The sequence below is a fragment of the Medicago truncatula genome, chromosome 2 (genome assembly GCF_003473485.1).
Source record: "Medicago truncatula cultivar Jemalong A17 chromosome 2, MtrunA17r5.0-ANR, whole genome shotgun sequence".
Taxonomy (NCBI): domain Eukaryota; kingdom Viridiplantae; phylum Streptophyta; class Magnoliopsida; order Fabales; family Fabaceae; genus Medicago; species Medicago truncatula.
In genome coordinates, this window is record NC_053043.1 from 35,119,191 (window position 1) to 35,179,281 (window position 60,091).

At 33.2% G+C, this 60,091-nt stretch overlaps 2 protein-coding genes, 1 long non-coding RNA gene and 1 other non-coding gene across 4 annotated transcripts; 1 reads left to right on the top strand and 3 right to left on the bottom strand.

Moving 5' to 3' along the window:
- Nucleotides 1-12,119: 12,119 nt before the first annotated feature.
- LOC112419161 (uncharacterized) lies at nt 12,120-13,129 on the bottom strand. The gene is made up of 2 exons (XR_003009272.2): nt 12,760-13,129; nt 12,120-12,657 (listed from the first exon to the last, which is right to left on the bottom strand). It is a non-coding gene; the product is annotated as an uncharacterized lncRNA (long non-coding RNA).
- A 2,207-nt stretch (nt 13,130-15,336) lies between these two features.
- On the top strand, nt 15,337-21,280 carry LOC25487026 (uncharacterized). Its single transcript, XM_013608872.3, has 3 exons — nt 15,337-15,738; nt 19,133-19,297; nt 21,034-21,280. The coding sequence occupies exons 1-3, from the start codon at nt 15,471-15,473 to the stop codon at nt 21,060-21,062; spliced, it is 462 nt and encodes a 153-aa protein (XP_013464326.2). The 5' UTR covers nt 15,337-15,470; the 3' UTR covers nt 21,063-21,280.
- An 18,174-nt stretch (nt 21,281-39,454) lies between these two features.
- On the bottom strand, nt 39,455-39,540 carry LOC112419624 (small nucleolar RNA Z122). The gene has a single exon (XR_003009749.1). It is a non-coding gene; the product is annotated as a small nucleolar RNA Z122 (small nucleolar RNA).
- A 160-nt stretch (nt 39,541-39,700) lies between these two features.
- On the bottom strand, nt 39,701-41,476 carry LOC25487028 (uncharacterized). Its single transcript, XM_013608874.3, has one exon. The coding sequence runs from the start codon at nt 41,167-41,169 to the stop codon at nt 40,084-40,086; it is 1,086 nt and encodes a 361-aa protein (XP_013464328.1). The 5' UTR covers nt 41,170-41,476; the 3' UTR covers nt 39,701-40,083.
- Nucleotides 41,477-60,091: the final 18,615 nt, after the last annotated feature.

Consider the following 60,091-nt stretch of genomic DNA (forward strand, 5'->3'; position numbering starts at 1 on the left):
GCCGTGAGTTAACTTATTTTTTCATATTATTTGTGTATTCTGCTGTTGCTATGCGTGAATAAGTTTAGTGTGATAGGTATGATTTTTTTTTCTTCAAGATTTTTAGTATTTTGATGAAGTGAAACGTATAATGAAAAAAACAAATAAACTTTTAAGTAGATTTTTAGTTTTTGAGTACATTTAATATTTTTTAGTTTTTGAGTAGATTTACATGTTATAATTAATTTTTAGGATAGAAGTTAGTTGATTAATGTTGTTAAAATATTTGCCTGATGTTTATGTTATATGATTAATTTTTTTATTTTAGTAAGAGTATATGATTTATAATTTTAGGGTTATTTTTATGAATTTTAGAGTCTATGTATAACGTGCACATCAAGTGTTTGATGAAATGTTTAAATGAGTTTTTCATTGATTGTTTTTAGTTTCTTATTGTGTAGATTTAAAACAATGGTCGGGTGGATCGATGTTCATGCGCAATTCAACGGCGGAGAACCTCAGAGGTTGAAGGTTCGGTGCCTTGGTGTAACGTTAAGAGGTCTCAAGGATGAACTGACTGAATTCAACCAAGAGTCAACCCCAAAGACACAAGGATGGTGGAACACGTTTGGTATAAACGTCCAACGCTCGACGAGGGGAGAATATCATTCACTTGGGTGCAATTAACGAATGACGAAAATGTGACGACCATGTTTTGGGAGCACAGCATGTTCCAGTGGATCGATATGCGGGTGAAGTTGCTTAGATCAACTGAAGATATCATCAAAAGTTTGATTCCGCCAGAAGATCGTCATTAGTTAGGGTAAGGTGCATTCCAGCTACAACAATTGTCTTCCTTTGAATGGGGTAATTCAAACTTGTCAAACAACAGGACTCGAGCATTTCGCAAGAACCTCATGTTTCTCCTTTGAAAATATTAAATTCTTGTTATGCTGGTTTAGATGAAGGTATTAAGTGTCAAGGATTGAACCTCAATTCAGTGGCACTTGAATACCATCATCTAAAGCAAGCCTAACAAAAATTTATTCTTTTCAAAGGGAAAACATGATGTGCTTGGCGAAATGCTTGAGTCTTGTTGTTTTGCAGGTTTGAATTTATCCCATTCAAAGGTAACACAATTGTTGGAGTTGGAATGCACATTCCAACTGCAACAATTGTCTTACTCTGGATGGGGCAATTCAAACTTGTTAATCGGCAAGACTCCAGCATTTGATAAGCCTCTTGAACACTGGTATTCAAGTGTCAAGGAATGCACCTCATTCTTTTGACACTTGAATACCAGCATTCAAGATGCTGATCGAATACTAGGGTCCTGCTGCTTAGCAAGTTTGAATTTGCCCCATTCAGTGGTAAGATGATTGTTGCAGTTGGAATGTAAATTTCGGAATGTAATGTAATGTCTAATGCAATGTAATGTGATAACATATATTTTGTTTTGAATGGAACAATAATTATCTTATTTATTCACTTTTCAAATTTATTTATTCCAAATGCAATTTTGTTCTAAGTACCATAATGTCAAACAAAATGTGCGCGACACAAAAATAAAACATAAAAAAATCCAAAACAATTAGGCAGTTAACTGCCGCCGGATTTCTAAAACTTCGGCAGTTAACTGCCGAGGGGCATTTGAGTAATTTACTCGTGTGGCACAACCAAACCAAATGTGGGAACAACAATTCTCTAACTTTAATATCAATTGAAGGACAATGCCTGATTAAAGGTGTTGTTGGGAGTGTTAACATGGATATTTATGTTGAAACCTTGCACGACCGTGTTAGTATGCAACACGATTGTGCACTTCTTATTTTTTCGAAACATTATATTATATGTTAATGTCAATTCGTTTTTGCGACGAAAAACAGCTTATTTACTATTAGACTAAAAGAAGAAGAAAAAATTATTATATGCAGCCTAATAAGTTATATATACATGTGAAGTTGATTACTTATTGAATGCGCCCCATGTGGCTTATTGGTTAAGAATGTGTGCTTGTGAGGTGGAGGGTTTGGGTTCGATTCCTAGATCCAATTTTTTTTTTTAAATAGCATTAAATATTGACACGACCGTGTCATTAATTAATACGGTTGTGCTCGAAATTGTTTTAGATATTCTTAACCGCTCTTCATTCTAACAAACACTCTTTCAGATTCTCTCAAAACCTAAACCTCCATTAACCTATCAATCAACTTATTTCCCAACCCAATATCAGTTTTTACTTCTCAAAACTTCACTAAATCTTAACAAAAACAACACCAACCAACAAGTTTACCACATTCTTTTCCAAACCTCCATCAAAACTCATCCAATCATCATATAAATTCCCAAATTCGTGTGGTCAAAAAACCTAACTTAAAACCAACAAAATTGAAGATTAAACAAGACTCCAACACAAATCCTCATCCCCAAACACTAAACCCAACATAAATTCATCTTTCCACAACCAAAATTTAAGGTAAAAACCAAACAATCTTCAAAACCCATATTTTGTACCCTTTTGAGAATTTAAAAAATGGCGAGCAAGAGAAAAGAAGGTGTTGATGACGCTTCATCTAATTCAAAGAGGAAAAAAGTTGTTGATGATGATGGCTCTTCGGACGGCAGGAAGAAGAAGGGTAAGGCTAATGAGCTTGGGATTATCCTCAAGAAATCGGAGGAAAGGGAGAGGTACAACAAATTCGCTGCAAGGGGAATTGCATTGAGCAAGTATCCCGATAAAACCACATTAAATACATTAGGTATAATAGAAAATGTTAGACTTCTGGTTGATAACATAGGATTGGAGAGATTTTTAGGGCATATGTACTCCACATATATACACATTACCCTAGAATTCCTTAGTACGCCGTGTTTTACCAAAGATAAATTGAATATCGATGAACCACAACACACTGTGTCATTTAGCTTGAATAACAGAGAGTTTAGCATGTCCCTACCTGAGTTTAACAAGCGGATGGGTTTCCCTGCCACGGGATTCATCCAAGATTCTCGTAACCCAAATATTAGGCCTGATAATTATGACTCCGATGAATTTTGGCTTAAAATATCCGGGAGGACAAAATTTGTGGCTAGATCTGCTAAAGCTAGTTCAATCCACAACTCTGGTTTCCGCTACATTCATAGGGTTATGGCTTGCAGCTTATTCGGTCGGAAGGAAACGGGTACGGTTAGGACCGATGAACTTTTCATGTTATGGGCTATGGTTAACAAGTGTCAGGTAGACACGAGATACTATCTTTTAAGCCATATGGCATATGTTGCAACACAGGACGTTGGTCTTATTGTGGTCGGGGGGCCAATCGATTACATTGCAAGGAAGTTAGGAATAAAATATTATTCTGACCAACCTCCAATGAAGGATTACAAGGGAATTGAGATTGATACGCTAATTCAGATGAAAATGATTAAGGATGTAAGTGGCGGGAGGAGAGAACAATTTCGATTGAGGGTTGATAACCAAGACGCGTTTGTATTGCCAAATCCAGATATGACTGACACATCCAATCCAGCAAATTTGATTTATTCTGATTTAGATCCAGAAGTTGCAGAAGAGCAGCATCATGAAGACTACGCACCGGCTGCTGACCAAGTAGAACATCAACCACACCCGGTGGTTCAAGATGACCATGAATGGCGTACAAGGATATAGGCTGAGGTTCAAGCTACAAGGTCCGATTTTCAAGAGATGAGACTAGGGCAGCAAAGGCAGGTTCAAGATGACCAAGAGTGGCGTGCAAGGATGATGACTGAGGTTGAAGGTACAAGGTCTGATGTTCAACTGATCAGGCAGGAGCAACAAAAGCAAGGACGTATTCTTGACCTAATGATGCAGCGCCTGAACATTGATAACCAACCTCCCGGTGGGTTGTAATGATGGGAGATATATGTATTGCCGGCTATTGCTTCTTGGATCTATTTGCTTTGGCAACAATCGTGTCTTTCTTTTATTTAATTTAACGTCTACTCTAAAACTGTTTTGTTGGTTTCAATTTGAAAATGCTCTTGCGAGAGTTGTAATAGTAATGCACTTTTAACAAAGTACTCTTTTATTTCTGTATAAGTTTGATTCAAGTTTCACTGTGAACAATGCTTTTGTAATATTAATTACAATGTTACCTATCTATCTATGTGTGTAGGTTCGTAATTTAATTGGTAATGTATGAGATTACATATAAAGGTTTACCGTTGTCGTAATCTCTGATTGTGTTGGTTTAGTATTCTAAACAATTCATACTTGTTTGTGATATATAATGGAAGTAAAAATGAATCATTTAATTTTGTGTTACAACTAGATCATGTTGAAGCTTCAAATGTGTGTAATGCATATAGCACGACCGTGCCAATGTTACACACGGTCGTGCAACATCCATTTCAATTGAAAATATGTGCCAGTGCATAGTGACACGACCGTGTTAAAAAAAGCATGATCGTGCTTGCCTATCGGCAACAATTTTTTTTAAATAAGTATTCTGAGCACGACCGTGCTACAATCACACACGATCGTGCGTTCTATTCTCTTTAAATATCAATGGTTTACTACATCTATCAAGCACGATTGTGTGATTAATAAGCATGAACGTGTCGTTTGTGTACCAACAAGATAATTAATTAACTAAGAAATTTTTTTAAAGTACATTTAACCACCCACTTCTTAACATAACATTTGGGACCGTCAATTAAACAGATTGCAACCAACAAAATGTTACAAAAATATTCAAATATTCATGAATTACTTTGATTTTGTGATCAAATAAAACAATCCACAGCGAGTAAAACACGTTCCAACAACATAATAATGTCAAATTGAATATAAACTTTTAACTTCACGCACAAACAAACGGTAAGCAACAAACAATTTTAACAACACGACTTTTTCTACCAGCAAATCCCCGTACACAACCGTACAAATTGTAAAACTTGTATGCAACTAAACGATCCGGAAAATGGTACCTCATGATTTCATCAGACCCTATTTCCTTATAATTAATTCTCTCAAGGTCAGCCATGCAATCAACCGCCGTTTCATCGTCAAAGTTGCACCCATACAATGAAGTGTAGATGTCTTCGACATCTTCATCCGAGGTACATACATCACTCTCGGAACAAGAGCTATTGTCCATCTCCTGCACAATAAAAAATGAAAATTAACTTGGTAATTTAAAATTCTCAGACCAAAATTACCCAACGGTTTTCGCTAACTTCAAAAATAATTTACACAATCATGTAATCACACATCAACATACCTCTACCTCTGAACCTTTCCCAGTAAGGTTGCATCCCCCTGTTATGGCGCTTACATTAGGAATTTCAAAAATTTCCAGAATTTCCTGAATATCCATCTTCCTGTTCATCAACATACATGGATTGAAATAATCACAAATTCACATAAACACACACTTCCTTTATATCAAACAAATGGCAGGAATCAAACACATACAATACTAAATGGCAAAACTAGTACAAAACAAAGACAATTACTTCCAGGATGTAAGGCACGACCGTTTCGGTGATCAGCACGATCGTGCTCTGTAACACCCCGTTACCCAAAAACAATTATATAACAAATATTCATCAGAGTAGTTCCACAACGGGCATGTTACACGTCATTTCAAAATTTCTTAAATAGAAAATAATACTATTTAATTAAAACAACTTGATAAAATATGAAAACATAGCAGCGGAATAGTTTTCAAATCAATAACATCGTGAACATCCAACAACAGTTTATGGCACTAAAGGCCTCAGCATAAGTCAACAACATTGTTCAAAAGACCATAAAAGGCTCCACATCATAATTCCAAAATTGATACATAAGGAATGAAAATAAATATAATTAAATCCCATCCCGTACGTATCAGAGCCCTAGACAGTTGAGCCACCACTCGTACTAATCTTTATTACCTGCAAGTTACCCATACGAAGGGCAACATTTTCAAGCAGAAGGGGTGAGATTCACAATCAATAATAATAATATATAATTCATCAAAATGCATCTAACAACTTAAACTTCATCAATTAGTAATAATAATTCTTTTAACGACTCCTAAACCATATCATGCACTCATCATATCAACAGTCATAACTCGATATCATAAACAACATCATAACAACATCATTTAACTTCATAATCAACATCTTAATCATAATCATATAACGTCATACTTATAATTCATATACAACATGACAACTTCATAATCAATGACATAAACAACGTAACAACATCATATTCATAGTTCATATACAACATAACAACATCATTAATTCGTATTAACATTCTCCACCAAGCACCTTATTAACAACTCATGAATAGAGGACAACTTAGCAACTATACGTAACATCATCATTCCATAATAATAATTATTCATCAAACATTCCATTAGCAATTCATGAATAAAAGACAACTTATCAACTTAACATAACCATCATCAAGTACATTTAACAACTCATAGATAACATCACATAATCATCATCACAACATTCATAATCATCATCATGTAACATCATAACAACCTCATATTCAACACCATAAACAGTCATCATAACTTCGTAATCATTATCATAAACATCTTCTCATAATAATATAAACGACACAACATAATCATCACATCATAACAATATAAACAATTACATATATTTAACAATAATGTTCTTACTTCTTTAACTTTAGTAACACTTACTAATTCAACCAACAACGACGATAACTACAATTATCCAATATATGTATATATTTCATAATCAACAATATCATCAATAATAGATATCTAACTCATCAATTAAATTTATCACCCTGTCATAAAAATAATTCATCAATATATAAGTATATCATCATTAACAACATCAACCAAATGATAATTAAAACCAACAACAACGACTCATGCAACAACTCGACACCACCACTAAGACTCATGCAAGACATGACAACACCACTAAGACTCCTCAAAATATACAATTATGCATGTGGTACCAAACAGGACCGAAGCCCTCACCGCTTTTGAATGGTTAAAGCATTCATCAGGACCGAAGCCCTCACCGCTGTGAACAACTAGTGCTCCAGGACATGAGTCATCTCCGCTGTTTATGCATATGCAATGGACCTACTTGTGTATATCTACATACAACTTGACCATGCATACATACTCCACAACTCCACTAAGACTCCTCTACAATGCATGTGGTACCAACAGGACCGAAGCCCTCACCGCTTTTGAATGGTTAAAGCATTCATCAAGACCGAAGCCCTCACCGCTGTGAACAACTAGTGCTCCAGGACATGAGTCCTCTCCGCTGTTTATGCATATGCAATGTACCCACTCGTGTATATCTACATACAACTAGACCATGCATACATTCTCCATATGACTCCAATTTATACAACATGTATGGTTCAATAAATAAATCATACATCACAGCCATCAGCAACATCAACAACCAGCAATTCAACAATCCAGAATAATGCATAATTAAATATAACTATGCTCAAGACAACAACATCAATCATCACCATTCATACAATAACAATCAGCAACGACAACAACAACTGTGCATGAATAAATATGATTTACTCCACAAATTGGTCAACTTAATGATATTAATAATCAACAACAACAGAGATAGCAACATAAACAACTTGCAACATAGCAACGTTAATAATAACAACTCGAATGATATAAACAACAATATACATTTTCCACATAATATATGTAGCTTGAATTAACCAACATTACCCAACATTAACTATCAATACCCACATCATTAACCGACACTAACCAACATAGGTTAAATACTCTTAAACACCTTAATTTAACTCATAGTACTTTTAGTTTTGAGGTTTGGAATTATTCCCTAAGATTTGGATTAACTTAGAAACGGTTTTGCTGAATTTTCATAAATTTTCACTAAGACCTCCTTGGAGTATTTTCATCGTAACTCCTAAATCAAAAATCATTTTCACGCCAAACCAGAGTCATTGGAAAGCTAACAAAATTATCTACAACTTTCATGTTTACACCAAAGGTCAATTCAAAACAGAAACGTGTGAAAAAGACGCAAGAACGCGAAATAAGGGTGCTGTCAAAGTGCAGTTCGCGAGGCGAGTACGTTTACTCGCTGTGGCGAGTTACGACGAACAACCCTACGGGAACAGACCAGTTTTCAGCCAAAAACCCAATTTTTCATCCACCCAAACCCCAAATTTGATAGGAAACTCAACCTATGTTTATTCTACAATCTGAACATCGATTCTTAACACAATTGTCATGGTTTCTACACTTTTCAATCCAAGAATCATACTCCAAAAACCTAACCCCCAATTCCCAATTTCAACTAGAACTATGCTAAACCAAAATCAGAATTATATAACCATTATCAATGAGAGATAGTCTCACCCTTACCTTAATTCAGAAGAAAAATGCACAACGATCGGATTCCCTTGGCTCTACTTGCTCTTCTCTCCCTTGTCCTTGGTTTTTCTCTCCCAAAACTTGTTTCACGTAAAACTTCTTCTAACATTTTCTTTTCCTAACTCCCAAAATATAACTCCTCCTTTATTTCATTAAACTCCCCTTAATTCTATTAATTCCTAATTAACTCCCCAACCTCAAAAATAATATTAATTCTCACATTATTCTAATTAATATTAAAATAAACTATATAATAAAACAATACACACCACATAATCAACCAATATTATTTAAAATCACATAAATTATATAAATATATCGTAACTCATTAAAAATAATCAAATAATTCAAGGAGGGCGTTACATGCTCGAACAAATCAAAAAATTCTACTTCATTCATGGAAATTTGGCACGCCCGTGTCCTTACAACGCACAATCGTGCTCGGTATGCAGTTCAAAATCTATCTAATAAATACTACCCTAAACCATCCATATTTATTTCCATTATGACAAGCACGACCGTTTCAATATTAAGCACGATCGTGTTCGTGACAAAAAACTAAAATCAACAAATCACCAGTGAGTTTAGGCACGGTCGTGCAATCAATAAGCACGATCGTGCACGATACCAGCAACAAAATATTACTTACCAACATTGTGTTGCGGCCATTGTTGGCTTCTTACTCACTTTCATTTATCAAAAACTTACTCAGAGAATAATAATTTATTCTTTCAGTTATGATATCTTACACTCTTTTATTAGTCAACAACAATATTAAACAACACCCAACCATATAGCATAATAAAACATTTAAAATGATAAACTAAATTTTATTCATACCTTTAAAATGTAAATGAATCAAGATCTATAAACCAAACTAAGCAGAAAACTCCAGATCAATAAACGAGACTGAAATAATGTTGAATAATTTTGTTAATGAAGAAGAACTTTAAGTTAAGCACAAAGGAGAAAGGATGTCTGGAAATGTCAAAAATATGGGTGGCTATGGAGATGAAGAAGAATGTTAAGCATGAAGGAGAAGGGAAACAAAGCTAAAAATGATATATTCTGGTGTGTCACTTGTGAAAAGAGTTGAATTACTACTCTCCATGTTTCAATTTTAGTAGGGGGTGTACAAGTTATTGCTGATAACTGGTTGTTTTTTAGGGGGGTGTGAGCAGCAGAAACAATAAATGGAATATTTTACAATATAATATGTTTCATTAAAATATTCCAGCAGGTAAAAAATCAATTTTTACCGCCAGCTGTCCTTCCATGCACAAGTTGGCACAAGTTGTGCATGGTGCACAAATCTTGTATTTGTGCATTCTAAATGCCACCATCGTTGATGCTTTAGTGAACAATTTTCACGTGGATTCTAGTTTTTTTTTTTGGGATGCTAGCTCATTCGTAACACACAAAAAAATGGAGGAGTTAAGTGAATTGAGATAGAATAATAAAAATAAATTAGTGGAAAAATATAATTAATGCTTTGTTTATTTTGCAAAATGACAAATAATACGACATAAACAAATATTTTAAATATGCTACTTGATATGATATTGAGCGGATATTTTTTCACATCTTATATAATTAATTTTTTTTTTTTTTTGTCAAGTAGCTAGGCTAGAGCTCACACAATTAAATTATGGATAATTAATTATTTTACTAAAAACATAAGTAGAAAAACAATTACTTTACACGATCATAATGTCTTATTTATTGAAGTAATTGATTGTAATTATATATTGACGTTCTTCCTTTCTCCATGTATTGATGTTTTTTTTTGTTATCTATTATATATTATAATGAAGACTAAATTGCTATTTTGATCTCTTAACTATTTAATTAGTATCATTTTGGTCCCATAATTTAAATTTGTTCCGTTTTGATATTTTAAGTTAATTTTCTTTACACAATTTGGTCCCTTCCATCAATTGATTAACCTCAAATGTCTTAGGTGAATCAGTATTATGAGTGGTCCACCATAAACTTCATTAACTTTAAAATCAAAACCATTTGATTTATTTTTCAAAAAATAAACCATTAGATCTCTTAGGTATATTGTTTCTAATAGTGCACTATCATTATTTAATTTTTTTTCTTCCTTTCTTCATCTTCTTCATTCACCTTCATAAACAGACAACCTAGAAAAATGAAGAAAACAAAACGCATAAAAAATTGTAAAAAGAAACATCTAATTTTTTTTTCCTCCATCTTCTTCCTTATCGTTCTTCTTCATCCCCAAATAAAACTTTCATTCATCATCTTGAAAAAAAAAATACCAGAAAATAAAAAAAATAAAACTCCCATTCATTATTTTTAATCAATTCATCTTTAAATCACTAATAAATTCCCAAATCAATCTCATTCCTGTTGATGAACACTCTTTTGGATGTTGTGTTACGATCCAAATCTTCACCAACATATGTTATCGGTTTCTTCTCTCATGCCTTTACCTCACACTACCATACACACACACATACAATTGGAATAAATTACTCCTTGCTAATTTTGATTCTCATCAGGAAACCAAAACCGTAAAAAATCAATTTTGTCCCGAATTAGTCTACCCATTAACCCGAAATTCCTGCTTCACCCTCCCTGAAATCTTTGCTCCACGAGACCCAAATTCCTCAACAACACAATCATGACCAACCTTGTTTCTAGGTTTTTATTGATGGGTTTTTCAACATTTAATTATGAGTTTCTATTTCTGAGATTGATGAAGATGGAAGTTAGAAGTATGAGATTGATGAAGATTCTAATTTTGTTGTTGTTGTTGTTGCCGTTGTGGAAAATGTTGTTGTTGTTGTTGATGGAATTGTAGCTGAAATTTAGATTGGGTGTCTGTGGTTGTTGAAAAGAGAAGAGAAGAATTTTTTTTTTTTTTTTGTTTGTTGTGAGAAGAAAACAGATTTGGAGAGAGGAAAGAAGATGAAGACTTTGGTGATTGGGTAATTCTGGATCTGTGTTGCTAGAATTTTTTGTTTGTTTTAGGTATGAAGTTAGGAGATGAAAAGGAAAGAAGATGAAGACTTTGGTGATTTTTCTGGCCAAGGTAAGAGTTGTTGGTGGTGATGGTATGAGAGGGAGGCCAAATGAAAGGAGAGATAAAGTTTTTTTTAATAGTTTTTTTCTGGTTTTTGTTTTTGGATTTAATTGATGAATATGATGAAGGTTTTAATGAAGATGAGGAAAAAATATAATAAAATTTTCCAGAGCCAATGCCGTAATGACACGTGTACAAAAACTAACATTTTTTTATTACACCCTAACATTTTTGAATTAAAACTAATGAAAATGACCAAAATGTGTAACAGAGATAAACTTAAAATACCAAAACGGAACAAATTTTAATTATTGGACCAAAACGATATTAATTAAATAGTTGAGGGACGAAAATAGCAATTAACGATAATTCACTTTTAATTACGCCAATCAATTTGAAAGGACATGAATATGTGCATCAAACTACGAGAGAAATCATATGTCTGACAATATTGTGTGCAAATAAAACCATAAGCTCGTGATACCAAAAATAATTATTAGCTTAAAAGTAACCTACAATTCTATTAAACTTAAGGCTTTGTTTGGATGATAAAAAAAGTAAAATTAAAGGAAAGAAAGAGTAAGGAAAGATTAAATGAGAAAAGAAAAGGAATAGAAAGTGAGGGGATTGTTTTGGTTGTTTGGTATAAAAGAAAGTGGAATAGAAAGTTGAAGGAAAGAAAGATCCATATTTTTTAATTGACATAAATACCTTTGAAGACAATTATATATATATAAAGCATAAACATATTGTGGCTAGGTGTGAGTAGTCCAATTGTATGCCATAGAAAAATAAAAAAGTGAGTTGAAAAAATAAGGAGGAGACAACAAACCAGTAATAAGCTATAACCTATTAAAAAAAATGAATAGTAAAAAGTAAATAAAAAAACAATATAAGTTGGGGGTGTTTTAGACTTTTCACACAAAAATGGTTGTTTCCAAATCTTTCCCTCCCCACAGAAAGGTTTCCATGGCATGGTTCCACATTACTTTCTTTCCTTTTCAGTTGTTCCCTTGAACCAAACTGTGGAACAATTTTTGGTTTCCGTACTTTCCATCCACAACCAATCTTTCCTTCCTCAATCTTGGAAACCAAACATAGCATAAATGTTATGTTATGCACAATAGCAACGGTGACAAATACACTTTGAACCTTTAGGAGAACAATCATCATAGGGACAATCATAGTTGTGATTGCAAGAAGTACCTATGATGTAAAACAAAAATTAATGAATCTTACTAAAAGGGGGTTAAAGATTGCATATAAGTTGAAGAAGAGAATTTAAAAACGGTGAGAAAAGTGTCTTACCGCCATGAGTTACAACAAGAAAATGAGAAATTAATAAGATCATAGCATAGATAAATTTGAGCATTTTCACCATATTTTTTTGTCCTTCTTATGTAATAAACAGAAGATACTGTGATTGCTTTATAATCTAAAATAAAATTAATCTCCTTTTAATTCAATTAAATAGTCCTTAAAACTTATACACAATAACAAGATGTCCTTTCTAACCCCTCAAAAAAAAAGTTGTCCTTTCTAAATTCAAAATCATTATTAAACATTGCCTCTTAAATACATCAATGGTTTTTGTTTTGACAAATCTTAAACACACCAATGGTTGTTTTATCATTTTAACTCTCTCAGTTTATCATTTCACGTTAATAACACATAAAAAATGAAATCAAATTTCTATCAACCCTTTATAATATTGTGTCATTCTATTGTAACCTTTCATAAGAGAAAGAGACAAAATCCACATGAGCAGTAATAGTGTTGAATGATAAAAATATAACTTCTAGAAATAAACAATGAATGACAAAATGATATATTTATGTATAATTTATAGTATCTTATATTCTTCACAAAAAAAAGTTCTTATATTAAAATTAATGCATATCAAATAGTCGTTCAACTTGGTTCACGAACCAAGTGAGTTGAACTTAAACTATATAATTTGACTGACTTGTTTCATGAGTTTGCTCGATTATACACGTGGATGTGCGCATCTGAAGGACTATTTTCAAAAACAAAATATTTTACAACGACCTTTTTAAAAATCAAAATATTTTACAGGGACTATTTTGCAGGAACAATCGATTAAAAAAATTGATTTTTTAACAAAACCCTAACCATAAACCAAAACCCTAAACCGGAATAGAAACAAACCCTGACTATAAAATTAAAGCAAAGCTGAACAATGAATTCGGGTTCTAATTCCTTCTTCTTCTCTTACGATTTGCTTCTTCTCCTTTTCTCAGAGTTGTTTCATATTCCCTCCCTCTCTTTTTATTTTCTAAAACTAGCCACTTCTCTCTCTAGCCAGGAAACAAGCTTTTATATGTGCCCACATGGGCAATCATTTAAGAATTTGACATAAAGGATTTTTTTGGGAAACAAAGGTGTTGAGGGACCAAAACGTGAATTTTAAGAGCTATGCAATCAAAATGAAAATAAGAAATTAATTAGGGAACCAATTGACAAATTAAGCCTAAAATCTGCCATCTTATAGTCATATATTTATCTTCTTTTTTATTTTTAAAAATAACAAAGTAGCTAGACTCACACATTATAACTTCGAAGAAATAGAGAATAAGATTTGAACCCCAACTCATACATTTCAATGTCTGCAGAGCTATTAACTCGACTACATTTACAAGATATCTTTTCAATTTATTCTTATACATAGATATATTTTGATTTAGATTAACTTATTTATTTTGACATAAGTTTTTAGAGAATATTTGTAAGAACTTACGAGTACAACTTGTGAAATTATTTTTAAGTTATCTTTGTTTTTTTTTTTTTTAAGTCCGTTAAGATCGGTTATTAAAACCGCTTATATTTTCTTAAAAAAAATGTTCATATTTTCTTTTTGGAAAACTTTCAGAAGGTCATCCATCCCAAAATTGTTTTAAGAGGAGTTTTTATGGATTCAGCTTCCAAAAAAAGATGCATCTTATAAATTAACATAAAATCTTATTTATTTTCATTAACTATTTTTCATAAGCTAAAAAAATAAATCAATCCAAACAGACCCAAGTGTTAATTGTGCTACCAGAGCCTATGAAGCTATGATACTACAAAAATAGTGAAGAATCGTGTCTGACACATATCTGATACCAATACATCCCAATATGTATATCGGAGACGTATCGGCCAATTAACATTTAATTTTTTGAAAAACAATTTCCGAGACGTGTCAGATACAACTAACTTATACTCCAATACGACTAACTTATACTCCGACACCGATACATCTTTCTTATATATTTCCTTTTTTTTAAAAAAAGAATAAAATAAAAATACATAAAGACTAGCAGCGCTATGAAAAACATATTGTCTCTTCTAATCCCAGAAAATAGGGTTCCTCGTCACCACCGAGCAATAGTTATTCCCTCTTCTAACCATTACCACCGATTGACCCAATCTCAACATCAACATCATTGATTGCCTCCATCAACACCTCTGGAGAGTTCTACCTCTGTTTCTCTTCTCTTTAATAATATGCTTCTTCTGTTCTTCTCCCTTTAATACATCATTCTCTTATCTTTTTCTTCTCTCTAATTGAGAAAAAATTGTTTGTTTTCAATTTCAATTAGTATTAAGTATCAAGTGGTCAACACTAGATGATGGTGTTTTTTTATTTTTTTTTAATTTTATAGTTATCTTTGGATTGTACTAAGGAAGTTTGACTATATTATAATTTGTGCTAAAAAAATATATGTAATTGTCACTTGTTTTACTTGCATTTTTAATTGTCACTTGATTTAATTTTTAATGAAATGATATAATTTATTTGCTCTAAAAATAAAAGATAAAAAGTTACATTTATACATTGTGTACTTATTTAAAAAAATGATTTTTTTAATAACGTATCGAGTACGTGTCGTATCGAAAATTTTAAAAAATTTCTCGTATGGCCGTATCGGTATTTTATCCGTATCAGGCTTCATAGACCAGAGCTGTTGTCACGGCATAATTTGCCACCATCACTTCCGTCGCAAACTACTCTCACAATGGAAGCCTCTAGCGACACTCACCACACTTCAACCGATGAAAACGACACCGTCGTCGTTCAAACGGAACCTTCAAGTTCTCACGCCGGCGATAACAGTTCTGAAACCGAAAACGCCGCCGGCGATTCCCTCTCGAAGAGCTCCGATGTGTTGGCGAAAGGCTTGTCCTCGATTCTCTCTTCCGTAATTACGGATTTTGATTTCAGAGCTCAACAAACTCTCATCAGCCAAAATCATCTCTCTTCCTCTATCGATCGTCTCACTGGAGGTATTTTTTTTTCTTACTCTTTTTACTTTCCTTGCGGATTTTACAACATTGTGCTCAAATTGAATGATTCATTATTGGTTTTGAGAAAATTGTAATGTTTGATTATAACATCGTGTCACTGTTATTAATGTTGGAGGAATTTGTTGTTGTACTGTGGTGACACCCTATGAAGCATCGACGCTGGACACGACACCGACAAGTCAACATATGTAGTAAAAAAAGACAAAATTGCGTCAGTATCAGGCAGTGACACACATGTTGGTGTTGGACACTAGATACACACCTTCAATTAGAAGTGTCGGTGCTACAGAGGTGATACCTCCTCAGTAGTAGGGTCGCTAGCGATGGTGTGTGGTGGTACTAGTACGTAATAAGCACACCATTGCTGAAGTTAGCAAGAGTGTGTAAGATAGTGTATGTACTTGTGATCATGGTTCTAAATTGTGGTTGCAGTTACACTTTGAACCTTGATACTTTGGAAAAAAATTAGGCTGATGCGGCCGCAGTTATAGTAGCTATACCATTGGAAGTTTGCTCTTTTGCCCCCCACAATTGCTCAGCCTTTCGGTTCATATCTCCCAAACGTTGTTTTTTGTGTTTTAAAGCGCTTCGGTGGATAACTACCAAACGTTTTTTCTTCTTCAGGATTTGTGAGCTATTATGGAGGGCCAAAAGAGCAAACTTCATACCATTTCAGAGACCTCTAAAATCTTTATTGCTTGCACAATTTTAAGTGTTGCCCACTTCTTATGGTATGCTTAGGATAAAAGTCATGTTGGCGAGTCCAGTTTGAGATCATTTTGAAGATCCAAACGTCATGATATTATGAGTTTATACAAAAAACTTCTAAGGTCGAGGTCCGCATACAAATTAAATTACTCTTGCATTTAAGTGTTGGGTTCGGGGCTACAATTGTCCATCAAGCTGAAAGGTAGGATAACCCCTAAAGTTCATGATCTCTTTCCCATGTTTGTCCTCAAATCTTACTCAAAGGAACACCTATAAGGGTTTTGAAACATCTCAAAATTTCTAAAGTGATTCTAGTCAGGCCGGTGCTACCTTACTGGGCCGAAAGGGTAATGAGCCCTCTGGCCATGTAGGAAAATTTACGGTGTTTGGTTATTAGGGTTTGCTATGTTATGGTTTCTGAAATCTGATGAAGTTTGATTCCGAGCGCAGGCTTGGCAATCGCTTGATATTATTTTATGAAGTTGCCAAAATAGTCTAATTGGCTTTTTTACCTTAAAATAATCTATGTCCAAGTTTACGAGCTTCTCAATTAAAATAATTCCATGGATTCATCACTTCCTGAAAAGTCCTCATAGTTTATAGTTTAGTTAAATGAGAGAATTTCTGGAAAATAAAACTATGTCGAAACTAATTTTAATTTACACAAGAAGTTGCCTTTTCAAAAAAAATAAATAAAAAATTTACACAAGAAGTTGTTGTTCAACTAATTTCATACAACATTCTTTTTTTATCCTTTCCACAAGTGCTTCTTTAAATGCTTATCTTTTATTCAATATTGTTAGGATATAGAATATATGATACTTAGAGTAGTTAAGAATTAGTTAATAGAAGCTAGTTAGTAAGTTGATAAGTTTGTTAGGTGGTTGTTAAGAATTGTTATTATTGTTATTCTTTAGAAGTGTTTAAATAGTCCTCAATTGGTAGAGGAAATAATAGCTTTGAATAATTAAATTTTGTGACTGGATTCTAGTGTGAAAGGAGAGTGTTCATTTCAGATAGCCTTCTGTGCAAGTTTATTATCTTTGTTGTATACCCTTTTATCTTCTCTTTCAATCTCTCTACACCAATAAGAAATCCTTCATTTGTTTTCAATCTGTATTCCTTTGAATCTATTTTTATGCCACTATTCTAGGAATTCTTTCTTACACAAAGAAACAATCCTGACAAATGTTCATTGACAGGCCATCATCTCTACAGTCTTCTAGGTTTGTTTTTTGTGTTATAGCGAGGAGTTACTTTGAGTGCTACTCTATAAACTGGTGAAGTAGGTAGTAACATTGGACGGTTCTGTTTAACCTACTACTGAGTCAAGGGAAAGCAAACTCAATGGGCCTAACACAGTATTATTGATTTCGATAGTTACACTAGTACTGCTTAAGTTTTTCTACGAGGTCAACCGAGAAACAATCAATACCACTAATTCACATGTGCTACCTAATACTTGTGTTTGTCCTACCACATGCTTTGGAAACAATTCAAGCCCAAGCTCTGTGTGAGTAAAGTAGGCACCTTTACTACTTGCTTGCAATTCACCATGTATGGTGGTTGCATTCTTTCTTAGTTTTGTATTTGAAAAACTCAGAAAAAGCTTAAAAATGTGATATAAGATGCTATTGCTTATTCTATACCGGAAAGAAGAAAAAGTGTGAAACTTTAGGCGTTCTGGCCGGATTTTAATTTTTGTGGTAAGAGGTTTTGTTCTCCTGACAAGTGACAACTATTTGAAGATGGATTTCTTAGCTGAAAAGTAAAATGGAACAGAGAATTTGGTAACCATATTATTGCTAATTTAAGGTTTATCACCATCATCATGCTTTTCCCTTTCTTTTCCCTTATAAAAATATTCAACAATAAGAAAGAAAAAGCTGGAAATAATTATATAATTCTCTCCACTTGGAAGAAGCTTTTCTTGTGGTGCTGCCAGAGTCAATTCTTGGGAGTTTTAAATTGGCGATTGCAGTTGATAATTCTGGTATTCATTTTGTATGATACCTTCGGTTTATCTCGTGGGGATAAGTTATGCTTGTAAGTTATATGGTCCGGATGGGCAAGTTCTATGATGGTCTACATCTTAGCCTCCTGGCTCGAAATTGTTTTACTTGGAGTGCGAATATTAATTTGAACAAAAAACTTGCCCTAATCATTTAAATTTAAATTAAAAACACAAGAACACATTTTGTTCCTCTCAGTTAAATAAAGAAGTTGGCAACCATATGGTCTAGTCTAGCAAATTTTATGAAAGAAAGAACCATTTCTTAGACTCCATCAAAGAGTGTTTTACCATGAGGTGAGAAGGCTGAATCCAAAAATTTAGTGCACCATAGAGCTGTGTAGATATTCCATGAGCTATACAATCCAAAAAAACATTTCACTTTTCCCAAGATGACTATAGAGTTGTCTGCATGATGACACAGACACTGTTCTATGCCGATCTACTCTCCATTGAAGTCCTAATTGCTATGTCGAACTTGCTGCTGTAGTGTGCTAATATGGGTTATCTTTTGTTAAGTTGCTATAATTTCAATTCAGTTTTGCTTAATGTAAATGCCTCTGCTAAAGCTTTTCCTATAACTCTAAGATGTCATAATTTCTAAACACTCTAGTTCTACAACTTGGTAACCTGAACTTTGTGTTTTTTGGGCAGAACTTGATCAGTTACTCGAAGATGCACCTTTGCCATTCATAATGCAACATGCTGCTAAGATATCTAGTGTTAGGAAAAGAGTTTCATCACTGAATTCACTTCTAAAATCCATACAAGGGAGGATTGATAATATAGACCGTATTATGTCTACTGGCACTACTCATGGTATATACATGTCTCCAAAGGCTTAATCCTATACTATAGTTTTATTTTTTTTAAATTCCTAGTTATTTTCTAATAGTTACTAACTGCTCGTGTTGGAATTCTACCCCCTCCCCTTCCAATGTCCTCTGTTTAGCCATTACACTGTTTTATTACTCTGCAAAGTTAAAATTGAATTTACGGCATGTTTTGTGATTGATCCATTCATGAACTGTTCTAGATTTTTTTAGGTTTTAGGTTTAAATTTGAGGAAGGGAAAAATTATTTCTAATTAAAGTGGCATTGATGACCGTTTTTCAACTGTTTCCGATGGAATTTGAACTTCGTCGCTTGAGATTATAACTTATAAGGTCAAACTCTTACTACTGAGCTTAATTTTTTTGACCAAACTCTTACTACTGAGCTGACAGCTCAAGAACTGTTAACTTAGTTGTAGATTTAATAAATAGTCACTGTTACATATTAGGAAAATGTCTACAACTATATGACACACAAGCTGATTACTTGAGCCAATCTATTATAATTTTCCCCCTTTTTTTAATTTTGGGCAATTACTCTGGTCAAATGATTTCAAATTTATTCTAATATTGTATATATTTGCTTACTTCATTTTTTTTGCATGTAACATTATTATTAATAGTTTGGGTCTGATTGCTATTTGCTTGTATCATCACAACTGGCTACCACATTAGTGCTTGTGTTGGACAACCAAGAATAAGATGTTTGGCTTTACAAGCTAGTTTGGAACTTCATACTATGAGTTTCTTTCTACCAAATTAATCATTTATACTTATTTCCATACAAATACACCTGGAAAATCGGATTGTACTATAATATTTATTATTTATGTCCTCGATCACATGCATGTTAGTTAGCTGATCTGCATAAGCGCATCATGATGTACAATTTCAGGGATTTCTCTTGGCCAACCTGTGACCTGATTGATTTCCATTTGGAGAAAGTAACTTGTCAACTTTTTTCACTACTCAGTGCTCAATAATCGTGTTTTATCCTTTAAGGACACTTTTGAACCCCACATGCACTTGCCACGAGTACAAAACACTGAGATCAATCATTCTAGCTGGCATACTACATATCAAAATAATGATCTGGCTTGATAAATTTGATTTGGCAAACTTGGTTTTTATTCAAAGTGAAATTTAGTCAATTAATTTTAGCGTGATGATAGTCCAAGGTAAACTTATTCTTCAAATTGGATTTTGGCATACCATATGCAAAACTAAACACAGCCAAATCTGCTCCTAGGGCCACAGAAGATTTTGAAAACCCTATTAGTTAAAATGTCTTAAGCTATGATTCTAATGAGAATCAAAGGACTTGAGGAATAGTCCTTGCAGTTAGGATTGACTTTTAGACAAACTGATCAGAAGTCCAAGTACAAGGCAATCTGCTTTAGAATTTCTGTAATTCGCCAAAGTGCATGATTTAAGACATATTAGATCACAATAGAATCAAGCATGCATTACATATTTTCTAACAAGCAGATGAAATAGTGGTACTATTTGCTATTACAACGGTTACTAATAGGATATATAGTGTCGTCAAAGTACTTTCAAGTTACGACACTGATTTGCAGCAATGATAAGAGGCTCATATCTCATCTAATTCTTTGAAAATATGGACTGTCATCTTAATCCTAGTTTGCATCGATTTCATTAATTATTTGCATACTTTAACCATTTTTTCTGACCAAGTTTTTTTTGTATATAATTTTGCAGAGAAAGCAACAACTGAAAGTTCTGGGTGAATTGTCATCAGCTCAATCAACTCCCATTTTTTCCTTATGTATGTATCACTGCCATGCAATGCACCCTTGAGCCCTTAAATTTAATTATTCTTGTTAGCATATACTTGCTTGGTGCCAATTCAGGGCATTCAAATTGGCAGCCAGCTAATAGTTGTAATTTAGGTTACTTTTAATCATCACTTAATTTTTGTTTAAAAAAAAAGAAACAATTTACAGAAGTCATTTTATTTTAAATTTATGCTTTTCTATACATATATCAACAAGAAGCCACACTATATTTGGAAAACGAACAGATATTAGGACACAACAAGAACCAATAGCACAGTGGGGCAACATAACACTTGCCCCATCTAAAGTAGCATTACTTGTTGGTTGGTTTGCAGCAAGTTGGCTCATTCATTTTCTGGGACTTCTGGGGAAAAAGTGTGCATTGCAGCCCAGTTCCATCAAACTCTTTGGGTCCACCTAACTCCCGGTCCTAGTTAAACAATGACTTGAGGTCTAAAAAAATTCTTAATTTTACTGATTCTTGAAAGAGATAAGAATATAAAAAGAAAATATGTCTCTCGCTAAGATCCAACCTAGAGTTCATTCACTTTAAAGTAAAAAAAGTCTCCTATTTTAACTTTAGTGTTGTGTTTGAATGCTGAGAAAGGGAGAAGAAAGACTGGAGGATGGAGGGAAAGCTGAAAAATTGAGATGCTTCCTTTACTTTAAACTGGTTGAATTGAAAAATTAGTTGTTTCTTCTGTTGGTTTGATCTCAATGTACCTTAGGCCTAATCCAATCGAAGAAAGCCACTCACCCAGTCGGATTAAACCGCATTTGAACCGTGTTCTTCTTTTTGGCATCTATTTATTTTATTTTTACTTTTAATAGTTTTATTTATTTGTCTTCCAATTCGACTATGGTTGAAGTAATTAAACAAGCACTTAAATGTTTCATCGGTTCGACCTTCAACCTAGTTTCTAAAAACATCTATTCAAACAAGAGAATATTCTACTCATATGTTTTATTTTCCATTCTTTTCAGTTTTCACTTTAACTCCTCAAACAACAAGTCACTTTTTTATTCCTTCAACACTTTCCTTTTACCTTATATCTCATTTACTTTGGCTTCATCATATGGTTGATATAAACTCATAATGATGGATGACGCCCTGTTTGGAATTATGTATACTGTAAACAATTTTTGGACGATAGTATACTATATATACACAAACGCCAAAGTTTGGAACGATTTGGTGACACAAGCAAATTTTGCCAAGCATTATTAATTACCAAATCTTAATACCCGAAGCAATTGGCCAGAATCATGCCTTGGTTTCCTGTTGTCGTTTTGTTGCACAATTAAAGAAGAGGAAAGAAAAAATGAAAAGGAAAATGCTATATTGAGCTCAAAGTTGAAAGTTCCAACCCTTCTGGTTGAGCTACAGTAAAACCGTAAAAAAGCTGTTGTCATGACAGAACTAAATTCCAAAATGAACACAAACCCATTGCAGTTGTATGAGTATGACATAGACACAGTCTAACATAACAACAACAAATTATCCTTCCCAGTCCAGCTCATATAGATACTGTGATGTGAACTTTGTAGTGTTCACATGCCCCCAAACTGTGTAGTATGTACCTCCATTATAGCATTATTCTACTCTAAAGACAAACATTCATCTATCATCTATGTACCTAGCCTTGAATCTCATACGAAGACACTATAGTATAGTGTAGATTATGATGACTACAGACATATTTAATATTTTCCCAAGTCAGCCATATCTTAGCATCAAGTTAGGTCTAAAAGTTTTTGGAAAGTATTCCGGCTATTTTTTTGATTCTTGATATTGTAGGGTTATAGTGTGGTGCTATCATGATAGTTTTTGAAATCACAAAACTGACGAAATAAAGTTTTTGAAATTAGAGAGATACAGTATAATTTGATATCAATTGGTCATTTTTTAGGACCATTTTAACTAGCACAGGATAGTATGGACCCCTTTGTAATCTTTCATAGAATGTAGATATACAGAGAGTATACTATTAATTTAGTCAGTTCATTTTGTATTTACTTTACTATGGATAAAATCTTTGTTACTTTTATCTGTCCCTCATCTCACATACCAACACTACCTTTTCTTAGTCGTTAGCATTTTGGCAAGAGCACCCTACCCTTTTTTCATCCCTTTTTGTGCACTGACCCACTAGAGAGAGAGAAGTTGAGGGTGAAGCAACATTTGCATATGATAAGATAAAAGGGATTGGATGAAGAGGAATCTATTCAGAGACCCGACTGTACATAAGCACGTTCTTACTTTGATGCCCCAAAATTTCCTTCAGTCTTTTGCAGGCTTATCTTTCATTATCCATCAACACAAACATTGTTTTCTTTTTTAAGACACATAAAATCAAATCAATAAGATCATGCTTTAAATACAACCCCAACATTGTCCCAATATTTATATGAAGGCTAGTTTTGAATGCTTTTAGCTGTGGAGTTCATTAATTAAGCTGATGCTTGCTTTTCAGCTGATTTACCTCGCAAGATAGAAATGATTGCACGTTTCCTCAAACCTATATAAAGTGAAGAGAAAGTAATGACAAAGTTGAGCTCACTAACCAAAACAAAGCAAAAACTGATTTTTAATTAATTGATTCTCACTTAAAAAAAGGAAAATGGTCATACTAACCGGTAACTCTTCGATGGTTAAAGAATTTAAAAATAGAATTTTCATCGTGAAAATATAAGTTGTTATTTTTTATTAAATCATTATTATTTCACTTTTTAATAAAAACTTTCTTTTAATTGCTTAACAAATGTTTGTGGACACTTGTTTAGTATTCTTCGAAAAAAAATCATGTTTGGTTCCATTTTGGAGAGCTAAAATTGAATCTTATGTGAGCACCATGTTTAACCAGCCGGATAATGGATATTCAAAAAAAAAAAAAAAAAAGAATTTAAAAACTATAATTGATTTTGATATATTTGATTCTACTAAAGTAAAAATGGATTTGTCCCCCTTGAGCTTAGCTCATATGATAAGGGATAATGCATTTATATACAGGGGCCGGAGTTCGAACCCCGGACACCTCACTTATTCATCTTTAAGGTGAATTTCTCCAGCCGCTAGGCTACTTGACAAAAAAAAAAGAATTGTTGTTCCTACATTTGATAAGGTTGTGCCACACTAGTAATTTACTTTTTTGCCACCTAACTGCCGAGGAATTAGAAATCCAGCTGCAGTTAACCGCAGAGGAAAATGTTATAAGAACAAAACAGACATACGAGTTTCCAAAACTCCATTGTTACGTTTTTTTGATCTCCAATGTGCGATTTTGAGCTATTTCAACCCATTCCAAGCCAATTTCAACCACAAAAACAAGTAAGTTTTTTTAATCCTATTGCATTGTTGTTTTGCGGTTGAATTGTTTGTTTGTTTTTTTTTTGTTAAATTTCGATTATATAGGTTCGATTATATAGATTTTATTTATTTTACGCTTAAATATGCAAACCGTCCCTGTAATTTGAGCGAATTTTGATTTTCGTCCCTGTAAAAAAAAAAAATTTAATTACATCCCTGTAAAATTTTTTTTGTTTTAAAAAGGTCCCTGGCCCCACTTCGCTGGTGATGTGGCAACATTTTTTGCCACGTGGCAGTTGCTGACTGTGCAACTTTTGCCACGTGGCGCTGACGTGTCATGCCACATAATTAATTTTTGTTTTTTTTTTCAAAATTCTAAAAATTTATTTTTTAAATTAAAAAATCCGAAAATAAATATAAAAATCATAAAAAAAATTAAAAAATCGGAAAAAAAAACTGAAAATTAAAAAAAAAATTCTTCAAAATTCTGAAAATTCATTTTTTTTAAATTTAAAAAATCTGAAAATAAATTTAAAAAACATAAAAAAAACTAAAAATTAAATTGACGAAAATTCATTTTTTTTTTAATTCTGAAAATTAAATTATATTTTCAAAAGTTATAAATTTTGAGATTATATAATTTTTAATTTTATTTTTCAAAAATTTATTTGTAGATTTTAAAAACACTAATTTCCAATTTTTTTTTTCACATTTCAAAAAAAAAAAATTGGAATTTTTTTTATGATTTTTTTATTTATTTTCAGTTTTTTTTTCAAATTTTTAAAAATTTGTAAAAAAAAATAAATCAATTTTTTTTAAAAAAATAAAAAATAATGACGTGGACTGCCACGTGGCAAAAGTTGCACAGTCAGCAACTGCCACGTGGCCAAAACCTTGCCAAATCACCAAGGAAGTGGGGCCAGGGACCTTTTTAAAACAAAAAAAAATTTACAGGGATGTAATTAAATTTTTTTTTTTACAGGGACGAAAATCAAAATTCGCCCAAATTACAGGGACGGTTTGCATATTTAAGCCTTTATTTTATGATTTTATGATATGTTAGGATAGTTTATGTTAGAATTGTTAGAGAACTTTTATTGAATTGTTAGGTTTAGGTTTTGATGAATCGTTGTAGAATTGTTAGAATTGTTTAGGTTTAGGTGTAGGTTTTGATGATAGTTTAAGTTTAGGTTTAGTTTTTGATTTTATGATTTTATGGCATTGTTGTTTAGTTAGGTTTTGATCGCCATTTGTTTTTAATGTAGATATGTCTCAGAATCAAAATCAGGGTAACGTTCAGGGTGATGAGAAGAACAAAGAAAAATCGCCTATGACGTGACACAAAATTGTTTGCGATGGTTCCGAAAAAAAGAAGGGTTCGAAGGTGCCGGTGTACAATCAATCGAGGTTGAGGAGGAGCGAGAGGACATGCTATTTTGGTTCTCAACCAAAACAAGGTGCCGCAGGGACAGTAGCGGGAAACCCGATTGACTTGTGTGACGAGGATGAATGAATGTAGTGGCTTTTAATGCCTAATTGTTTTCGATTATTTTATGTTTTATTTTTGTGTTTTGTACATTTTGTTTGACATTATGGTACTTAGAATAAAATCGCATTTGGAATAATTTCGATTAAAGTCGCGTTTTTAATAATTGCGTATTCGAATAAAAACTAATTAAATCTAACGTGAATCCAACTAATTAAAATTGCGTAATGAATAAATAAATTCGAAAAGTGAATAAATAAGATAATTATTGTTCCATTCAAAACAAAATATATGTTATCACATTACATTGCATTACAAAACAAATTACATTACATTCCGAAATGTACCTTCCAACTGCAACAATCATCTTACCACTGAATGGGGCAAATTCAAACTTGCTAATTAGGAGGACTCCAGTATTCGACGAGCATCTTAAACGCTAGTATTCAAGTGTCAAAAGAATGAGATGCATTCCTTGACACTTGAATACCAGCGTTCAAGACGCTTATCGAATGCTGGAGTCCTACCGATTAACAAGTTTGAATTGCCCCATCCAGAGGAAGATAATTGTTGCAGTTGGAATGTACCTTACCTTAACTAATGACGATCTTCTGGCAGAATCAAGTTGTTGATGATATCTTCAGTTGATCTCAGCAACGTCACCCGCATATCGATCCACTGGAACATGTTGTGCTCCCAAAACATGCTCGTCACGTTTTCGTCGTTTGTTAATTCCACCCAAGTGAATGAAACTCTCCCCTCGTCGAGCGTTGGACGTTTAAACCGAAGGTGTTCCACCCTCCTTGTGTCTTTGGGGTTGACTTCTTGGTTGAATTAAGTCAGTTGATCCTTGAAACCTCTTAACGTTACACCAAGGCACCGAACCTTCAACCTCTGAGGTTCTCTGCCGTTGAATTGCGCATGAACGTCGATCCACCCGGCCATTGTTTCAAATCTACACAATAAGAAATTAAAAACAATCAATGAAAAACTCATTCAAACATTTCATCAAACACTTGATGTGCACATTATACATAGACTCTAAAATTCATAAAAATAATCCTAAAATTATAAATCATATACTCTTACTAAAATAAAAAAATTAATCATATAATATAACATAAATCATTCAACTTATGTTTAATCATATAATATAACATTAATCAACTAACATCGATCTAATCTAAAAATTATTTATAACATGTAAATCTAATTAAAAACTAAACTAAAAAATAAATATAAAACAACAAAATAATAAATAACCTTAAAATTCTAAATTATAACATAAACATCATGCAAATATTTTAACAACATTAATCAACTAACATTCACCCTAAAAATTAATTATAACATGTAAATCTAGTCAAAAACTAAAAAATAATAAATGTACTCAAAAACTAAAAAATAAAAACATTTATAACAATTAAAATGTAAGTTAATAGCATTATAATTACTTACTTGTGATTTTGTTGAATAAATTTGGTTGGATTTGGTTGTGTTTTTTAGAGAGATTTGTGAGAGAAATTTGAAGAAGATGAGATGAATAATTGAGAGAGCTTCTGCCAGATTTGTAGCAGAAGATCCTCGGCAGTTAACTGCCAAGGTTTTCCTCGGCAATTAACTGCAGTCAGCCGGATTTTTAAATTTATCGGCAGTTAACTGTCGAGGGGGCAAAAGAGTAAATTACTCGTGTGCCACAGCCTTATGTAATGTGGGAACAACAATTCTAAAAAAAAAAAGTAAAATTGAATTTAACGTTTAGAATTAATTTAACTTGAAGTTGAAAATAATATATTTAAATTTAGAGTTGATTTATACACTCAATTTTTTTAAACGTACACCCAAATTTATTATTCAAATTATTTTCAAATAAACATATCAAACGCAAATCATGTTACTTTCATCATACTTTTAACATAAATCAATTCATCCAAAACCAATTTTTATCATTGTATGGTGATATATAAAAAATGTAAAAATACTTTTTATATGGTGATATAATGCGAAGTATTAAATATATTAATTATAAGATTTTTGCAAATTTTGATTCTAATAAATATTAGTTCAATCCCTAAAAAAAAAAAATTAGTTCAAATGATTTTATAAATAGAAGTGTTATTTATACAAACAATTGTGAAAATCGTATAGGAACAAAAATATATTAAATCCACAAATATGTTACTCTCCAATCCTTATGATAAAAAAATCAATTTTATATTTATTGAATAATTAATCTGTGTTATATATGACCGACCATATACAACGATTAATCAATAAACTTACTTGTGAGCTGGATTCGTTTTGTTGTTGCCAAAGTTTCAGGTTACGACCCTTCCAAAGACTCCACATGACCGTGGCCATGAGCTCATATTGATCCGAAGAAAATTGGTGCAAAATAGAGAAGATTAGTGCATATATGTTATAATTTTGGCGCATAACGCTATTTATTTTGTCCCATAAATTCACATCATGCCACGCCTGAACAACTTTAGAACATTCAATAAGAACGTGAATATTGTCTTCATAATTGCTATTACAAAGTACACAATCAAGTGGGCAAGATACATCTTTGCTACTAAGGCGAGCACACGTTTGAAAACAGCCACGGCACATGCGCCATAGAAAATTCTTCACTTTGGGAGACACTTTTAACTTTCAAATCAAATTCAATCAGCCAAGTGCATGCATATGAGAATTATCTGCAATTTCAGTCACACAAATTCTATAAGTACTATGGACATAATACTTACCACTCTTCTCCCTTTCCAAATCAATTTATCATCTGTAACCAAAGGCTGGAGCATTCAAAGTCTTTGATAATTGATCGATAAAATCACATAACTTTACCTGCATCAAAAGCGCAAATATTGGGTTATCCGTCGACAATGGCAGACCATCTTTAAGCCATGAAGCCTCCAAGAGAGTTATGTTAGCTCTTGAGCTTATACATCATCGCACGCCGTGTTTCACCATAATTTTACACTAAATATACTCTGCCAAACATAACTTTGATCGTGCTCCATAAAATCAGTGTTAAAAAAATATTATGTGTTATTTTCCAATTTTGATCAAAGAAATTCTAATAATATAAAATTCATTATGGATATAAGTAAAATCTAATGTCCAAAATTATTAGGTCGAACGTCGTGATCGGGGTTCGAACCTCGATACATTCATTTATGTGTGTAAGTTTATAATTGTTTTACCATTTCATCAATCTATAAAAAAAAATTAATAAAAGAATTATATCCCATACCTTTGAAATAGACTAGGCCACATCACTGTATCTACCAAACAACAAGGCTTCCCCATATTGCAATTAAGATTTGTAATTAATTTAGCAGCAAGAATCCGGGATTTATTTGGATTTTAGGGAATCATTTTGGGGTTCGAGAACCTACAAACAAAAGCAACTCAACGCTTTACAAAATAAAATGACAGAAATACCCCTGCTCTGCTGGCTTGGAATACATTGGACAGGTCAGCATGCATAACGAGTATGTCAAGAAAATGTTGAGATGGTAGGTAGGTGCATCCATTTCCACGTTGTCACAAAACCCAAACTCTGATGGAAAGGAACAAATGTGATGGAGAGATTACCCATTCAAGACTAGTCAAACACCTCACCCATAGTAAGACTAGATATCATATCATATCACAATGTGACAATATTATTATATGCATCAAAATCCGAACTGAAAATTCATTAAAATTTATGAGCATGGCGGGAACTGATAATAGGCCACATTGGCAAATGGATTCAAATAGGTTAGGTTTTTTACTTTTGAATAGATAAGGAAAACGACGAAGGCTTAGATGGTCACAAACACTTGGTCGCAAACATAGAGAAAACTAAATTAAAATTTATGCGGGAAAGTTGAAGTGGGCATCTCTCAAAGAGGGATTTGAAATATAAGCAAGAATTAAATTAAATTTTTTATGAAGCATTAGAGACCGTCAAACTTAATTAAACTACTTATAGCTGGATTAGTTTCTCTCAGAACATCACTAGCTTGAACACGATCAAAATTCGACATTTCTTTTATTGTCATGTTCATGAGGTTATTACAATTGCGAGCCTTTGTATAACCACTGTTGATAAAGTCTTTCTTTGAAAAGGTCAAATCAATTCACCAAAATTGACACCGAGAAAAATCGTACACAAGATTTTGAAAGAAACATAGTGCAAGGTCTCAAACCAACACCATCATATCATTATTTGTAAAGTTAATTGCTAACAATGAATTAGACTAAAACATCAATGCTCTACTCCCTTTCTCCTTTGTTATTTGTAAAATGAAAATATTTCATGAACACTCATACACCCATTTGATATCTTGAAAGAAGAATAAATAATTGTGGTATATTGATATGATAATAGAGAAATGGAAAGAAAATGAAGTTTAGATGAGTGTTGTGAAATTATGGATGTGGAAATATCATATCTGTTGTAAACTTCATGTAATAGCCCAAAGCTAGCTTCAATCACTATCACCAAAGATAGGGTTAACAGTGCTTTACGCCTCTGTAATATAGGATATTTTCGATCTTCCCTCTGTAAAATTGTCTTTTTGGACTCCGTCCTTGTAATTTGAAGTTTTTTGATTTTGGACCTTCATGAATTTTGATTGTACAAAATAGATGATATGGCAGGGGGTAAACCGAAATTTTCTGAAATTAACAAGGTGGTAAACCGAAATTTGCTCAAATTGCAGGGGGTAAATCGAAATTTCCACAAATTATAGGGGAAATTTTTTTTCATGAAGGTCTAAAACCAAAAAATCTTTAAATTACAAGGATGGAATTCAAAAAAAAAAAAAAATTTTACAGGAAGAAAACCGAAAATAACTTATATTACAAGGGGTAAAACACTATTAACCCTCAAAAATATTTGAAGAGAAATAAACCCAAAAGTTAGATAATAAATCCCACTCATCAGAGAAGTCCTTTTGTAAACTTCTTTGTTTTATCTTTCACCAAATGGAATTTATCATTTCTTTAAAGTTTGTGTAACCAATCCTAATTATTTATATAAACTACTAAAACAAAAAGAGCAAAAGACACAACTTCTTGTTACGATCTCACTATTTCGTCTTCATCACATTTTTTTTCCCTTTTCCTTCCTTTGTTCTAGAATCATGATGTTTCTAATGTACCAAACACACTTGTATTGCCGAGAGGATTCAATATTAAACCACCGTAATACACTTTAAAGTAGTACGCAAGGCATGGTAACTAATATCCAATCTACTTTGTTCTTCCCTCAAAAAAAAAAAAAAAGCGTTTACTTTGTTCAAAATCAAAGTTCGAATTTAGTCTATCATCTAAATGTAGAGTTGTTTTAAGGCTTAAGTTCTACTTAAAATTTAAATTAAATTAATGTCAAAGTTTATTTGTGAAGAAAATGAAATTCAACTCTATTTTTTTGTCAAGAAATTTAATAACATAACTAAATAGAAATTTGACGTTTTTCCTCTCTAAATTTTGTTCTTTGATAAAGTCCTATCTTTTTAAAAGTCTGATATAAATTGTTAGTTTAAAGGCATATTTCTAATATAAATGTCTTTAAATATGGATGATCACATTATAAATGTCTCACATTTACATAGTAGATATGTGTTGATAGAATTGTCAATTTATGGTTCCGTAAGTGTAGTTCAGTTGGTAACTATCAGGAATAATTTGTATTCTTATTTCTCCACATTTTTATAATGTGTGTGAATTTAGCCACCAGGCTACTTGACAAAAAAAATAATTGTCAATTTATGTCTTCATGGTTTAATAGGTCTTTACCCCTTGTAATATAAGTCATTTCTGGTTTTCCCCCTGTAAAATTTTTATTTTGATTCACCCCCTGTAAAATATTTTTGTTTTGATTTACCCTTAATAGGCCAAATAAAAACAAAAATTTCTTGAAAAAAAATTAAAATTGATTTTTGTTTGGCCTATTAGGGAGGTAAATGAAAACAAAAATATTTTACAGGGGGGTGAATCAAAATAAAAATTTTATAAGGGAGAAAACCAAAAATGACCTATATTACAGGGTAAAGACCTATTAACGCTTAACAAAAATTGATTTGCTTTACTAACTTGAGTCTATATTTTGTTAGTGCTATATTGTTGAACACTCCATTTTTTTCTTCACCAGGGTTTTATGTCATTGAGTTTTTATGGTAAACTTTCTGATGAGCCAACTAAGTACATTTTATTTACGCTTTCTTGAGTTTTGGTCTAGTATCCCAAAGTCTTGTTCTTATTTTTATTTTATTTTTTTAAAAAAAATTAGGGTATTGTAGATGATATGTTGGAGGTTAGGTTTAGGGTTCCAACATAGTTGGAATGTCAATCTTACCGTATTATGCATTCACCGACTAAAAGAAGGGAGTTACCAAGTAAAAATCATGTCATTTAGTTTGTTTATATATCACTCAATCATTAGTGAACTAATGGTAAGGATAATTTATTAACTCGCACGATTGGTGATGAAACTTGTGTTCAACCCTTTCACTCTGCAATTTCATTTTTTTTAAATGGGTTAATATGTCTTTATCCCTCTGTAAAAAAAAAAAGTTTAGATTCCAACCTTGTAATTTGAAGATTCTTTTGAAATAGACCCTGTAATTTGAAGATTCTTTCGTTTTAGACTCTGAGGCCAACTGACAGTGCAAACATGATGACGTGGCACGCTGAGTCAGCATTTTTGGATGATATGGCGCGATGACTGTATAATTAATTTTGTTTTTAAATTTTTTTATTTTCATTTATGTTACTTTAAAAATAAAAAAACAGAAAATTAATTTTAAAAATAGAAAAAAAAATTCAGATTATTTTTTTTATATTGAAAAATCAGAAGAAAAAAAATCTGATTTTTTTTTTAAATTTAAAAAATTGGAAAAATCAGAAACAAATTTAGATTTTTTTTCGAAAGTTTTATTCCAGAATATTTATAAAATCTTTTCCGAAATGAAAAATTATATGTTACGAAAATGAAAAATTCTGGAACTTCATGTATTTAAAAAATAATTAGAAAATATAATTTGAAAAAGTTCAGATTTTTCTTTCGAAATTAAAAAGTTTGATTTTCATTTTTATACAAAAAATAAAAATTTTGGAAAATATTTTCCTTAGTTAAATAAATTCATGAATTTTGTAAAAAAGTATTTTTCGTAAAATCAAAATTCCTGATTTTTTTTCTTCTTATTTTTAAAATTAAATTCCAGAATTTTTTATTTTTTTTTATAAAATTTGGTTTTTTTCGAAAATATATTGTTTTTTACGGTTTTTTTTATTTTCAGAAATTAATTTTTATTTTTAAATTAATATAACTTCATTTTTTATTTTAAAAAAATAGGCAAGATGTCACGTGTGCCCTTAAAAAACAAAATTAATTATACAGTCAGCGTACCACATAATCATATATGCACAGTCAGCATGTCACGTCAGCTTTTTGTTGCCTCAGGGTCTAAAATGAAAGAATCTTAAATTACAGGGTTGAATTCTAAACTTTTTTTTTTGCAGGAGTATACCGGTACTCACCCAAATTACAGGAAGGTAAAGACATATTAACCCTTTTTAAATTATTAATTAAAGTAATTAAAATAGTCGGGAAAAAGCGGGCAATTCAAACCAAAGATGTTAACCCACACAAAAAGTTATGATGCGTTACTCGATAAGCTACTAAAGCATTGCAACTTTTGATATTGGACAATGAACTCGTTAAGTATATGGCTCCGTTTCCGGTAGGAGACCTGAATAGGTCACCTACCGTAGGAGACATGGCTTTTTTTTTTTTTTTTTGATAAAATAAATATGAACCATTGGATAAAAGTAAATTAACTTTGGATCAAAATGTTTACTATATACCTCCCACACCGAATTACTTTCTTTTATTCTAAATTACTCTTCTCTTTACTTTTAAATTACTCTTCTCTTTTATTCTAAAAAAAAAAACAGTCATGTCTCCATCATTATCATCGTCGTCAATAACATCATCATGGTTAGACTTAGAGACATAATCTCGGCACCGTTTATGGTAGGAGACTTGAATAGGTCTCCCACGGGAGGAGACATTAAAAAAAACTGGTTTTTTTTTTTTTTTTTTTTATAACAAAAATGACATGTGTTGCGGTTAGATTGACGACAAACACTGATCTTACCATAATCCTTCTACACTATATTTTTTTTTCATTTGGTAGATCTAAGTGAGAGACGTGTACTGTAGCAACTCCAGTGTTGTTGTTGCACTTTCTGTTGATTGCTATACCTCTAACACAAATCGTCGTTTTTTTTTCAACACCAACACATCTTTTTTTGTTCTTTTTATTCTATTTTCATTCGTAATTTTTCATTGACCAGTTTGTGTTCACATCTGAACTTAAACACTATCCCTCTCCAGATCTGAGTTCTGTCAGATTTTCCATTCCGATTTTGATTGTTTTGTTGTGTAACATTTGGTCTAGCGACGGATTTAATCACTTTCATCTGAGTTTAGTGATGAATATGTGAACTTTGGGTTGAATGAATTGAATAATTGAGAAATCAATATTTTCTGCAATTTTGTTTCTAGGTGAATTAGATTAAATGAAATTTGAGTTTAATGAATGTTGTTTTCTGCAACTTTGGGTTGAATGGATTGGATTAAGATTTCCAAAAATTCGTCGCTGTTGTTGTGATTTTTCGGCGATTGTCGTTGTGATTTTCCAACGGCGGTGCATCGGGTTGTAGTTGTTGTTGGGCGAGTAAGAGATACGGAGAGGGAAAGAGAATGATGATGGAACATAGTGTGAAAATAATATAATGTTTAAAGAGTATGATAATACTATGGTCTTCAAAAGTTTTCAAGCACATCCAATGATTGACATCAATTTTATAAATAAAAAAAAAAAAAAAAAGTCAAGTCACCTGCGGTAGGAGACTCATTGAAATCATGTATCGTATATATATCCATCCACTTAGATGAAAGCTTGTTACAAAGTCATTTTTTTTGTTTTTTTGAAGGAATTGTTTACAAACTCATGAAAAGTTGTTTCTCCTCGTAAGGTAGCATGAGATTCTCTATAAATATTGTTTCTAGGTTTGTGACGAAAGTTTAGGTATATAATAAAGGTTTGAGTTTTTTAACGGTGGAGGAAGGTTATGGGTTTCAATTTAGAGATGAAGAGAAGAAAGTGAGAAATTAGGATTAAATTTGGCGATCTTCTAACATTTTTTTTTTCAATATTAAACCAATTTCAATCAACATTGTCTATGTGTACAAGTCCAATCAACAGTTGGTCATTAAAATTAAACACATGACAATGCCACGTAACACCGGAGACCAAATTAAAGACGAAATTTTTTAAAAGGACCATTATTCAATGAAAATTTTAGAAGAACAAAAAATAAAAATTGAAATGTCTTTAGAGATTAAAAACATTTAATCCTAAATTTAATATCTTTTATACTCATTATAACTATCTACTTAATATAATATCTTAGAAGTTGTCCTAAAACATGGTATATTGAAAAAAACTCAAGTCCCACATCGGATAGACAAGACACTTGAGAAGAGTTTATAAAAGAGGAGACAATCCTTACCTCACAAGCCGGTTTTATAAGGATGAGTTAGGCCTCAAATTTCAACATGGTATCAGACCTTATCAAATTCAAAGGCCGCCTAAACCTATTCACGCACCAAACCTAAAGAGCGGTTTTAATATTTTATATACTCATTATAACTATCTACATAACATAATATCTTAGAAGTTGTACAAAAAATATGGTGGTACACTTGATAAAAAAAAACATGGTGGTACAGAAATAATATCTATTCAAAAACAGAGTTATTATCAAGTACTAGTAGCTTTCTTAAACCGATTTTGCCTGTTCTTGGTACATAATGCTACGGGACTATGGCATGAATGTGAATGAGCAAATGTCAAATCAGTGATAAAGTAATGATAGACACAGCCCCAAATCTCGTAGCATGCGAGTTATTTGTATGATTGATAAAATAAATATTACCCTTTTTTATTTACTCTATTCATTCTTTTTTTCTATTCGGATCATCCTAACCGATGTCTTGGGACATTGGTTAAACATATCATAAAAGATAATTATTACTATAAAAGAAAACTGTTTTTGACTTTATTATAAATTAATTATAAAATTTCAATGTATTAACCGCTATATAATTTTCTTTTTGATATTCTTAACCAATGTCCCGGGATACCGGTCAGCATTTCCCTTTCTATTCAAACTTTATACATTTTTAGATCTTGTTAATCGATCAAACAATAAAAGTACTTAATATTATCCCCGTAAGCGTACTTAGTTGATAGAAACAATACATAATATATATATAAGGTATTTGAACACGGGACACAAAAAAAAAAACTTCTAATTCAAATGAAAAAAAAAATTTTGTTAAGTTGAATGTTATGGTCGGAATTTAAATCCATCTCCATTATTTTTCTTTGAAATAGTTTCTAAATTTATTTATATGATTTTTAATAATTATTATCATTTTGTCTATTTAAAAAATATTAATATACAAATAAAAATTACCAAAGGAGGGCTAAGTAAACCATTTTAATTTCCTCTAGAAGTCAAAATTTAAAAAGAATAGTTATTTTTTATTTAATGTGATAATATATAAATCGAAAGAGATTAACATTTTCCTCTACTAAAATCTCTCCTTTACTCATCAAACCAAACAAAACACAACAAAAGAAAACCCCTTCAATCAAATTTAAACATCAAAATTTTGTGCTATACTACTAGTATTAAAAACTTATTTAGAAGCTTGAAACAAGCTCGAAACACTAGCGCTATATTTTTTTGCAATTCCATTTCGCGTCCATACGTGGGTGCATTGGATTGTCCGTGATTGTTGGTGTTTTGCTTTTTATCTTTTTAGTTGTTTCTTTGTGATTTATTGGGTCAGGTCCATATTTCCCAATCTTATACTTTCTCTTTATTTTAATCTTATTTCTATTATTTCTATTTTACTTAAAAAAAAAAAAACACACTAAAAACATCTCATGGAATTTTTATAATAATTTTTTTCTCTCAATTAACCAAATATACATTTAGTTTTAGTTTTATAAGTTGTCTAACTTTTTTTCTCTCAATTAACTAAATATACATTGGTTAAGCATACTGTAAAAAAAATTAATAGTTTTTTATTCCTCTATTAAATGTTCTGCAAAAAATTTGATAGGGCACTAGTTATTATTTTAATAATTCTTTAATTTTCCTACAATTTTGTGCTATACTACTAGTATTAAATTTCTTTTTTGGGTAAGAGATGAAGGAGAAAATGTCAAATCAAATGATAAATGGGATAAGGCACAGCTCCAAACCCAAAGCCTGCGTTGTAGAGAAGGATGGGACGGGACGGAACTCTCAACGACAAACCCCCGCCACTCAGGTAGACAAAGACAACTGAAATTTGTTCAAAACCAATCTCATGTAACAGTATGTGCCAAATCATGAGATTTTTTTGTGCAAAATTTGAGTTTAATTAATGTGGATTGTGTGTAAATTTATCGTACAAATCCATCCCATGATATGAATGTGTTTTTATCTAAGTCAATCAATAAACATGACAACTTATGTTTTAAATATATGTGTCTGATACGCTAATCAATAAGTATTAATCAAAATATGGTTATGTTAACAAATGTCAAATCATAATTTGTTAAAAAAAAATGCCGTATAATAATGTTTACGATTAAGAAACTAAAAATAGAAATAAATGATGAATTTAGGATAAAAAAGATTAATTTTAAGAGTTTAGATGTATTAAAATTGCCATTTTCAAAAAAAAAATTGACTTCTTATCAAGTGTTCTTTTAACACTTGTTAGTATTTTTCATAAAATATCACATAACAAAACGACATTATGTAAGACAAAACAACACATAACAAATGTTTATGATATTGAATAGTTTTCGATCTTATAAAATTTTTGGTGGATAAAAAACTATTTTTGATATTTTAAGCAACTTGTACGCTTAACAAAATATTGTGTTGTGATTTAATGAGAAACAAGAATTTTAATTTTTGTCCCGTCTCTTATTTCTAGTTTGTCTATGTATATTAAACAGTTTTATAAATCAAACAATGTATAACTTCAATTTCAATTGTTCTGTTTGTCTTGTATTTTTTAGCAAATTAAATACATACCAATTAATCTCTTAATTTTAATCTCAAAAGACTTGGAAATAATAATTATGATGATGATACTTCCTATCAACTCAGTAATAATCTCAAATTATTCTTGAAAATATATATATTTATTTATAAATAAATAAATAAATAAGGGAATGTAGGAACATTTATCATAAATTAAGGCAATGTTTTATATTGATTTGAATGATGACAAATAGAAGATGTGAAGGCTTTTGAAAAGACTGATTAACTTTAGTATAAATTTTAGCAAAACATCATTGATTTTTATATTAACATTAGAAAAGAACGTGTCTCGTCTCATCTCCATCCATTACATTGATCCAAAGTCCAGACACGAGACTAGTCATTTGTTTAATCAAACAAGGCAACTAAAAAACCACGCTCTCACATGGGATTTGGATTTTATGGACATGGTGGCCAACCTCAAAAGCATCTCAACTTGATGTTTAATCACGTGGTTTTACCATATTCTTAATATAAAAAAAAAAAAAACTGTTCCTGGCTTATTGTGCATATTCTTAGTTTCCCATACTTCTAATGAGTTGTTGGATTTGAGTTTGCAATGAAGATTTGTGAATCAATTGGGCACATGTTTTAGATTGACGATGAGATTGTAAGAATCTGATAAAATCACCGTTAATCCAAACATACACTTAAATCGGCTTAACGTTTCCATGGGAGTCGGGGTTGTGTTGTGTCTATATATAGTACCACGGAACTAAAAACATATCTATCACTGTTGGAGAGAATACGATAAAAGATGTAAAAAAGGGGTCCAAAGGCAATGAACTTTTGTGCAAATCATTCCTTCAATTATGCACTATGGTTTAACACATATCAAATTGCTTGTTGCAACAAACAGGAAAAATGGACCTACCATATATCTAATTAAGGACGGACCCATAAAGATGGATAATCATCTATAAGGGAAAAATCTTTTCACTTGAAGAAAAATAATTTGATCCCAATAGAAAAAGATGTTCTTTCCCAACCACACACACACAGAAAGTTAATAGAGAAATTGAATTAAATTATTCATTGAAAGATTGATAATCCCTTCTAGGAACTTATACCATGTCCCCAATCAAAGTACACATTTTGATTAAAAGAAGAGAAACTTGTCCCACTCAATTCAATCTTCCATTAAGGTCTCAGGTGTGGACCACCGACCACTTAGCCAGAGACTCATTTCCTTTCTTCCATCTCCCATGGCATTAACGTCCTCCCAAGAAATTTAATAATTTATTATTACTATATAGATATTTAAATCACAATGAAACAGTAATTTGTCACTTAGCTAAAAGAAATAGTGTACAGTATATGTTTTTAATGCAAGCAGAGAGTGAAAAAATAAAATAGTAGTAGTAGACATAAAGTTTTGGGATCAGACTGACGTGCAAAAAAAATAATTCATCACACCAGAGCTGGCGCCTCTGTTTGAATCTTTGGCATCATTTCCCATTACTCTAAATATACAAACAACAAAATCAAATCAAATTTAATAATTTCTATATTCTAAATATTTAATTTAAAATAATAAGCATATGATACAGAACAAGATAAGCTCAACATAATACCACCACGGATCTCAATATATTTTTTCAATAAATAAATAAAAGAAAATTAAAAAAGTGGAGATTCCTATTCCATTCCCATGTGTTTACAAACAGCAAAAATTGCACTGAAAAACTTCACTGAGTTAGAAGCAACAAGAACTAACGCTAATTAATCATCATTAATGTAAACATAATCAACAACAAAACCTCATAAAGGTTATTTACATTAATCAATCTAATCTAAATCTAAAACCTGTTAATTGAAAAAGCAGATTAAGTAAGTAACCAACCCCTCAAAAATTAGCAATCTCCTTCCTCTTGCAATATTTTTTTTCATTCCAAAATCATACTTCATGAACAGAGATTAACCTTAACAAAAAAAAAAAGGGGTAAAAACAAATTAAAAAAACAAAACATCCTAATTAAGAATTAAGTGTTACCAAACACTGGCTAAGTGTGTTTATGTTGTTGATGATGTTTAACACTGTATTGATGATGATGACTTTTTCCATTGCCATTGCCATTGCTATTACCACCACCAACTGTAGAATCTCTCTTCTGCGGTGAAGAAAAAAGCTGACCGAACCCAAAAACCGAACCGGATTTCGAACTGCCTCGTAAAGAACAAACCGGAACATTAAGAACCGGAGTAACCCGGACATTAGCGGAATAAGACCGTTCCATACCACGATGCTTAAACCTGGGCCCACCAGTAAAACTACCAGGACTACTCGAACTTCTTTCTAAGCTTTGAAACACTATCTTCCCTGATGAGTTTAATCTAGGGCTATCCACTGAAACTCCCCTGCACCCTTGCGTAGTGGATGATGACTCCATCCGGATCGGACTTCTCCCGGCCCGATTGTGATCCGGTTTGTTGTTGTTTCCGTCGAATGAGCCTGATTTAGGTTTGACTAAACGGATCCTTGGATTTGGATTCTGGTTCGGGTTTTGATTCGGGTTACGGTGGATTGAAATCGGGTTTGGTTTGTCTGAATCAAGTGAAAGACGTGGGAGATCGTCGTGGTCGTGGCTTGAAGAGGAAGAAGAAAGTGATAAACGAGATGAGATCGAGAGTGATTCATTTTCAGTGTCTTTCAACAATGGAAGATTCAGAGAACCGTTTTCTGAAGACGTTGTTTTACAGCTCCTGTTAAGAAGGTGTTTGAATGATTTGTTGTTCGAAGAAGACATGGTCTTAGTTGTTGTGGATGTGTTTGTGGAGTTGTTGTACAGTTTCTTGAGACCAAGTAAGTCTTTCCAGCGGCTAGAGCAACGAGGTGCTTTAGGAGAGAAGAGAATGGGGTCTGTGGTGGTTATGGAGGTGGTGATTTTTTTGGGGGAAGTGGTGGTTGAAGAGGAAGAAGATGGTTTGAAGTGGAGAGGGACGAGTTTACCGTCGGAGAAGAGTTGATCGGCGGGGAGCATGTTAACGGGATCTTGAAGACGGAACTCGAAGTCAGGTTCAGGATCTCCCCATGGGAAAAAGGTTTCAGGTGACATTGAGATGTTGTTGTTGATGCAAGCTGAAGCCATTGTAGTGAATCATGCACTAACTACTAATGAAATATTATAGATACTCTAGTTTTATTTGTCACACTCACAGTGAAATAGAGTTAATAGATGCTATGCTATGTTTGATTGATGTGAAGAAAGAGAGAGAGAGAGAGAGAGAGAGAGAGAGTTGTGTTGGTTGTTGAAGAAGGGTACGGTGGGAAATAGAATTGAATAGAATAGAATGAGGGTGGGCGAGGGAGGCACATATATAACAGTTTTTGCAGCTACTCTCCTTTCCTACAACCAGCGATTCACTAGCTTCTAGGGCCACCGAGCCCCTTTTTTCTTCAAACCCTATTCTTTCCTTTTCATTCTACATTTTTATTTTCTTTTTCAAAATTCAGATTTTATTTTAGTTTTTTTGAGATTTTATTTCTTATATAAAAAGAGATTTTATAATGAGATATGACTTTTTTTATGTATGGTAACATATCCCACATCATTGAATATATGTGTTAAATATTTATAAAATGGCGGTGTATATAAGTTAAATTCTTGTAATTTACAAAGACATAATTCGAACAAAATAAAATTAAACAAGTTGTGAAGATACATTGAAACATTTATGATGATTCAAATATTTTAATTAAGGATAATTAAGATATAAAAATTAAGCAACGAGTGACTAATGAATGAGGATAACATTGATTTTTTTTTTTGTTACCATCAGGATAACATTGATAAAATGTAATAAATATTATTTTATTATAAAATAAATAATAATTTTAAGAAAATAAATATTCAAATCATCCTTATAAAAAGAAATTCAAATAAAAAAATAAGATAGGCATAATATTTTTTTTTTTTATTGCAAAAGTGTCGTGATAATTGTCGAGTGAGTTACAAAATACACATTGGATGGAAAAGAGAATGTTTAACAATACATAAATAGGAGGCTTATGAGCAGGATTTTTCCTACCTTGCCTCAAATCCTCTCTAACTCATAACACCTCCTAATGGCCATGACGACATCTAACAACTATAACTAGAGGCGTAATAGTTCGGTTTAGATCAATTTTTGGTCAAAAATGACCGAACCAATGAAATCTGCATCAATTCGATTTTGGTTCGGTTTTTACTGTTTTAAAAAAACCGAACCAAACTATTTTGGATCGGTTCGGTTGATCGATTTGTTTGAAAATACAATTAAAAAAAGGGTGTTGTTAACCGGTGCCCCCGAGGCACTAGTTAAGAAACTAAAAGTAGAAACAAAAGCTATAATTTGTATTGAAAAGAGCAATTTTTTAACTTTTAAAAAATGAAATACACAATTTTCAAGAAAATATTTCCTTTTATAATTCCTTAACCAGTGTCGCGGGAGCACCGATTAACATTTCCCTTAAAAAAATTCATATTTTCACAAATTTGTATTTCATGCATACAACATACTTAAATATTTGATGAAACTTTGTTTTTCTTTGTTCTCTATTTTTCAAGTTACTTTATATAACTAACATGAAAAAACTAGTGTTCTTATTTAGTAGAAATATTAAAATAGAGTGTGACTGATGAGATGATGATAGGAGAAAGTGAATGAATTAAGGAGTATTTTATGTTGGACTTTAATTTTGAGCTTAATTATAATTGTGTGTGAGGGGGGATAATATTACTAAAATGGGAAGGAAGGTTAGCATCGATTTGGTTCATCGGTTCTTTGGATCTCAAAATTAAAAACCGAGAACCAAACCAAACTAGATTGGTTTAGGTTGCTTCGGTTCGGTTTTGAACTGAACCAAACAAGGTCGGATAATTTTTCAGTTTGGTTCGGTTTGGATTTTCAGTTTCATCAGTTTTGTCCGAACCACTTACACCCCTAGCTATGACATTCATAGACGCCGTATGCAACCTCTTGACGATTACGACGCAACGATTTCCCCAACACCTATATAAATAAGTCTCCAACATTGCTCAAGGTGTGCATTTTTCTAGTCTTTTAACCCACCTCAATCATATACTGACTTGAGTATTAGAGTGATTGCAGGTACAACTCTCCTTCGTTGCCATCTCATCATCGAATTCTGACCACTACTTCCTTTCTTAGAGCATTTTCTGCCATCGATGCACCACCATTGTGAGTATCTTCATTCTTTTCGAATAATATTTGTTTTGTCCTGAACATTTATGGCAGTTATATCATGCTACTACAGAACATTACTCCATCCTCATTATTCATTCCTTCACACCCTGAAACTACAACACTAACAATTTTCAATAGCAACAATTTTTACAATTTAAAGGGTTAATATATGTTCACATCTCTGTAATATAGGCGAGTTTCAATTCACCTCCTGTAATTTTATTTATTTTTAGATTACAACCCTATAAGAAGGTGATTATCGGTGCAGTTTCTCTACCATACGGTGGTGGATTGCTTCAGTTGATAACTGAAACGGCAGGGGTATGTACCTGCAGACACTCCGATGCTCAAGTCAGTATGAGATCAAAATGGGGTTCAAAGAGAGAGAGATAGATAGAGAGAGAGAGAGAGAGTAGATTCTAACCTTGGGGACTGCCAAGATTCCCCTTTATATAGTGGTGGTGAATGCAGAGTCGTTGTAAGGCACACATGTGCTTGACGAGAAGAGATTCGCGGAGCCATGATGGTGATCGTTACTATTCGTTTGAATTGGTCTATTGCTCCGAGCACCCCCTCGCAGGGAGGAGGTGTGTTGTGAGTACTACTGTCAAATGTGGACTTTGAGCTATGTTTGTGTTGGGCCTAAATGTCTTTAGCTTGTCCAGAACAATAGCCCCCCAAATCTTTGCTCTTAATAAAGAGTGGAATTCTGCTCTTCACCCAGCACAAGACATTCACGCCCTGCAGGCATTTCGAAAATGCACCTGCGCTAGTTAACTAGCGCACGTGTTAATCTCTGCGTCACTTAACTAACGTTGCGTGAATTAACTAGCGCAGCGTTAGTTAACTCACACTACGAGCTGTCTTAAACAATGCAGAACACCTCATTTCCTTATTTCCCATCTAAAATCTAAAAAAATCTCAAAAATCTCTCTCAAATCACCAAAATTCCTTCAAGTTCAAATCAAACAACACTCCAATAACAAATAAGTTTTCATAATCAAACACCATTAACCTTTTATGTTTATATGTTATATTTTTTCTCTTAAATTAGAATTTTTTTAGATTTAGAGTTTGTTTAAATTTTGGTGTTTTTGGCAAGAAATCATACAATGTTTACATGTAAATGACTTGTGTTGCTTAAATGTTTAGATGTTCGCATGTTTATGTTGTAGTTTTGAGTTTTAGAGAATTATTTTAGATTTAGGGTTTGTTTAAATTTTGATTTTTTTGCAAGAAATGATACAATGTTACATGTAATTGACTTATCTTGCTTGATTGTGTTTGCATGTTAATGTTGTAGTTATGAGTTCTAGGGTTTATGTATAATTTGCACTCCAAGTGTTTGATGAATTGTTTGAATGAGTTTTTCATTGATTGTTTTTAATTTCTTATTGTGTATATTTAAAGCAATGGCCGGGTGGATCGACGTTCATGCACAATTCAACGGCGGAGAACCTCAGAGGTTGAAGTTCAGTGTCTTGGTGTAACGTTAAGAGGTCTCAAGGATGAACTGAATGAACTCGAACAGGGAGTCAACCCCAAAGACACAAGGAGGGTGGAACACGTTCAGTATAAACGTCCAACGCTCGACGAGGGGAGAGTATCATTCAGTTGGGTGGAATTAACGAACGACGAAAACGTGACGAGCATGTTTTGGGAGCACAACATGTTCCAGTGGATCGATATGCGGGTAACGTTGCTGAGATCAACCGAAGATATCATCAAAAATTTAATTCCGCCAGAATAACGTCACTAGGTAGGGTAAAGTGCATTCCAACTACAACAATTATCTTCCTTTGAATGTGGTAATTCAAACTTGTCAAACGACAGTTACCAAGCATTCATCCGGAAGTTCAAATTCTTGTTAGGCTGGTTTAAATGAAGGTATTTAAGTGTCAAGGAATACACCTCATTCTTTTGACACTTGAATACCATCATTTAAACCAAGCCTAACAAGAATTTAATCTTACGGGTGAATGCTTGATAACTGTTGTTTGGCGAGTTTGAATTTGCCTCATTTAAAGGTAAGATAATTGTTGTAGTTGGAATGCACTTTCCAACCACATCAATTGTCTTACCCGTGGTTGGAAAGTGCATTCCAACTACAACAATTATCTTACCTTTAAATGAGGCAAATTCAAACTGGCCAAACGCCAGTTCTCCAACATTCATATGGAAGTTCTTTTGTTCCATACAAAAGGTTAAATTCATGTTAGGCTGGTTTAGATGATTGTATTGAAGTGTCAAGGAAATCCCGACATATGGGCAAAATCTCCATAACATAAACAAATCCAGAATCTCATAAGACTGACACCTAATCAGAGCCTAATCTAAGATTCTAAAAACCGATAACGGAGATTAGCTCCAGCTATCCAAACAATCACCAAGCAACTCACCGAAAGCAAACTAATCATGCACTTCGTCTACGCATTCATACAAACAGGCAGGCTGTCAAAACCACTGGGGGTAAGCTTCACATCAATCACAATCAACATAAACAAACATAGACATTCAACGATTCATGCATAACACATATACATAACCATCCCTCCTAGAATACTAGCATCACATGATTATTATCCCCCATCATATACAACTCAAGCTATCAAATTACTAACATAACATAGCAACATATTCAATCCCTAATCAAGTCATCGACATAAGCTCATCATTTATTAACATCAATCAATGAAAAGATTACTCACCTTATTCCTAATTTAGCATACTTAACTCAACAAGTACGATTCATCATTTCAAAATTATAAGTAAGCAATCATCATTATCAAAGAAATCACCACATCATATATATACATATACATATACAATTCTCACCTCATTACTATTACCAAAATAATTATCATCAAATTGTTTCACCAAGTGTATAAGAATAAACAAGTAAGGCATGCAATTAGAGCATAGCTCAATTATTTACAACCATCAACAAAGTCCACCAGTGTACGTATACACCATTTCACATAGATCACAACATTCAACAAATTTCACCAATGCACAAATTCATCAAGTCACAATCACATAGGCCATCTATCACATCAAACACCAAGCACATACACAACTAGGACTCATGCCAAGATATGATATGCACCTAAACACGACTTCTATATGTACACGGTACCATCAACTACGACAAATTCGTCAACTCATGATGCAACAAAAACATCATTAACACGGATATAAAATCCATCAACTACGACAAACTCGTCAACTCATGATGCAACAAAAACATCATTAATCATGTATGCATGAATATATGACTTAACACCAATACATATATTCATCAACACATTCACAAACACCCTTGGATATAATATCCCATCTCACCTTCAATTTGCATACATGCATTCACCAACAATATCACCATCAAAATTATCATGTGTGGATTCACCACCAACAATCAATATTCAACATGTTCGGCCAACAAAAAAACATAAACATGCTATCACAATTCATTCATCAAATAATCATCACCAAACATTTAGCATATGTGCAATCATCAACAAATCACCATTACTTAACATATATGCATTCACCGACAATATCACAATCAATTAACATATATGTATTCACCAATATCAACTTCATCATATAATTCAATAACATCACATTGTTTCTCACAATCCAAATAAAGGAGAAAATACTTCACATTATGATAAACATCATATTCATCACCTAGCAATCATCCACATATCTTCATATAATCATAACAAACTATTCACAAAAGATTTGCCAAGTAATTGGTCTTAAAGATTATTTTCGACAAGGTTTGTCTCTCATTTTACAACTTTAAAATAGTTGAGACAAATGAACCAAAACCAAGTAAATAAACTCTTGGGGCTCAACTATGTATAAACTTAGATCACATATGAGTGTAGTTGAATATACATGTGCGTTTCAACGGCCGACTACGACAAAATCACAAGTTACGACAAGTTCGTATCACCTTACCATTTTCCAAGTTATCCGACAAAACAAAACAAACAAGTTGGGAAACCTCAACTAAGTATATACACAAATCACATATGAGTGCATACGTGTATACATCAACGTCTCATAGGCCAACTCACTTAAATTTCAAAGTTTTGCAAAGTTCGTATCGTTTTACTCATAATGCAAAATCAATTCACTTTCAAAACCAAACAAAGTTAGACCAATCACAACATAGGTTAAATACTCTTAAACACCTTAATTGAACTAATAGTACACAAATTTTGAAGTTTGGAAACAATCCATAAGTTTTGGGTTGACTTAGGAATAGTTATGTGGAATTTTCATAAAATTTCACTAAGACCTCTTTGGAGTATTTTCATCATAACTCAAAAACCAAAAATCATTTTCAAGTCAAACCAAAGGCCAATTCAAAACAGAAATGTGTGAAAAAGACGCAAGAACGCGAAACAGGGGATGTTGTCACTGTGCAGCTCGCCCCGACGAGTGAATCACTTGCCATGGCGAGTTGACACACAGGAAGCACCTCCCACTTGCTTCCAACTCGCCTCCAACTCGCCATGGCGAGTTGTGACAGGTTGTTGGAGTTCTGCTCTCGAGAAAACCCATTTTCACCCCAAAATCCCAGTTTTGACTTCATAATGCCCAAATTTGATCCCAAAGTTTGTCTAAACGTTTCTAAACATGAAAAAACACTCAAATCCATATAAAAACTTGAATCAAACATCATTTCAACAAAATCATCATTTGACCCATTTTTCATGAAAACCTTTAAGAACAACACAAATTCACTTCAAGCTCCATGGTTAAGATTACCCAAGGTTTCAATCATCAACAACAACTACTCACAATCACAACAACAACAATCAGAAGTGAATTCATCAATAGTTCATCAACAATAACATTATATTTCACCAATTTTGAGTAAAAACACAAGTATACATTTATACATAACTTGAGCATGTAAATTCATCATCAACAACTTAATTAACATCAAGTTCACATACCCAAACATTACATCAAAGCATAAGCACGAATGTCATTAATTAATTTCGTAATAATCACTTTATACAAATAAGCACTTATGCATATAATTAGAGAAAAGAAACTAACTAAGTGATTATGCTTGAAATCTAACCCCCTTACCTCAATAAGCAATAATCCTAGCAAAAGCTTCAATTTAGCTCCTAGAATCTCTATCACCTCTTGGGTCTTCAAGCTTTCTTCCTTCTAACCCTTTTGCTCATTCTCTTAAACTTTCTCTCTCTACCTCTCCCAAATTCTTATGAAATGAATGAAAACCTATTTTTCTCTAAAGACTAGAACTTATATAGGCTCCTTTCAAATGGGCTTAACCCTTAATGCCTTAAAGGGCTTAACCCATTTACTAAACCATTCACGAAATGTTACTACTCACTGAACGGTAAAATAATAATAACGATCACTTACTGGCTCACGACTAATCACTACACTAGTAACTTAGTAAAATAATGGTTCTCACTTGAAACACTAAAAGTAACCCTCACCAAGAAATTACTAAATTACCCTTACTCGCAAAATGACCAAAATACCCTATTTTTTGCACTAAACCCATTAAAATGCACCTAATGATAAATAATCACACACAAGCACATAAAACACATATTTAAATTGAAGTAGATAAAATAGTCACAAGGAAGGGGGGGTTTGAATTGTGACCCTTTAAAAATTATCCTGAAACTTAAAAATGATTCTCAAGTTGTTTACTTGGAATTATGTTAACTTTCTGACTTCAGAATGTTCTGAAGTTCATAAACAAAATTGTTTAATAAAGTATAAGTGTAAGTGTGTGTTGTGTATACTGTAGATAAAAGAGTATAGAGAAGAAAGAAAGAACACACAAAGAGTTATAGTGGTTCACCCAATGTGGGCTAGTCCACTCCCCACAATCCTGTGAGAGTTTCCACTAAGATGCTTGAGATAACCTCTCAAGTCCTGCACCTTACAATCTTGTTCACCTGAACAATTACAATCCTGTATTCTCTAAGCCTCAGCAGGCTTGCACCTTCTTGCTAAGTTAACCACTTAGACTTTTACAACCTTTGCTCAACCTAACACTTTAGGACCTCTAAAAGCTAGATGAGACTTTGTTACAATTTGTATGGAAGTTGGGTGTTTGTAAAACAAACAATGAAAGAAGAAGAAGAGGTTATCCTACAGATAACAAGAGTATTGATTTGCACTAAGTTGATGAAAGACTTAGAGATTGATCAATTTCAGTTTGCAAAAGCTTCAAACAAAATCAGAGTTGTTTTCTTGTATGCTTTTCAATGGTGCAAGTTTTGCTAAGGCCAAGCCCTCTATTTATAGAGTCCTTGGGCTCATATAGCCGTTGTAGGGTGTCCAATGGTGTTATGCCATGTGTCCTGGGTCCCACAAGCTTTAACTTGAAATTCTGGGCAAACATTCTGATCTCTGATGAACATCAGAATGTTGTTGTGTTCATGATGATCTTCATCTGGGTTCATCACGTTCTTCATCTGGGTTCATCATGTATGAATGAACACATGAAGTTCTGGGCTATGCATATGCTTTTCATATGAATTTCTGGACAATAACCAATGTATGGACTTTTCTTCATACATCAGAATGTTCCTTTCCCAGATTTTGTCTTGGAACCGGTGCAGGAGGATTTAGTGGGATTCTGCATCTTCATGCCCATGCTTTGAGAGATTGTGTTGTCCTTGTTCAGTACCAACTCTCAGACGTGTCTATCTCTTGTTGAAGATGACAGATTTGCTTTGCTTTTGCTTTTTGCTTTTCACCTACTATACTGTTCATAAAGTAAGCATGAGCTGAGCTTGAACATTCTGATCATCAGAATGTTCCATCTGTTTCACTTAGGATGATTTGTAAGACTATCATTTGATGTAATCAAATCCTAATAGTGAAACAATAATGAAGAGCAGTGATGATAACATCTAGGATGATATTCCTTTGTGAAATATTCCTAGTACATCAATGTTCATAGTCTTAAATGAACATTGAATGCCTTCTTTGACATAACTCTTGTATATGCCTTTATTGCTTGATTGATCCATGCAAATGTACTTTCCTGGACATATATTCATGTCACATGTGCCTTGCATGACCTTGATCACAGTTCTTGAGATTCTTGGCTTGTATAAGAACAACCTTCTGAACTAGGTTGCTTCTGAACAACCTTCTGAACTAGGTTGCTTCTGAACTGGTTGCTTCTGAACAACCTTCTGAATTAGGTTGCTTCTGAACTTGGTTGCTTCTGAACTGGTTGCTTCTGAACAACCTTCTGAATTAGGTTGCTTCTGAACTGGTTGCTTCTGAACAACCTTCTGAATTAGGTTGCTTCTGAACTTGGTTGCTTCTGAACTGGTTGCTTCTGAACAACCTGATCTTCGAGCAACATTCTGATCTAACTTTCTGACCTCAGTGTTAGATCATGAATTCAAATGTCTTTTGATTTCTTGATTCTTGGTATGATTCAAACCTTGTTCCTGTCTTAGTAAAACACTCAAGAGCACAAGTTAAATACCAAGGAATTAATCAAAGTCCATTAATTCTTTAATCATATTTGTTTATTATCTTTAAAATTAATTAGGGATTTTGCCTCAACAATCTCCCCCTTTTTGAAGATGATAAACTTATGATTTAGGATTAAGGATTTTGATTATATAACAGAGCTAAAAAATTTATTTTAATGCTCCCCCTCATTTTTATAATCCATTATGCAGAGTTTTTAAGAACTTTAAAAAGCTCCCCCTCAATTTCATAATCTTTTGCATAAAGTAAAAATATGCAAGACTGAACCAAATTCAATATTCATTCATTTGATATAACATGAAGTACATGAAAAGATGGTTCAAAAACAAAAAAGAAAATCAAAGTGCATGTGATCAAGAAAAGCAAAAGATGGAATTTATAAATTCCAATATCAATTGATCACCTAGACCTACTTAGGGCCTATAACTAAAAAAAAACTTAAAGACTTTGAATCCTAAAGCTTCTCCCCCTTTTGTCATCTGCAAAAAGGATAGGGAGGATTTCTGAAAAGATTCATGAAGTGGAGTCTCCAGAATCAGAAGAGGGTTCTGCTTCAAAGATGGAGGGGTCATCAAATACTGGAGGTGGAATGGCCAAACCAGGAGCATGGACTTTGACAGTCCAGTCAGCCAGCACACAAGCAATTTTGTGGGTCTTGGTGGAGACTCTAAGTGCCCTTGAGGCTATCTTCTCTGCTCTTGAAGGCTTAGCAGGTTCAGCAGGACCAGAGGCTTCAGCTTGCTCTCTGTTTGCAGACACAAAGGTGTTGAGAGAGTCAAATAAAGCAGCCATGTTTGGAAGTTTGCTTCTTGTGGTGGTCTTCATTTGTGGTGGTGGTGGAGTGGATGAAGGAATGAAAGGTGGAGTAGGAAGGTTAGAGACCAAGAAGTTGGTAGCACCTGCAACAGAACCCATGGTGGAGGATGATGGGTTAACATTCTGACCATTTTGGGCCATGAGCTGTACCTCCTCAGAGGGCAGAGATCCTGATGCCAAAGGCATGGGATCAACTGACAGCTGGCCATCTGGAGGAAGTTCATTTGAGGCATGCTGATCATCAAGCTCTTGATTGTCTCGATCAGCCATGGCATGAATATCTTCATCATTCTGGGCTTTAGACACTGCAACATTCTGACCAACAGAAGTTTCAACATTCTGAACATTCTGAACAGCAGGAATTTCAACATTCTGTCCATCTTGAAACAACTCACTATTGAAGTCAATGTTGATATCTTCAATATTAAGATCAAATCCAGTTGAGAACTCCACATCTTGAGCTTCTTCTTCAATGTTCATATTTGAAGCTAAGAGCTCAGCCACTTCCTGAGTTTCTCCATCAACATTCTGAGTACCAAACTCAGTATTTTCTTCAACTCTTTGATCATCAGGATTGGAAGCAGCATCTTGAGGGATATCTTCACTTTTCTCAGCTTGATTGACTTTCTCAGCTTCTTTTTGAAGAGATGCATCATCAACCTTCTGAGCATCATCTTCTCCAATCAAGGTTTTGAACTGCGAGCTTCCTTCTTCGACAATCTCCTTTGCAAGCTTGAAGACTTCAGAGAACAAATTTTCTGCTGGTGGAGAGGGAGTTTTGGTATCTGTAATCTCTTCAACCCTTCTTTTCTTCACAGCTTTCTGAACATTCTGATCAGAATTTCTTTTACCAGATCCAGAGGGTCCAGAAGTTTTGGAGGCTGGCATGTTGGATGAAGTAATATGGAGTTGTCCTAAGGTCTTGGAAGAAAAGGTCATAAAATCCAGCTTGCGTTTCTCTCCTTCAAGGGGCACTTTTGCCTTTTGAAAAATGGAAGTGAGATGCATTCCATAGGGTAGTCCAGCAGATGTTTGTTTTATGGCTAGGCATGAATCAATCATGTGTTGAATAATGATAAAACACAGATTTAACTTAATCTTTTTCATGAGATGGTAGATGAAACAAAGATCTATGTCAGAGACAAGTTCAAAAGATCCACATCTAGGTAAAAGACAATGCCTAATCATGTTGTGAAGAATTTTGGGAGTATCTTCCAGGTTTGTGGAGTTAAAGGTGTGATTTTCTTTGGTGTATTTAACTATGAGTTTGTTACGGTTAACTCTAGACTCATCAAACCAGAAGCTAGAGTATAGCTGATTACCTTCATTTGGAATTTTGAATGCTTCAGAGACAAATTCCTGAGTCATCTTGATCTTTACACCTTTGACTGATGATATGAGAAACTTCTCATTTCCATTCTTCTTTTCCTGAACTGATAGGTTGGAGTAGAACTCTCTGACCAAGTCTTCATAGGTGTGTTCTTGAAGAGTTATGAAGTTGGTCCATCCTTGAGGTTCAGTGAACTCCTTCATATTCCATGCCTTGGTTTCCAGACTTTCAAGGTTGAAATACTTGGTTCTGCTCATAGGTCTGAGAGCAATTTTCTCAGCCCTAGATGCTCTTAAGACAGCAATGTCCTTACCTTTTCCATGCTTCTTGGATGAACCTTTTTCCTCCTTAGATTCATCTTCCTCCTCAGACATAGAAAAAGCTTCAGTCTCAATCTTCTTTCTCCTTTGATAAATCTTTTCTGCAGCTTTGGCCATCTCCTTTCCATTTCCACTTTTCTTTGAAGAAACTCTCTTTTCTTCATTTGGAGAGCTCTCTTCAGATTTACCATTTTCATCACTCTCTTCCTGAGATGATGAGCTTTCTTTGGAGGGAGAGGGAGTAGCAACCTTCTTTCCTTTCTTTGAAGATGCTCTCACTGATTTTATCAATTCAGAGAGAGTTTGCTCAGAGTCTTCTTCCTCCTCTTCCTCTGGGTCTTCCTCTGTTTCTTCCTCAGAATCTTCATCAACACTTGAATCTTTCTTCTCTTCATCAGATACTAGATTCACGTGAGATACCTTTGGTTTCTTCAAAGGTTTCTTCATCCTTGTTGATCGTCTGGTAGGATTGGTTCTAGGTCTAATGGATTTAGAAGATCCAGGTTTTGAGGATTTTTGAGTTTTGGGTGCAGAAATTATTTTGTCCTTAAGAATGGTGCGTAAGGGAGTTTGATCAGAGGATTGATCAGCAGCAGTGTTGGATGGTGGTGGTTGAAAGTGTTCTTCAGAAAGTCTTGGGGTGGTTTTGGTTCTAGCCATTTTTTCAGAAAATGAAGAACAGAGCAGTTTGAATTTTTTTGCGAAGAGAGAGATGAGAGGTTAGGAAATGAGATGGAAGTGAAATAATCAGAGTTGGTAACTGATTATATAGACAAAACGTGCAAGAGAAAAAGAATAGTAGTGATATGATGACAGTTAGCATTGGGAAGGATGAAAAACTGTCAAAAAGCAACTCCTTGGAGAGAGAAAGGAAAAAGTAGCCGTTTGGGAAGATGAATGGATTTGGGATGATTTGATGGTTAAGCCATTACATGGTGGTTAAACCTTAAACATGACTTCTTATAACCAAGCATTAAATGCTTAAGATTATGGAGGGATTTTTTGAATAAGTCAAAACAAGATCTCACGCATGAGATTGTTTGACCCAGAATTTGGGTTCTGAAAAAAAAATTTCAAGAACATCATGAATGGATAAACTCAGATGAACAAACTTGTGAATGTTCTGATCATATGAATATTGCAATGAACATTCTGATCATTTGAACATTCTGACCTGATGAACATTCTGAGCTCAGGAACATTCTGAACTCAGGAACATTCTGATGAGTGTGGGATTGAGATGGATCTATCTGATTTGTATCAGATGACATCAAGGGGTTTAGTTTAAGGCCCTTAGTGATCAGTAATCAATCTTTATTGGGATTTTTCATGATTAACAATTTTTCTTTAAGAAAATTGAATCTATCCTCAACAAGGGGTTTTGTGAAAATGTCAGCCAATTGATTTTCAGTATCAACAAAGCTTAATGCAATATTCTTTTTCTGAACATGGTCTCTAATGAAATGATGTTTTATTTCAATATGTTTAGACCTAGAATGCTGAATAGGATTCTTAGAAAGATTAATTGCACTTGTATTATCACAATAAATAGGAACACTTGTGTACCTTAGAGAGTAATCTTCCAGCTGATTTCTTACCCATAAAATTTGAGAGCAGCAACTAGCTGCAGATACATACTCAGCTTCAGTTGTGGAGAGTGCAATGGTGTTTTGCTTTCTGCAAGACCATCCAATCAATGCTTGTCCCAAGAATTGACAGGATCCACTTGTGCTCTTCCTTTCAACTTTGTCTCCAGCATAATCAGCATCACAATAGGCTACAAGATCAAAACTAGAACCTTTTCTATACCAAAGGCCAAGATCAGTAGTACCTACTAGATATCTAAATATTCTTTTAACTGCAGTTAAGTGAGATTCTTTTGCACATGTTTGAAATCTAGCACATAATCCAACTGCAAACACTATATCAGGTCTGCTAGCAGTCAAATATAATAATGAACCTATCATGCCTCTATATTCTTTTTCAGAAATAGATTTTCCACTCTCATCCTTATCTAAACTTGAAGATGGATGCATAGGGGTGCTCATGATTTTTGCCTCATTCATTTTATATTTCTTAAGAATGTCTTTGATATACTTTTCTTGACTTATGAAAATTCCATTTGAATGTTGTTTGATTTGTAAACCAAGGAAAAAACCAAGTTCACCCATCATGCTCATCTCAAATTCACTTTGCATAAGGTTGGAAAATTCTTCACACATTTTTATTTTAGTAGCACCAAAAATAATGTCATCCACATATACTTGAACAATAAGCAAGTCAGTATTATGTGTTTTTCTAAAAAGTGTGGTATCAATTTTTCCTCTTGAAAAACCATTTTCAATTAAAAATGTGCTAAGTCTGTCATACCAAGCTCTAGGAGCTTGTTTAAGACCATAAAGAGCTTTTGTTAATTTGAAAACATGATTTGGTTTTTCTTTGTTTATGAATCCAGGTGGTTGACTTACATAAACTTCTTCATTTAGAAAACCATTTAAAAATGCACTTTTCACATCCATTTGAAAAAGTTTAATGCTTTTATGTGCAGCATAAGCAAGAAGAATTCTGATGGCTTCTAACCTTGCAACTGGTGCAAAGGTCTCATCATAGTCAATACCTTCTTGTTGGTTGTAACCTTGAGCAACTAACCTTGCTTTGTTTCTGACAACCTTACCTTCTTCATCAAGCTTGTTTCTAAAAACCCATCTTGTTCCAATGATGGTTTTATCTTGATTATTTGGAACCAAGTTCCAAACTTTGTTTCTTTCAAACTGAGAAAGTTCTTCCTTCATGGCCTCAATCCAAGAGTCATCAATAATGGCTTCATTTATTGACTTGGGTTCCATTTGAGAGATCATTGCCATGTTGTTATCTTGAAAGGACAATCTGGTTCTTACACCATCAGTTGTGCTTCCAATGATTTGATCAGTAGGATGATCCCCTACCATTCTCCAGCTTCTAGGTGGACTTTGAAGAGATTGATCCTGAACATTCTGATCATCTTCTTTCTCTACTGTGTTCTCAGTATTTTGAACTGGAACATTCTGAAGTGTTGGTGCTTCAGTGTCTTCATTTTCTTTAGGTTTAGAATGTTCATCATATTCATCAAATATGATATGCATACTAATTTCAACTGTCTGGGTTTTTAGATTGTACACTCTATAACCTTTAGAAGTTGTAGAGTATCCTAAAAAGATAGCTTTATCTGATTTAGGATCAAACTTACCCAATTTTTCTTTATTGTTCAGTATGTAACAATAGCAGCCAAAAATATGAAAGTAAGATATGCTAGGTTTAATATTTTTCCAGAGTTCATATGGGGTTTTGTTAAGAACCTTTCTTATAGAAACTCTATTCAAAATGTAACAAGAAGTGTTAATGGCTTCTGCCCAAAAGTAATTTTCAACATTTGATTCATTTAACATTGTTCTTGCCATTTCTTGCAAGGTTCTATTTTTTCTTTCAACAACTCCATTTTGTTGTGGAGTTCTTGCACAAGAAAAGGTATGTTTAATACCATTTTCATCAAAGAATGTTTTGAAGGATGCATTTTCAAATTCTCCTCCATGATCACTCCTAACTGTGATGATATTATAACCTTTTTCATTTTGAACTCTTTTGCAAAAGTTTTGAAATGCTTCAAAAGATTCATCTTTATGTTTTAAAAATAGCACCCATGTAAATCTGGAGAAATCATCAACAATAACAAATCCATATCTTTTGCCAGTTAGACTTGCAGTTTGAACAGGACCAAACAGATCTATATGAAGAAGCTCTAAAGGTTTCTGAGTTGAAATAAACTCAATAGTTTTAAAACTACTTTTTACTTGTTTACCTTTAACACATGCTTCACAGATTTTGTCCTTTTCAAAGCTAATCTTAGGCAAACCTCTAACTAGATCAAGTTGAGAAAGTTTAGCAATGGTTTTCATGCTTATATGACCAGCCCTTTTGTGCCAGATCCATTTGTCTTTTTCAAGAGACATAAAACAAGATTCAGCAGGCATATCATTTAGTTCTAAAACATATAAGTTCTTTCTTCTTGAACCAGAGAAAAATAATTTGTTAGAGGAGGCTTGTCTGACTTCACATATGTTAGGTTTAAAGATAACTTCAAATCCACTATCACATAATTGACTTATGCTAAGTAGATTATGTTTTAAACCTTCCACATACTGAACATTTTCTATTTTAGCAGAGTTAAGATTACCTATAGTACCTTTACCTCTGATTTTACCTTTGTCATTGTTTCCAAATGTCACTAGTCCTCCATCCTTCTTTTCAAAAGTTAGAAAACAATTCCTGTCACCTGTCATGTGCCTAGAACAACCACTATCCAGGTACCATGGTTTTGTTCTTGCACCCTGAGGCAGGACCTACATTTGACAAGATAAAAATTTTAGGTACCCATGTAATGTTGGGTCCTTGAGGGTTAGTTCTTCTAAGAGATCTTTTCTGAAAGTAACATTCTGTCTTTTATGATCAGATTTGTTACAGTAGAAACATGTCTTCTTAGCCTTTTCAGCCTTTTGTGAACTTTCTGATCTATTGAGATTAGAACGTTCTGAACTAAGATTTAAATTATTTTGTTTGATAAATTTTTTCTTAACATGACATACTGATTCATTATGTCCATACTTATCATAGAAACAACATTTAACTCTTATTTTAGCTTTAGGTACAAAACTTCCAATAATTTTGCTTGGATCCTTAAAGCCTAAGCCAGATTTCTTAGTACTCTCATTTTGAGATCCTACTATGTTTTGAAAAGTTTCTGTAGATTTTATAAACCCTGTCAGATCCTTTTTCAATGTTTCAACTTCCTTCTTCAAAAGTATGTTTTCCTTTTGTACTTCAGAAGGTACAGACATAATGCCTTTTTGTTTTCTGTTTATCTCTCTTTGTTTTTCTGACATGTCAAAATGAGAATCTTGCAGAATTTTTATGGTCTTTCTAGACTCATCATACTTGTTTTGAAGTATTTCTTTTTCTTCTTTTATCTCAGAAAGTTCTTTGATTAAAGAGTGACATCTATTAGTTAAGAAGTTTGAATCATATAAGAGACTATCAATTTTATTTTCAAGATCTTTATATAGAGAATCAGTTTTATAGATAATTACCTCTTCCTCATCATCTGACTGAGCCATCAGTCCCATGTCTGTATCTGCATCTTCTTGAGAATCTGATTCTTCCATGTCATCCCATGTGATCATTGCTTTCTTCTTGAAGGGAGGTTTTCTTTGAACCTTTTTGATGTCAGGACATTCATTTTTGAAATGTCCAGTTTTGTTGCATCCATAGCAAGTGACTTGACTTTTGTCAGCTTCAGTTTTGATGCTGATGTTGGTCGTTGGAAACTTCTTTCTGATCTGATTTCTTCTCAGCATCATCCTTTGAATTCTTTTAGAGATTAGTGCAAGTTCATCTTCAGCTTCTTCTTCATGAACTTCTTCTAATTCTTGTGGTTCTTGCACATCTTCATCAGCAACTGATGGGGTTTGCTGAGATGCTTTTAAGGCAAGTGTTTTTACCTTCTTCACTGGTTTGTCTCCTTGAAGTACAACTTCATGAGCTCTTAGTGAACCAATGAGATCTTCCAGGTTCATAGATTTTAAATCTTTGGCCTGAGTGATTGCAGTGACCATAGGTCTCCACACACTTGGAAGACATCTCAGAATTTTTCTAATTCTATCATGAGTGGAATATGCCTTTCCAAGAGATCTCATTTCATTTACTATTGTAGTAAATCTTGCATACATCTCATCAATGGTTTCATTTTCACTCATTTCAAAGACTTCAAATTTTCTGACTCCAATGTCAATTCTAGTTTCTTTGACATGAGATGTACCCTCATGATGTATTTTCAGAGTATCCCATACTTCTTTAGCATTTGTACATTCATCAACTCTTTCACTTTCTTCCATGGTTAGTGCACATGATAGAAAGAGTCTAGCTTTAGAGTTTAGTAATACCTGAGCTTTTTCATCTGTTGACCATGCACTTTTTGCTTTGACAGCTCCTTCTTTGGTTGTTGGAACAAAGTCTCCATCTGTGATGACTGCCCACATATCATTGTCTTGAGATCTGAGAAAGAGTTCCATCTTGCCTTTCCAGAAGTAGTAGTTTGATCCATCAAAGAGTGGTGGTCTATTTGAAGATCCTCCTTCAGCTATGTACTTGACTTTAGACATACTTCCTGAATCTTTTCTCTAACACTTGTTTAAGTGTTCAAACCCTTAGAGCCTAGCTCTGATACCAATTGAAGTAGATAAAATAGTCACAAGGAAGGGGGGGTTTGAATTGTGACCCTTTAAAAATTATCCTGAAACTTAAAAATGATTCTCAAGTTGTTTACTTGGAATTATGTTAACTTTCTGACTTCAGAATGTTCTGAAGTTCATAAACAAAATTGTTTAATAAAGTATAAGTGTAAGTGTGTGTTGTGTATACTGTAGATAAAAGAGTATAGAGAAGAAAGAAAGAACACACAAAGAGTTATAGTGGTTCACCCAATGTGGGCTAGTCCACTCCCCACAATCCTGTGAGAGTTTCCACTAAGATGCTTGAGATAACCTCTCAAGTCCTGCACCTTACAATCTTGTTCACCTGAACAATTACAATCCTGTATTCTCTAAGCCTCAGCAGGCTTGCACCTTCTTGCTAAGTTAACCACTTAGACTTTTACAACCTTTGCTCAACCTAACACTTTAGGACCTCTAAAAGCTAGATGAGACTTTGTTACAATTTGTATGGAAGTTGGGTGTTTGTAAAACAAACAATGAAAGAAGAAGAAGAGGTTATCCTACAGATAACAAGAGTATTGATTTGCACTAA

Bases quoted from the DNA above. Each gene is read 5' to 3' on its own strand.
- LOC25487026 (XM_013608872.3), top strand. From the start codon at position 15,471: ATGGAAGCCTCTAGCGACACTCACCACACTTCAACCGATGAAAACGAC. The intron at 15,739-19,132 runs GTATTTTTTTTT...TTTTTTGGGCAG, and splicing joins TATCGATCGTCTCACTGGAG to AACTTGATCAGTTACTCGAA. The intron at 19,298-21,033 runs GTATATACATGT...ATAATTTTGCAG, and splicing joins GTCTACTGGCACTACTCATG to AGAAAGCAACAACTGAAAGT.
- LOC25487028 (XM_013608874.3), bottom strand. From the start codon at position 41,169: ATGGCTTCAGCTTGCATCAACAACAACATCTCAATGTCACCTGAAACC.